The sequence below is a fragment of the Anastrepha ludens genome, chromosome 2 (assembly GCF_028408465.1).
Source record: "Anastrepha ludens isolate Willacy chromosome 2, idAnaLude1.1, whole genome shotgun sequence".
Lineage (NCBI taxonomy): Eukaryota > Metazoa > Arthropoda > Insecta > Diptera > Tephritidae > Anastrepha > Anastrepha ludens.
The window spans coordinates 122,546,481-122,618,569 of NC_071498.1; the positions used below are offsets into that span (position 1 = coordinate 122,546,481).

Consider the following 72,089-nt stretch of genomic DNA (forward strand, 5'->3'; position numbering starts at 1 on the left):
ACTATGGCCCAATTCTTTATAAGCATATTCTGTACTTACTGTTTAGTAATCTATTCTACATTTATTGCCTGCTAGTAGTATTAGTAAAATTTTCTGCCCACTTGCTTTTTCTAACACCGCTTCGTCCCATTTAAAACTCTAAGCCAATCCTATTTAATCTAAGGGTGATTAACTTTTCGCCTACCTGCGTAATATTTCTAAAATTATCCGGAGGACTATGCCATAAGTTGTTTTTATTTGTTAAACTGAAAGCCACAGCAGTTAGTGCTTACTATTAATTATAATTTCAATTATGGGTGGTAAAAATAAAAATAATATATGTGGTTTTTAATTGTGAAAAATCCATTTTTTTTTTTTAGAAGAAAGACGATGTCTATTTTATCCAGTTAATCTGTATCCATCATTAATGCTCGATGGTCATTGCAGAACAATCGAACAAGGAAGACTATTTTCATTGCGTCTTCAATCTCAAGCCTCATTCTCAGTCTCTTGGTTTCTTCGATTCGCCAAGATTTAGCAAGTGGCGAATAGATAAAGCAACTGGTATAAATAAACATTTCTTAGTAGCAAAGACGGCGTTCATGCAGGAAACCATTTGTTGCTTTTACTCTTTATTTCGTATGATCGTGTTTTGTCAACACCCTTTAAAGCAACAAAAGTCTGTCTGTATTAACGCTGTCCAATGACACTCTCCTGAAAGAAAGTTGGGAGTGTTGAAAATGTTGAGTTATACCACAAGGATGATAGATAGATCGGTAGGTATGGTGAAAACAAAAATTTTGAGGGGAACTTCAGAATCTACGTCATTCGTTTTGTGTTGCACAAAATTTAGCTTTAGCTTAGTGAAACACAAAACGAATGACGTCAGCATATCTGTCAAATTCGCTGAGAGCCGAATAACGGTCTGCTGGATAGTACATCTTTAAAATTCTTTTCACCATGGTTATACCAGTTTTATGACAGAGACAGAGAAATCAGAAATAGAATCGAGTCATAAATTTCAATGAATTGATTTGAATTTGCTGATCTTTAGTGAATCAATTCAATAAAATTATGAAAGGACTTAGGTTCTCAAAATATTGAGTTGACAACTAAGAAGTTGCAGATTTTTTTAGAAAACCAAAAACATTTTTTTTATGGAACTACAATAAATAACTTTATTCTGTAATCTTGCCCATTTTGATCAGTGACCTTTAGCATCATAATCCCCCACGTTCATAAAACTTCTGGTTATTATTAGCAAAAAACTGAATTAGGCACGATTTGACATCATCATCATTATTGAAATTTTGAAGATAAAGATCGAAACAAAAAGTAATCAGATGGTGCAAGGTGGATATAGCAAAACATCCTAACAAAGCTCCAATAATTTTTTCCGAGGAGCCAAAGAAGAGTGTGGCTTTGTATTGTCATGATGGAATACAATACTTTTTCGATTTGTCAATTCGGGCAGTATTTCTTCAACTGCATTGCTTAATTTCGTTAGTTGCTCAATGTAGACATCAGAATTGATCGTTCGGTTGGGTGGTAAGAGTTCAAAGTAGACAATTCATTGGTAATCCCACCAAACAGATAACACAACCTTTTGATGAATATCACCTTTTGATGTTGTTTGAGTTAATTCACCTCTCCTGATCCACGATATTTTCCACTTGATATTGCTGGAAACAACCCATTTTTTATCGCCAGTTATCAGTCGTTTTAAAAATGGATCATTTTCATTACGTTTCTTTAGCAAATCGCAGCTGTTAATGCGTTGCGTTAAATGCGTTTCTATCCAAATCTTCTTAAGTGATTTTCAATGCATGTATGTGATACATGAAGCTTCTCTGCAGTCTCATGTGTTGCACTGTGACTATCCAAATCGATTATTGCTTTGATTAGGGCGTCATCAACTTCAACTGGACGACCAGAGCGTTTTTCATCTTTGAGTGAAAAATCACCAGAACGAAATTTGGTAAATCAATTTTGACACTGCCGTTCTTTTAAGGCTTCGTCACCATAAACAGCACATAACTTTTTATGAGCTTGCGTTGCGGTTTTCCCTTCCTGAAATAAAAGAGCAAAATATGACGTAAATGTTCCTTTTGATTTTTCATTTTTTAACAAACGCAAAACGAAAACTACCCAACCGATCAAAGAACTTTTTTTACGGATTGACAGCTGAATTGTTAACTATAAAAAAACAAAATGTGTTTTATATTTGTACTACGCCTGCAAACCTAAAAATTCAACTTAAGCCATCTATGAGTGAAATCCGCAATTACTTAGTTGCCAACCCAATAGTACCCCATGGAATTGGGGTATGACACCCTCCCGGATCAGATATTAAACAGTATTTGAAGTCTGCTCGCTTCACTTCTCATTGATACACTGAGTTCTATGCTTAAAAATATTGTCATCTAACTTTCAGCTTACCCGCCGTCCACAAGTTAGTTTGTTTTTTGCAAATGTGGGTTTCTTATTCATTTTTATTTATTTTACAAGCACTGCGTTAAACAACTATAGCTTTCATTAAAGGAGGAGGCACAGTCCAACAACACTGTTCTGTACGTTTAATTGTCAAAAACCATTTGTACCCAAGTTTCAGACTTTCTGCAAATTAAAAAACCAATCATCAAATTTTCATAAACATTTCACACTTTTTAAAAGGAATCTTTAGAAAAATGCCCCCTCTGTAATTTTATAGTCCATTAAGTTTTGATAAAATAAAAAGCAAGTTCGAAATGACTATATTAAAACAAAATTATTAAAAGTTCAAAGTTACTTAAAAATCTATTGAGATTTGTATCGGTTTTGTAAAAGCATGAACTATTGTATATTAAAACAATATTAAAAGTTCAAAGTGACTCAAAAATCGCGCTGAGTTTTTCTTTTCTTTTTTGTTTTGCTGGTGGTCGGGTATATTTCGTCCAAGAAAACACCCAACTCCGTCAACAAAAAAAATTATCAACAATCAACGCATTCTTTGGAACTACTTCAAGCTTTCATCTCCTTATGACAAAATTAAAAAGGATGAAATTTGTATTAAAATGTTTCAACTTTTTTAATTTCCACTGAGCTTTTTTTATGGTTTTTGTGGGAGAATGAACTATATTTACATAAAAATAATTAAAATTAAATAAAAAAAAAATTTTTTAAAATTGTCAGAACTTGTGAGCAACTGTTCTATAGTTATTTAACGCATGGCGTTTCACAAAAATTTATTTTTCAACTTTGACCCACTGTTCCTTTCTGAAAACGAAGTATATCTATGTTACTGATTTTTGCAGCAATTTTCACAATCAAAAATGTTTATGTGCAAAATGATCTCTTGCCACATTCTTAAATGGATAATAAATAATACACTGGGGATGGGTGACCGAAGTGCCACCCCATAAGATTATTCAAAAATTTTCAAAATATGCATAGAAAATAGGTGGGGGGAAATATAAATATGCTGGCGCCTGTTTTTGAATACGTTTTAAAAATGATTTACCCAAGGAAATGATAAATAGCCGCATTTTCTGGTGCGTATGTATGTGTGTCTAGCAGCAATGGCTTAATAATAATCTGGAAGTAGTTACTTTAAATTTAATTCAGCTTATATTTTATAGCAATGAATTTGAATTGGAATTAACGAAGAAAATAAAACGCATATTTGCACACCTTTCTAATAAGCAGCTAAATAATTTGCTGCAGTAATTCGTGTTTGTTAACTTCAGTATATATAGAACTTTTTTTTTTTTGTACACGCTTACGCAGATATGTACCTACCCCATCCGCGTCTGTCAATAATCATTCGAATTGTATTACACTAATTCGCTTACGAAAATGTGCTGCTGTCAGCCGTGATTATAAGAAAAAAAGTTTATGTTTGCTTACGAAATATAACAAAATTTCCGCACAGTTGCATCAGGCAAATCGGCATCGTTTCAGTTCGGTAGCGAAAAATTACGAAAACTCTATGCATGTCAAGAGAACCATGCATGCAACCACGCATATACATTGATCAAAAAGTTCCCGGAAGGTTGGGATAGGTAAAGTGGATGTCTTACGAAGCACCTAGGCTCCTTGAGATACAACCGAAATTGTCCCTTACTCCCGCTGGTCCTCTTTAAAGCACCCTGTGGATTTTATAAATGTAGTAATTCTAGCTAATTTTATGTATATAACATTCGTAATGCTCTCCAAAAAAGCGTGACCAGGCTATCTCAGCCGTCTTCTACACAAAACCATGCACCCGCATTGAAAGTGTTCAACTGTCTCTTCCTCCTCTACATTCTGACATACTCTGAAAGAGCCAAAATATGATAACCGAATTCTACTGGCATGCCTTCCTATAAAACAGTGTCCAGAAGAGACTCCTACTCATATTCTTAAACCGTTCCTATTAAATTTGAATACACCATTAGTGGGACTCATATTACATTCTGGCAATGTCTGCCCACTAGTGTTACTGTCTTCAGCGATTCCGGGCAATATTTAAGGTGCATCCATCTATTTGCAGCTTATATGTTGTCAAGGGCATAGGTGTATTAACTTTGTCTTGAGTAATTTGGAGCTTAGTACCCAGTCTATCTAACTCATCTGCCTTACAGCTGCCCTCAATGTTACTGTGGGCCGCCACCCAGATTAAAGTTGTAGAAGAAAACTTCCTCTTATTATTCGTTTTAAGCATTTATGACTCTTTCAATCTTAGGGGCGCTTTAATGGCTGATTATTTGCAAAACAGGTCAACCGGCAATAAATGCAACATGCCATTTAACGCTGATGTTGGTGTTGTTTTCAAAACCCCGCTAATATAAAGGCTAGCTGCTCTTTGAATGCTGTCAGCTAGACAACAGCTTGATCGAAGTTTTCTTCTCATGATTGGTCTCACAATAGCTGTATAAAGCCAGTGACCCCACATTAAGCCTACTGGCCTTTTGCAGGAGAGTACAGCGCTATAGCAATCTTCTGTACTCTATCCTGAACGTTCAGCTTCTAAGAAAGTTTCTTAGCACTATCACCAACTGACAGAACTGTACCGTTCAATGTCGGGGGTCGGAAGGTAGGAATTTTATAGTTTCTTGCGAAAAATACTAGTTCTGTTTTGGTCCCATTAAGGCTTAAACCACATGTTTTAGGCCAAGTATCTACGGCTTTTAGAGTACCGCCCGTTAGACTACAGAGAGTATCTGGTAACTTATTTAACAGCATCGTCGGCGTAGGCCTTAACTTGGTTTCTCCTCTTATCTAGATGTAACAACAACTCGCTCATTGTCAGATTATATTCAGAAAATTCAAAATACAAGTTTATTCCTCAAAATAACTCGCCATCAACTGCAACGCACTAGTACCAGCGTTTGCTCCAGCTCTCAAAACATTTCTGGAACTCTATTGTCGCTATAGCCATCAGAGCCGTCTTTAATTTTTTCCATTACTTCCTTTCGGCTGTTGGAATGAATTCTCCGTAATGGTTTCTTGTCCCGATCAAACAGAAAACAAGAGCAGGGAGCCATATCAGGTGTTTCGATGGCTGTTGGTTGGTATCGGTTTCGTTCTTCATCAAAAATTCGCAGTTAATGATGGCACTATGCGACGCTGAGTTGTTAGGCTTCAAAGTCCACGAGCTTTTTCCCCACAAATCCTTTCTTTTTCGGCGAATTGCTTCATATTAACGTCTCATAACGCCCCTATAATAATATCTGTTAACTGGCTGACCCTCTGGCGAAAATCCCTAGTGTACGTTACAATACAATTTTTCTTTTTCTATGTAGGTACAATTCAAGTTTCATTACCATTCAATTACAATTTAAAATTAAAAGTTCCTTCTCTGCCTTTTGCCATATTTTACAGCTCTTTGATGTTTCCTTTACATGTCTAATATTACACACAAGTCAAAGGCTTCTATCCTGCAGAGCACTTTTTTGGACTTGCAGAATGCTGATCTTGCCATATCTATTCATGTCTAAGTTGCTTCGGGGCAGTTCGAGTTCACATTAATCCAATATCCAAGATATCTGAATTTGGATACTCTTTTTATGGGTTCCCCTTGCATCGATACGGTTAAATTATTGTAATTTTTTTTTCTACATACAGCCATGAATTTAGTCTTAGTGACATTGATCTTGAGCCCATATTTATTGCTGTATTCACCAACCTTTTCCTAAATGCCTTGCAACAAGTGTCGTGTCATCAGCATGCCTGATGTTGTTAATAACACCATTTACTTTTATGCCTTACTGCGCATTATGAAGTGCTTTCTGAAAAGTTTCTTCGGAGTAAATATTGAATAAAAGGGGTTGAAGTATGCGCCCCTGTCTAACGTCTTTCAATATTTCAATTTCGTTTGTACTTTCGTTATTCATTCTAACCTTTGGTTCCAATATAGGTTTCTTATACAGCCTAACTCCTTTTCCTCGTTGTCAAGTGATTGCAATACATTAAATACCTTGTGATGTTGCAATGTATCAAAGACTTTTTCATAATCTATAAAGCAAATGAAAGCATCGTTTTGAAAATATTTGCAATTTTGAATGAGTGTATGAACACATAGGACTGCTCCGCGTGTTCCCAATCCATTTCTAAAGCCGAATAGGAAGTCTCCGATGGTTTCTTCACACTTGACATACATCTGACTATGTAAAATGTTAAAAAAACTTGTAAAGAGTAATTCATTAATCTGATCAAACGATACTCCTTGAATTTTTTTGCATGAGGGTTTTTTAGCAAAATTTTAAGAACAGATTTTATCCAATTTTGCGGGAACTGCTCAATATCACAAATGTGATTAAAAATTTCTACAAGAAGATTGAGAGTTTTTTGTCTATGAGTTTTAAAATTTCTGCAGGTAAAATGACTGGTCCTGTTGCTTTATTGTCTTTGGAATGTTTGATGGCGTGTTTTACTTCTTCTAACGTTATTGGCAAGCCGGAAATATTAGTATAAGTGTGTGCAATTTTCAGTAGTCGTGGAAAATTTACGTGCATACTCCATAAAAACCCTTTGACTGTAAAGGGCGCGGTTTTTTGTTCTATCAGAGCTCTTGATTCACTTATCTCATGTCTGGATTGCGTGTCGCACTCTTAAACCCACGTCTCGTCTCCGTCTAAGTCCGATTTAGTCTTGAAAATCATGTCTTAGGCGATATTAACACTGCCCCTGTTTTGCATTTTGCATGAAACTCATGTCCCTTGGAACCAACTTTTCAGCAACACGGCGCAAACCAAAATCATTAACTATGATAGAATGTTCTGATCGGATCTATAAGCAATGTTCAAGTCCTCTGCCAGCGCTCTGATGAGTAATTTGCGGTTATTGATCACCTTTCCTTTGACTTTATTAATGTTTTCATCTGTTTTCGATGTTGACGACCTGCCACTACGTTCGCAATCGTCGATGGAATCAAGATCTCTTTTGAAACATTTATGCCACTCGTAAATGTCTGTTTTCTTTTTACTAAGTGAATGGTTGCAGTACCCCAAGTAGCACTAAAGCGCCGTTTTGATAAAGTTTCTTTAGAAACAGTTTCGTAAGATCTTTAAGGTTTTCTCACCATTGAATCCTTTTTTAACGCAGAATTTAATATTAACTCGTTGTTGCAAATTGAAATCCGGTTTTTAAAAAATCGAAAACACGTTCAACGGTAACTCTTACAAATGTTAATGTTAACTAATGTTTAATGTTAATCTCAGATTGGCAACCTTGGCACTCAAATAAGTTGCCTTAGAGTGTCACCGGGTCGTTGTTCCGGGACCTTTTTGATCAGGGTGGTATGTACACATGCACATGTTTCTAAATAACTGCACTTACAACCGCACAATTCTGCTGCATGCGGAGTTTTTCTCGGTTTCATCATATTAAGTTCACTTCGATCTATAATTTACTCAAATACATGTACACTCACACTTACCTATATACCTACAGATTTGCTGCTAATATCCCAACAAATATTTTTGCTTTATATCAACTTGAGACCCATTCGAAATGAAATGGCGGATTTTAGTACGCTTAACTTAAAAGGCACTTTTTTAACAAGAAGATGTCTTTTGATATCAAGTTGAGCAAATAGCAAGAACCCAGTCGACCTCAAAGGAATTGATCCAACTGGTGTCAAATAAAATGATATTCCTCATTTTATAATTTTCATTCATTTTTTAAGTTATTCAATATTTTCCATAAACTATTTAGAATAAAAATTAATTACATAAACTTTTTTAAAAATTTTATTTATATATAATTGGCGCTTACACTCTTTTTGGGTGTTTAGCCGAGTTCCTCTTATTTATGGCGTGCGTCTTTACGTTGTTCCACAAATGGGGGATCTACAGTTTTAAGCCGATTCCGAACGGCAGATATTTTTTATGAGGAGCTTTTTCATGGCAGAAGTACACTCGGAGGCTTGCTATTGCCTGCCCGGAGGCGACCGCTATTAGAAAAACATTTTTCTATGAGTTTAGTATTTCATGCGATCATTAAGAAAAATTAATTATATGAAATAAATTAATGCCCTTTTCGGCATTTAATTGGTTTGAAAGCATACAAGTCAATTCTACAAAACAAAAAAATACATTTTGAAACAAAATACTAATCACTATGTAATCAATTATACAACCGTTTTTAAATACAAGCTTTTGTATAAAATAGAAAAAGAAAATAAAAAGTGTTACCACAAGTTGTTAATAAAATTTGGAATAAGATTTGAGAAAATGGATAATACCAAGTTATACGGAATGCTAGAACTCAATTTGAGAACTAAAGGTTTGTCAAACATATTGTGCTTACTGGGAGTGAACACGAGTCGAATGCCACTCATTCCACATATATATTCATAAACTCATATGCATACGTGGGTCCCTATTTATATAGCGAACCTTGAGAATCCGAAGTAACTACGAGAGATGGAATATAACACAGCGCTCATTAGAGAAGCGGAGAAGGACTTGGATTCACTTGGTGTGTCCAACTGGCGCCGATTAGCACGAGAAAGAAACGATTGGTAAGCGGTTATCCCGCCAATTAAGAAGAAGAAGAAGAAGGATAGTAGTGCGAAATGAGTGCTACCTTTGTATTTTGTACCTCGTGCTAAGGATAAACTTGTGTCGTTCACGAACTATTTAGTTCTGTGAATTAGTTCATTGAAGTGAACGCGTGACCCAGTTCAAAACTCTCAATTAACTCCTTTTTCCGAGATTCCTTACCTAAAAATGTCTTTAAAATTTGTGCAAGTGCAAGTGAAAACTAAAATAGCGAAAACTCTGAGCTATAGTTAACTGAAAATCAGCGGCTATCATTGGCACACTCGCAAGAATTCTGCTTATTCCACAAGGAGAAAGGAGACAACTCATATCAACTGTGGAGGACTCTATCTTGTTATTCACAGCGCCGGTATGGGCTGAGGCCGAACATAGCCACATGCGTGCGGTATTCCGTATTAGAACTGAAAAAGAATAATCACCCTCGTATATGTGTTTGCATGCACATTCAGCATAGGTATGTACCACCGCCACATCAGCAGCTGGCAACAAATCAAATGCAATGTACTATTTAATAATATTTTCCGATTGTCTGCCCCAGCATGGCAGGACCATCACTACGGCAACCTCAAACCAACGCAAATCATTGCCCTTTGTTCAGATTCGGTTTAGCGCAAACTTGTATTGGTTGGCAATAAATGCATTTCGCGACGAATGGTGCAGTACTCCGTCAAATAACTAGAAACACTGAGCATTTCTCGAGTTATATTTTTAAGCTGCTCAAAAAGCCGAAGGTATTCTTGCTAGTGCTGCATTTCAAAAGTCGCATCTTTATTTTTAAAAATGGTTCATAGTAATTGTTTTCCTCCCTTAGTTAAATTTTTTGTTTAATTAAAATACTACTCTCTCTGATGGGCAATCGACTTCTTCCACTCCTCAGATGCTACTGATTCATCTCGCTTGAACAGTAATAAATAAAGAAAGTAAAAAGGGCCAAAGGGTGAAGAATTAGTAACTGTTGATGATAATGCCTCAGGCGCCTGATATTGAAAACTGATACGTCCTCAAGCTTAGTTAAGAAGCAAGACCTACAGTGCGTAAATATCAACCTCAAGAAAGCAGAATGCGCACATTTCAAGACCGAAACATAATCCCAAACCACCAATTCAGTTTCACCAAAAAACACAGTACCATCGAGCAAGTCCATAGAATCATAAAAAGCATACACAAATCATTTGAACAAAGCAAATATTGCATACCGGCCTTTCTCGATATATCTCAAACCTTTGACCGCGCTTGGCATGATGGCTTACTTTATAAAATACAAGACACTTTCTTAAGTCCTAAGTAGAAAATCTAAGTGAACGCTGAGCTGGTGTACCCCAAGTGAGTTTTATGGGCCCCACCCTATACTTGCTATACACATACGATCTACCAGCTTCTGAAGAAACAATAGTTGGAACGTTCGCGGATGGCACTGCCTTACTCACAATTGCCTTCCACCCTCATGTGGCCTCCCAAAAACTACAGAAAGAACTTAATAAAATAACTCATTAGTCCTGTTGAAGGAGAACTCTAAGATTCAGAAGCCTATATTGGGTACTACGTCGAAATTCTCATGTTTCTCTCGAAAGTAAACTCTCAATTTACTCAGCTGTACTAAAACCAATATAGACATATGGCACTCAACTTTGAAGCACTGCAGCTATATCCAACAACTACTTCAAAGATGCACAAATCATCGTGATCTCAAAGTATCCACCATAATTGATAAAAATAAGTAAATACGAGGGCGCTTCAATAAGTAACAATGTTTGATGACAAAGGGCGTTCCTGAGGGAAGTTGGAAGAGCAGTATCATGTGCTGCCATCTATCAAATGACGGCAAATCAAGTTTCAGACTGATTGTTAGGTTAGCTGGGATTTGGCAGCTATTCGAGTAAGGCGTGTTTCGTGATTTTCGCTAAGATGGACGGTAATTCGCTGTTTGTTTTTGGCATAGGTGGGCACTTTGCAGTAACAGTAAGAATGCAGTAAATATAATATTTTACTGATATTGCAATTTAATTTTCATTACCAGTAAACTTTTACTGATTACTGAAAAAAATTTGCATTACCAGTACACTTTTACTGATTACTGAAAAAAATTTGCATTACCAGTACACTTTTACTGATTACTGAAAAAAATTTCAGTAAAAATATTTTTTTACTGATTACTGAAAAAAATTTGCATTACCAGTACACTTTTACTGATTACTGAAAAAAATTGCAGTAAAAATATTTTTTTACTGATTACTGAAAAAAAATTGCAGTAAAAATATTTTTTTACTGATTACTGAAAAAAATTTCAGTAAAAATATTTTTTTACTGATTACTGGAAAAAAATTGCAGTAAAAATATTTTTTTACTGATTACTGAAAAAAACGCAGTAAAAAACTGTTGATTTGCTATTAGCTATTAGCCTTTCTTAACACAAGCATTTCAAAATTTGCATCGCTGAGTTTTTGCCTTCTAGACTGATTTACAATTCCAGCGAATGAAAACAACCGTTCTACAGGTGCAGATGACGGTAACGGGGTATTATATTTTAAAAATACGTTTTTAATAGCCTGATATTTATTTAGGCAACTTGTTGTTTCTTCTCGTTCGGCCAGGTATAAGAGCGTTTTTTGAAGATAATTTTCCGAGTCAGTGGAACCACATTGTATGCTTATATCTATTTAAGTAAATATATGCATAAAACAAATATTTAATTGAAAACCAAGTGTAAAAAGTTTACCATTACTTTCATCCCCGAAGTCAAAAAATGTTTTTTGAGGGGGTTGAGGTAGAATACGAGTTTTGGCACAGGCTACTTTTCCATACTTGACCACATACATGTTGAACATTTTTTTAACTTCCTCTTCTGTTTGCGTTTTAGCTGTTTCTAAAAGAGCTTTCACAAATCGCAACTTAATATCAGGGACAGAAATAGCGGCAATAACAGCATCCCAAGCGTCAGGCTGAATCAGGAAGTACTTTTCAAATCTTTTAAGCAAAGCTTCATGCATTTTTTTGCTACTTTCGGTTAAATACTTAAAACTTTTAGGCTCCAAACGACGCATTTTTATTCTTAAGGACACTATAGTGGGTATGAAATAACCAAAATACATGGTCTTTTCACCCTGAAGGAAGTCGATTGCTTCTGCAATAGGTCTCATAAGCTTTACGTATCGGTTGAAGCCAAAAGATTTAGAGTGTGGCTCGCACAAGGAAAATGTTTCGACAGACGTGGAGTTACAGATCGAAATTGAGGACCTGAAACAATTGTCGAGTCATCTGAATCGGAGTCAGTGTAAGTTTCCTCATCACTGTCATGTTCATTTATAGATCCTAAATCATTGTAAATCATTAATTCAATATATTGACTGGGAATAAATACGTGTATCTGATATATATATTGTACATAAATGATTGAATTTCGTGATGAGAGTGTATTACATTTTGACTTCCCATAAACAGTAAATATTATACTGATAATGCAAATCAAATTATATTATCAGTAATTTTACTGCAATTTTTTCAGTAATCAGTAAAAAAATATTTTTACTGCAATTTTTTTCCAGTAATCAGTAAAAAAATATTTTTACTGAAATTTTTTTCAGTAATCAGTAAAAAAATATTTTTACTGCAATTTTTTTTCAGTAATCAGTAAAAAAATATTTTTACTGCAATTTTTTTCAGTAATCAGTAAAAGTGTACTGGTAATGCAAATTTTTTTCAGTAATCAGTAAAAAAATATTTTTACTGAAATTTTTTTCAGTAATCAGTAAAAAAATATTTTTACTGCAATTTTTTTTCAGTAATCAGTAAAAAAATATTTTTACTGCAATTTTTTTCAGTAATCAGTAAAAGTGTACTGGTAATGCAAATTTTTTTCAGTAATCAGTAAAATTTTACTGCTTACTGCTATTTGTAATGCAGTAAATTTATAATGCAGTGTGCCCACCTATGGTTTTTGGATGGGAAAAAATGCGAGGAGATAAAATAAAATTTCAATCAAAATTGAGCCAGTTCGAATAGTTGAGTCTAGGTTCACGTGTCCAAAACTAGACGACAAGTAGCCGGAAGAGCTTCTACGCTAGATTTGCATGAAGAAAGTCATCAATCATGTAAGTAGTTTCCTACAACATCAATGTTTTACTACCCGTACTCGTATAACCTATGTACCAGGCACAGGGTACCTAATCAGAGTACTTGATGACTATAAAACATTTATTACTTGCTAACTATTTACATGCACAGATTTATTTGTCCGCCATTGTATTAGTACTCCGTATTGCATCGGCTCATTCCACAGCTGCACTCAGCATTGACTTATAAAAGCGAGCCGAACCTTAGCAAGATGGAATATTTTAGTTATTTATTCGCTTTGCTCGATTGCAAACAAAATATCGATAGCAGATAACAAATGAATCTATTAAAATGAGAAACTATGTATGAGAGCTAACGATAGTGACAACAATGAAAGTGAGCAGGAGACAGTGAAATTGTTTTTGCAGATATTTTTGACTTTTGTAGTTCATAAATGCAGGAATCTCCATATTGCGCACTACATATACCTCCACATATCTATGTACTATTACCATACAATGATGTCTGTATCAAATTCCATGCCATTATCTTTCCTGGTTTAATAGTTTCGCTTGCACTTTTTGAACAGACTTGAATTTTGTAATTTTTACAGTGTCCGACTTAATTGAACAAAGAATTTAAAGAAGTTGCAGAACATTTGGCTTGCGCAATATGAAAAAATGTTTGGTACAGAAGCGTTAAGGATATTATAGAAGGCTGAACAGACTTTTGAACTGGTTGAACAAATGTGGGAACTCAAAGATTCAGAATATCAGAATGTTGACAGGTATTAGCTCTCTGTTAGTTGGCTAAATGACAGTCCAGAGTATTGTTTACAAGCGCGCCGAAACATTTTGTAGCGAAAAAAGAAAATCAGTAATGGATTTCAAATGTAATAGTGGGCTTGCATTATATTTGACTGGAAAATCACAACCAGCAATCGTTCGCGAGCTCGAGCACCTTGTGAATAGAGTTTTTGTACATCGTACCATTACTCGTTACAATGATACTAGTAGCATCGCGAAACGTCATGGAGGTAGTCATCAAAAGACGGTAACGTCACGTGAAATAGTTCAAAAGGTAAGGAATCGACTTGAGCGAAATCACCGACAAAATGCCAATCAAATGGCGAAAGAACTGAAAATATAAATATCTGACCGTAGCATCCGTCGCATACTGAAAAATTATCTCAAAGTCAAACCTTACAAAATCCAAAAAGCGCATGAGTCAGTCTTGAGAGACCAAAAGCAGCATTCTCTGACGAGAATTATTTCAAATTGAGCAATTCGTAAACTCCCAAAACGATAGGGTTTATTTGGCCGCCCGTTCATACGAGAATTTGAGTCATTGATTGGCCACCAGGAGGCAGCACTCGTTACAGGTAATGGTTTGGGCCACCGTAACCGCAAATGGGTGCTCTCCAATCGTTTTTTTCGAGCCTGGCGTCAAGGTAAATGCGAGATATTATCGGGAGAGTATTTGGAACCCGCCGAAGCCGAATGGGTTGGTGTGTGAATAGCATTCGGAATTCAGAGATAACGTAGGTTTGAATCTCGGCGAAACACTAGAATGAAGAAAAAGTTTTTTTTAATAGCTATCGCCCCGCAATGGCAAGCCTCCGAGTGTATTTCTGCCATGAAAAAGCTCCTCATAAAAAATATCTGCCGTTCGGAGTCGGCTTGAAGCTGTAGGTCCCTCCATTTGTGGAACAATATATATGCTGTTTTTTTGTTAGAAGTTGCTTTGGTTGCAGACTATGGACGTGTCTACAGGACTCAGCACCGTCTCACAAAACTCGAGTGAACCAAGAATGGCTAAAAAAACAACGTTCGGAATTTCATAACGTTCATACAATGGTTCTCAAATTCATCAGACGCGAGTTCGAAGGATTATTCTCTTTGGGCCAGTTTGGAGAGCAAGGTCCGAACTAAAAGATTCACCAGTCGTGAGGCACTGAAAAAAACCATTGTCCGCGAGTGGACCAAAATACCTGCAAACAGCTTGCGATTCGTTTCTGGACCGTCCCAATGCCATAGTCAAGGCAAAAGGTGGTCATATCGAGCAAAATCAAATTGATTCTTAATTTTGTATTATTTTCACACATTTTTTACTTTGAATTGAATAAAAGAAATTTTCCAAACTAAATTTATGGCCTTTTTAATAGGTTACACTTCGAGTGCCAGACCCTGTAAAGTCTCTATAGGTATGAACAGCACATGTTCAAACGCTGTTGTGACATCGTACTTCTTAAATACGCATTGTTTTTGTGGCAATAATTTTTTTATGCGCTGAAACAACAGATTGCTAAAATGTTGTATTCTTTCAATGGTAATTGTAAATTAAAACCGAGTGATAAAATCAGTGATAATTTTTTTCGTTTTGGTTTGAACCCGAAATATAAAATTATGTCATATTAACAAAAGTGCAATTGGCCCTTCACTGACGACATAAAATTGGGGGCTCCCCTCATTTTATAGCGTAAAATCAGAAATCGCTGAGAATTAAAGTGACTTTCGTTCCATTTTAATAAAATTGCGAATGCCTTTGAATAAGCCTTTATGTGCTAATGATTGTCCCCCTACTCTTTTGTTTTACTATTGTAAATTTTGGAGTAAAGAAATTGAAACAAATTGAAAAGTCGTTAATCGTTTCCAGTTTGCATTTCGTTTGGTTAACTAACTGCGAAAAAAAATCGAAAAATGGACAAAGTCCAATTCATTTGAATTTGTATTAATTCTCCACTTCATTCGCTCTTTGCACGCTCGCCAATTATACTTTTATTCACTGCGCTTTTTATCGCAATCAGTTTGAGTGGAGCTGACAAATGCTGAAAGCAATTACACGAACTGAAAAACTAACGAACGAAAGGAAAACTAATTAAATTCTTTGCTGATGCTTTGCAAGCGTTAAGAATATATAGAATTTTGTACAAAAGGGTGCTTGTGGCGACATAAATAGTAATATTGATAGCGCTACTAAATATAATGCAATGGTAGTAGCCAAATGAAAAGGTACCGGGCGGTCAAAGAAGCATTCGAGTGAAATTCAACAATTGCAGGTAACTGAGAGTTAAATAGAGTAAAGGCCAAAATAGTGTAGCGTAGCTAAATAATGTTGGAGGATTTTATGCAAAAATGTGCATAAAGGAGGTGACAAAAAGCGACTACTTTGAATTCCTTTAGATTGAAGTCAATGCTTTCTGGTTCATTAGTTGTGCTTTGAATAGCTTTGGATGAAATTAGGAGGTGTTTTTTCTGCAAAGTAGATCAAAGTGCAAGAAGAGTATGGAGCCAAGATGGTAATGGCAATGTTTGTATGGGTTAGGCCTTTATGCACTGCGAACAGATTAATCTATTGTGCGCACCTAATTACTTAATTATAATCATTTAGTATTGCGAGGAATCTAACCAGCTCCTTAGTAGGGAGCATTTGTAAGACTTCATCCTCTAGTAGGTACGAGCACAGGATTCTGTATCTACTGTTACCTAATGCCTCACAATTAGTTATAAATGTTTCATAGACTCCTCCTCATCACAACAGAACCTGTATAAACTAATGCTAGATAGTCATATTGTATTGAAATGTTTATTGCAGGCAAAGTGGCTTGTAAGTGCTCCACAGAGTAATCTGAGGCTCTTTTTATCTAGGGCTAGAGCAGATTTTGCTCTGTTGGCATTGATGTTCAAAAACTTTTTGGAGTGATTAAGGCCGCTAGTGCCATTCCAGTGGTCCCTAATTTTAGTTTGGATTCATTTTTTGGTTTCATGTTTTATGTTTCATTTCTGTTAAAGCCGACAAATAAGGATGGTCCAATAAATTACTCTTTTTTTGCATAAAAGTCTGTCTTCTCGCTTCCTTCATGTCCCTCATGTCCTGGTAGCCAAATCAGTAACACCTGATTATGAGTGGCCAGTGTGTTGAGTGCATTGCTAGACTGTATTAGGACTTTTAACTTTGAGAACCGATTGGCTGTCCGAAAGTATTTTAATTTTTATTTTCTGGAACCCTTTATCTATACTAATATTATAAAGAGGAAAACTTTGTTTGTTTGTTTGGTTGTAGTGAATAGGCTCAGAAACTACTGGACCGATTTTAAAAATTCTTTCACCATTCGAAAGCTACATCATCCACGAGTAACATGGATTATATTTTATTTTGGAAATAGGGCTCGAGATATAGGTCAAAACGTGGACCCGGGTAACCTTCGGATGTGTATGTACAATATGGGTATCAAATGGAAGCTGTTGGTGAATGCTTTAGTTCAGAGTATTTTTCATGCCGCTCCGTGACTAGGGTCTCGAGATAGAGACCAAAACGTGGACCCTAGAATGTGTTTGTACAATATGGATATCAAATTGAAGCTGTTGGTGAATGCTTTAGTACAGAGTATTTTTCATGCCGCTCCGTGACTGGGGTCTCGAGATATAGGTCAAAACGTGGACCCGGGTAACCTTTGGTTGTGTATGCACAATATGGGTATCAAATGAAAGCTGTTGATAAGTGCTTTAATACGGGGTAATTTTCATACCTATTGATGACTAGGGGCTCGAAATATATGCCAAAACGTGGACCCGCCGTGTCTTTGCACCGAATTAAACCAAACTTACGCACATTGTTAAGTAAGTATTGAAAATGGGTTTCGTAAAGTTTGGTTGTAATTCGGAGCACTGGCAACGGGTACAGCGTTCTTTTGAACCAGCCATAATGTCGCTTACCTTTTTAACGCTTGGGGCGGAACTGAACTGTCAAATTGACAGTGTGAGTTACAATGTGTCAATATTTCTTTCTAATTTGGATGCCATAAGGAAAAAACGTAAGTGCAACATGTAAAAATTGTTTGTGAATTTTTTTGGAGTGGATTTTGGAACAGTGAATAATTTCTTACGAAATTTGAGAATTTAATGTGAAATCTGAATGAAATTATGTGTTCGTGGAAAAAACAATTTTTTTCGTTTTTTTTTTTTTGAAAAATATAAATGGATAATGGTTAAAAAAGCTCCAATGCTTAATAAAACATATAAATTGAAACGAAAAATTCATGGATGATCAGGAAAAAAGACGATTGTTTATTCATAAGCGATGATTTGAAATTTAATAATTTTCTTTTTTCCTGATTTTCAATTTATATTTTATATTTACTCAAAAACAAATAGAAAAACAAAAAATATTGTTTATGCCATATCTTTTCTGTTCTAAACCATATCTATTCTATTTTAGTGTGCCCAGCGAAGGGGGCCGGGTTTGCTAGTATAATATAATTTCTATTACGGCGAAGAGTTCCGTATGGAAAATCGTGGTATCTGTACTTAGTGTTAGGGATTTGTGTGCTTTAGGCCCCACTATTCCTGCTCCGACTCTTTAAAGCGTTCTGTGTAACATTTTTGTGAATCATTATTTAGCCGCGTTAGGTTAGTGTTCCACTCTTCCCTAGACGGGAATGAATGGACGGACCGTGTGGTAATTCGCCTGGGTTAAGCATAATGCATGTTGAACCCTGATCAAGATGTTGAGGGGTCCAGCAGTGTGCATAGTAGCTTCATTTTGTATTGCTAAATGTAGCGGTGGTAAATTTAAAAGTTAGCAGAGTTTTGATATAGCACTAGTTTGATTTGTTTTAACCCACTATACCAAAGCCCCATATAGTATAATAGGTCTTACCATTTGGGTGTAGATGCAGAATATCATTTTAGGATTTGCCCAAGAGTTATTTTTTGTCCAAAAGTTTTTCGTTGCCTTTCTTATTACTGAATTGAGGTGGTTGGGAGTTTTTATCCAAGATAATTCCTTGATATTTAACCTCTCCCTCGAGAGGTATTCCATTTATTCACAGGGTGGGTGTATTTAGAACCCTTTTCCTGGTAAATGGGATAATAGTGGTTTTTTAAGGATTGATTGGTAATCTCTCTTATTTATAATACTCCCAAGTTATATTTAAGGCATCCTGCATTAAGTCCTTTATGGTCCTTGCCTTTAATTATTACAGAAATTTCATCGACATACCCTATTGTTTTATATCCTTTATTGTTAATTGTTTGTACAAAATCGTCAGTCAGGAAAGACTTGAGCAATAGCGATTTATTTTTTTAATAGCGCTCCTCTCTTAGAAGCAATTGCAAACCGACGGGTTTTTAGCATCATAATGTTCCTCATAAAAAACCATTTACCGTTCGGAGTCGGCTTACAACTGTGTCGATTTGTGGAACAACGCACACCACAAATAGGAGTAAGAGCTCGGCCAAGCATCAAATAAAAGGGTGTAGCACCAAATATATATTATACTAGCTGACCCGGCGACCTTTGTTTCACCCCAGAGGCAGTAAAAAGGCAGATTTTTGATTTTATTAAGTTAATTGTTTTATTAATCAAGGATTTCAATGAAACTTTAATAGAGTGCACTCTTCAGGTAAGCCCCTTGTGATACACGACATTTTTTGTTTTATTATCAGGTTCAAGAACAAACAACGCAGATGGTTTTCCAACCCGTGAACATGCCACATACCTATAATTGGCCATGTGAGAAACATTGGTTTTCTAGATTCAGACCACAAACGTTCATGGCGAATGCAAGACGCATCGGAAATTGAAGTCTTTTAAACGCCAAACGGAAGATCGGTTGGGATCATCGGGATCCTCGGAATGAGAACTTCTTCTCCTTCGAATTTTCCTTTGAGTATCGTCGCGTAAATCCCATTGTTCATCAATTTGTTTACCACCAAACGCGTACCGCTGCAAAGTTTTGGTGGGCTTATGTTTCGAAGCATGACCTACATCTACATCTTTATTCTTAGCCGCTAAAATTGCTCGCTCACTCAATCATTCATTATTTTTGTAGTTTTTAATGATGTTTGGGAATACTTTATTGATAAGTTCGCCTTTCGATGAGACAAAGTTACAGAAATTCTGAGGAAATGAAATCAATCCGCTCGATTCGTCGACAGGTACTCGACCATTACCGATAGTCAGTAATTGCTCAGAGAAATCTTCAGTAGATGTATCATTAAGTAATGCAACTCTCATGTTTGTTGTCAGCTGAAATTTTATCACATAGCGCCATAGATTCGATGATTTGAGGCAAGCGTTTATTTCGTCAGCAGCATGAGAGAGATGAGATTTTGTCATCCTCAGAATATCCCTCGAACGGCTCCTAGAAGGACTTCGCGACCTTACACGGTCATGTACTTGCCCAGCGCTCGCTGAGTTGGTGCAAAGCCCATCCTGCCGGGAGTAGAGCTCAGGTTGTCAAGGAGATCCCGGCCCTCTCCTTTCGCGGGTACACTACCCCACAGGTCCCTTGTCTGTCCAGCTCGTCGGCTTCGCAGTTTCCAGTAATGTCACTGTGACCAGGTACCCAAATTATACTTACATCGAAGAATTCTGATGCAATCGAGAGAAAGACCAGGCATTCCCTGACCAGTTTCGAATGCACCATAATAGAGCCTAGGGCCCTAATTACCGCTTGGCTATCGGAGTAAGTATTTATCTTCTTAACAGTTATTGCGCAAGTAAGTAGCCAGTCAGCTGCTTCTTTAATTGCGGCCACCTCTGCTTGGAACACACTGCAGTGATCCGGTAGCCTGAATTTGAGTTTGATGGGGAGCTCTTTGCAGAATACTCATCCTCCAACTCTACCGTCCGTTCGAGCCATCCGTGAACAGGTTAACTAGACCCTGTCCCTAAGTGTTGCTCCCGGTCCACTCCTCCCTTGGTGGAATATGGGTGAGGAAAGTTCCGCTTGAACTAAGCGAGGGCACACACAGATCCGTCGACGAGGGGATGAACTCAAAGTTTCTGAAGATGCTTGAGTGCCCATATGTGAGATTGAGTTTATAGCCCAAGCCCCTCAGTCTGATTGCGGTACGTGCAGCGGCAATTCTGCCTGCGATGTTTATAGGTTGGTAATGTTCTAAGTTTGAGCCCAAGCGAAATTGCAAAAGAGACTTGCAATGGCAAGCTGGATGTGCTTTATAAAAGGGATCGACCACGGAAGATGTGTCGCTTGAAACAATTAATGATCACGCCAAGATGATTAGACTGAAAAAGTGGAGGATGTCTGCAAAGAATCGAGATTTTTGGTCGAAGCTATTGAGCGAGGCCAAAATTCAACCCGAACTGTCCCACCAACAATGGTGATCATTAATGCAAGTGCTTGAAACTTAAGTAACGATCTACGTATTGTCAATGAATGGCTTAACAACAACGGTATAGTTTTCAAGCCAAGTAAGTCCCAGGGTATTGTCATTTATAAAAATATATTTCTAACTGTAATTTGTAACTATATATTTCGCATTTCCACGAATGCCTACGTGGAACCCAGCGAGACAAAACTGCACTTTGCTCTTGGAATATACGTATCTGTGTTTCAAGCGGAGATAGATACAACAGATGGAGAAGCAGAGTTGCTTGTGTCTGCAGTGACAGCAAAGCTGCGCTCATTGTCTTAGGCAGCCCTTCAACCACTTCAAGGGTAGTTGAGTCCTGTAAATCCGGGCTGAACTATGTCGGTATACATAATATCCTGTTACTAACATGGATTCCGGGACACGTGGGTATCGCGGGTAGCGAGATCTCTGACTGTTTAGCTAGAATGAGCTCTGAGGCAAAACTTTGCCAAAGAAGTTTGCCTCAGAGCTCATTCTGTCACTCCCTTCTGCAGCCATCAAAGCCACAGCTAGCAAGTGGGTTACTTCACAACCCACGAACAAACTTGGAAGACTGAGAAAGGCTGCAGATAGACAAAAGTGATCTTACCTGTAATGCCCCACTGACTGCCGCAGTTTCTGCTGTTATTAAGCAGAAGGGACTGTAGGATTGATGACGGGCCACTTTTTATGGGCGAAGAACATGGAAAAAGTAGGCATCTCAGACAGTGCACCCTGCCCAGCTTGTGGAGAGGAGGATGAGACGGTGGGCCACTTTCTGTGCGTCTGCACCGCCTTCACTTGAATCAGATTTGAGATCTTTGGCACTGATGAGCTAAGAAGCGACCACCTTGGCTCCTTGGTACCACAAGGTCTGCTCAGATTTCTTCGGAGGTCTGGTAGATTTCAAGAAAATTAGAAAGCGACCCCGTTTGCAGTGCAAGTGACTTAATGTTGTCTAAGTACTCTACTTGGGAGTTTGTCCCGACAAAACAAAAATAAAATAAAATCCTCGTACTGTAAGTTCTCATTTCGATACTGTTGTCCACATCGGCTTTATGCGCATAACCGCGTTATAATAAATTGTTGTTGTTGTTCACATAAGCCATTTTTTACGCAAAAAGAAGTAGAAATGGACTAGTGGCCTAATGAGGTCCCCGCGAATAGTCAACTATTTAAATACTTCAGTGCTTCCTTGATAATAAAATAATATAGCATAGGCAAGGTGACACTAAACTAAGCATCCAATTTTGTTTTTGAATAACTTTTTTAATAAATAAAAAAAATATTTTAAGTGATGGAAATCACTATTTGAACCTTTACGCGCTCCATTGCTTGTCGCTTGCATACAGCAGCTGTCTTGGTCACAAGTGTCAAATATGACTGACGTACGATTCCATTTGCAAAAATTGTAAATCTTTCGATAGGGCGATAAATTTTGCGCCACACGTCACTTCACAATAGTATACAATTTAAACTCTTGCTTGCATTGCATAAAATAAAAAATACTTATTAATTACTTACCCATTTATGCTCAATACTGGGATCTTGATGTTTTACGAAATATTTATTGTACTAAGCCCACATTCGAAAATCTGAGAAATTTCAATATTATCACTGAAAATATCCAATAAAAGTACACAAATAATGAAAAACTTATAGAAATAGAAGAAATCTATGAGTGTCAATTGCTTGGCCTTCGCTTATCAAGATTCACAGTATTGCAGCATTTCATCTGTACTCCGTATTTGATAAAGTTTACTTCAGCAGCTCATACACAGTGGAGAGAAAGTCTCTGTGTTTGTTTGTAGTTATTGCTTCCGCTTGAATGCGCAATTCAAATCAAACTTATTTATAGCAAAAGTCATTCTGCACATGCATTTGTACGTACATTTGCATATAAGCATATTTAAGCGTGCAGGCATATTGAATTTTCATGGAAGAGCAAAGCGAATGTGAAAACTCGCATGAATGCCAAAGTGTTGGCAATTTTATTGCCATTTTAATATTAGCAGCAAATTCTTAAAGAGGAATTTCTCTCAAAATATTGCACTACATTTAATGGTATACATATATACATGTATACATTTATGTATATACAATGATATGGGAAATGCATAACGAAAGAAATGCGAACAGCCTTTTTGAAGCGCTTTAAGTGCATAGCCGCCTCCAAAGTAATCTATTTCCACCGAGTCTTAACTGCCGCCTATCCTTAACAATAAATAAATGTCGCACATATACATATTCCCAGGCAATTGGTGTTTTATCATTTTTTTTAATTTTCCTTAATAATGTAGCTACTCTACTTTTGCTCGCCTAGCGTAACAGCGAATGTTCGTGATTTTTTCGGTCAATTTAATCGTCCAAATGTGCGTGCAATCGGAAAAATTGTGCAAAATTTTGAACAAACCGCTGTACAGCTCGTACTGCTGAAAATATTGCTGCTGTTCGCGATACTGTGGTTGAAGAGCCGTCCACCTCAACTCGTCGTCGTGCCCAACAATTGCACCACTCACGCTCGTCGTTAATGAACATTATGTAGGTGCAATTGAATCAAAAACTAAAGCCTCTTTACCATTTCAGGCGTCGTCAATAGTCAGAATAGTGGCAGGAAATGGCAACAGTGAATGACCAATCTTCGAAGAAAATCATCTTCAGTGATGAGGCACATTTTCACCTCAGTGGATTCAATAAGGCAATAAGCGGAGTTGCCGCATTTGGGCGAATGATAATCCAGGAGTGAATGCCGAGAAACCAATGCACCCACAAAGAGGGACTGTTTAGTTTATGGGCCGGCGGCATCATTGGGCTGTATTTTTCCCAAAATGAGGCCGGTCAGGGAGTTACTGTGGATAGTGTTCGCTATCGTGAGATGATAATGAACTTTTTATGGACCGAATTGGAAGATCTGGATGTGGACGATATGTGGTTTCAACAGGAAACCACTTGTGCCACTTGTCATACAGCTAACAAAACAATGGCTCTATTGCGCGAAAAATTTGGTCGCGGCGATGTCAATTGGCCGCCAAGATCATGTGATTTGACACCGTTGGACTTCTTTCTTTGGGGTTATTTGAGAAAAAAGGTGTACGTCGATAAGCCAGCAACAATTCAAGAGCTAAGGGATGAGATAATTCGGCACATTAACGGCATAGAACCTCAATTATGCCTCAGCGTCATCGAAAATTGGACCATCGGATGAAGGTGTGCCGCCGAGGCCGCGGCGGCCAATTGGCCCATATTTTGCTCCGTACATAATTGAGTCATACCAGTATTATCATAATAAAGAGATATGATATAATTTTTCAAAAAAATTGTATTTTGCTCAAAATCAACACCGGCCCTTAAAACTTAACCACCCTTTATATGTACTCGTACGACACTTGCTCTGGTAGTCATCTGTAGCCAACAAATCCGAAACGAAAAGAACACTATTTCAGCTAATTCCATTCCATTGGAAATGCGCTTAACTGCTGTCAAGTGTTCGGTAGAAATATACTCTTAATTCACTTCAACATATTTACATAAAAAATGTACCTAAATAAATAATTTGCTCGTACACTTCTGTAACGTGTTTCATCGAGCTCTTCCTTCTACATATTTGTGGCGTGCGTCTTGATGTTGTTACACAAAAAGGGTTTTTTTTAAATAGCGGTCGCCTCTCGGCAAGCATTGACAAACCTCTGAGTGTATTTCTCTCATGAAAGAACTCCTCAACATATTTAAATAAATAATAAGAAATTTAAATTGTTATGCTTAAAAATTCGACAAACATACAAGGCATTAAATAACTGTAATACTGAGACTTATTGGCAAGTTTTGACATTTTATTTCTTCATCTCTTAATTTTGATAGAATTTTTAGGAAAATTTAGTTCATTCTTCTCCAAAAACTATAGAAGTCCAGGTTTCAAATGTTGTGCAGATTAAAAAATGCTGTAAAATATCATCAAAATTTTACACTTTTTATCAGAGTTTTTAGAAAAATTTGGACCATGCAGGGCTGTAGCCTAATAAGTTTTGATTTAATAAACTGCGAGTTTGAATGACTGAAAATCACGTAAATTTTTTAAATTTTGTTCTGATAGGATTGGGCGTTTTTTTCATATAATATAAATAAAATATCGAGCATTCGTTATGGGAAGCAAATGGACAAAACTAGCAGCAAAAAAATTTTGTGAAATCAAAACGATTTTCGAAGCATTTCAAACTAGGAATTTATTATTTATTTATTAAAAATCCAGTGGACTATAAAATTGTAAGAAAAACAAAAAAATAAAAATTAAAATTTTTTTTTAATAAAAATAAAAAAATTAAAAATTTTTTTTAATAAAATAAAAATAATTTTTTCTTTTTAATTTCTAGAAGTTCTAATTAAGAAATGTGAAATGTTGATCAAAATTTTTTGGATTTTTTTTGTTTTGTAATTTGCTTTAGCACTAGTGCAGTTTATATTATATTTTATTCAGACTTTATCGAGACTTGAACATTGGTCTCATTGGCATGCATTTGCTCACTTGGAAGCGTTCACTTATGGCTGTGAGGCTGTGACTCTAGCTGATGATTGAGTAATGTGATTTTAATCTAGACAGGGATTGCTTCTTTTTCAGACAATGATATTTTATATCTTCTACAGTCGGTATCTGCGTAGACAGTGGAACAAACAACATTATTTTACATATACCCTATGATCAAAAAGTACCAGGAATGTTTAATTTTATTCTTATCTTATGTTAGTAGGACTGTAAGACACTCATCTGTCACTATTTATCCGTCTTGAAGCGTTTGAGAGATGCAATATGTCACAAACGTCCGGAAATGTGAGCAAACAATTCTTGGATTTTGCATGATGATAACGCGCCCTCGCAATAGAGCCCAAATTGTACCGGATTGCTTGACCAAACATCAAGTAATGCAAATACCATCGTGCAAGCACCGTATCCTACTGATATTTCCCCGTGCGACTTCTTTTTGTTTCCCAAGTTGAAGTTACCACTTCGTGGAAGGAGATTTCAGTCGATAGAGGAGATCAAAGAGAAAGCGAGGAAGGAGCTGAAGGGCATCCCTTCGTCGGCCTACCAGGGGTGCATGGAAGACTGGGTTAAACGTTGGCACATGTGTGTTGCTTCAGACGGGTCATATTTTGAAGGAGATGAAATAAATTAGCCTGAAATTTAACTCTGTTTTGTTTTATTTAAACATTCCCGGTACTTTCTTATCATAGGGTACGTGCGTGTGTACAATAACATCAAAAACCTTCCCAGTAGGTATCTGTTTCGACTATGCGCTGTTCAAGTATATAAAAGCGTTCCGAGTAATCAAGAGGCTGGTGGTGTGCGTTGATTCTCCCACTGATATACTGGTAACGAGCTATGAAGAGATCATCCACAGTTGTTGCATACTATTTATGGTAAGAGCGATGGGACCGCATAGCTTGCGGGTCGGAAGACTTTTCGCCTGATTCTCTCAATAATGAGTTGGGTAGGAAGAAGACACGGGAAAGTGGATGTATATCTGAGCCCAAATACTATGCCAGACCCAAATTATGACAGAGGTTTAGATAGGTCTCGAAACCCACCAATATGACCACAGTATGCATTTCATACCGCCAATTGGTACCGTAAATGCTTGGGGCCCTAATCAATGCATTGATTTGATCCGTTCTACTTTCGATCACCGTGGTGTAAGGCCAGAACCAGCAGGTACCCACATAAATCAAACCGGAAGCTGACGCAAATACTGACAGATATGAATTTAGGCTCTGCACTTTCTGTTGAAGGCGCCGAGCATGGTTTTTTTTTTTTTTTTGTCTGACGCAATGAGCAATAAGGTGAGGAGGCCACTAAAGCTATAATACCTAGTGGATATTAAGCGAAAATCAATAAAAAATGGTCCATTGTTTGCTCCATGGGAAACACCATCCTAACTAAACTGCGAAAAAACTCCACGCAAGCAGAGAAACGATCCGGAGGTGCGTGTTTCATGTGGTAAGCTCAAAGGCAAGCCACACACTTTTCGGGTTTAATGTTTTGTGTCACCTTTAAAATGACAATGAAAACACAAACGTTTGTGTAGTTGTGATACTAAGCACCTACGGAACACGTACTCGCTCTTTTCGCTCTCATCCATTTAACCAGACTAGCAAAAGTGACAAAATGTATATACCCACACGGATATGCTACACCATTACTATTTCCTTTCTATCACTTTAGTTTTTGGATTCTGGCATGCATATACGTAAACTCGTTGCAACCCTGCAGGGAAGAGCTAAACTAGCATAGAAACATATTCTCTTCAGATATTGGTGTTTAATAGAAGAAATAATACCACCGTGGCTCCTAGGTGGAATATGATCTTGAATACCAGTAGTAAATCATCAATTTTTCTGCAAATTAGTTGATTTTTTTTTAAAGGGCATCTATAGATTCACCAATGCATTACGATGATGAAAAGATATTGGCTCGGCAAGATTCTATGACAAGGTCAATCCCTCCAAAAGATATAATTCAGATGAATGAAAATTTATATATTATATATTATAATATTTAGAACTGACAGTTTTCTGAAATAAGGAGTCTGTTTCAACATTTTATCCTTGGGGCGAGTTATGAGACTTTTAAACCTCTTTTGGTTGTACATCACCCCCAGTAAGGATTTCGTTTGTCATAGCCCCGTGGTTTTGAGCCAACAACCCTCCCTTAGCTTAGTTCTTCACTCCTAAGCTTATCCTTGATCATGTGTTGTCTCCTAGCAACGAAGGGCTCGGGTTCTATTAGGGACGAGGCCACAGCCACTCTTTCCTATGCATCCACTACTTCGTTCTCAGTTATACCTCTGTATCCTAGGACACAAATCAGCCAGATGCGATTGAGCGTACCTAGTAGATTCAGTTTCTCGATATCCTCAACAAGCAGTGAGGACTTAATCTCACAGGATGTCAGAGCTGTCAGTGCCCCCTGACTGTAGCTCAGAATGGCAATTCACCCATTCCAAAAATTGCTGTCTAAGTTTATCTCTGCACATAGATAGATGGCATGCAACTCCACTTGGAAACCTACCCATCGACACAGAGCGCTTGATTTTGGTGCTATATTTTCCAGCATCCATGCCTTCTGGTTTCTTCGAGCCATCTGTGTGCAGGGTACACTCTTGCTGTTTACTTTCAAATACAGGTGTACTGCAGTTTACCTTATCGCCTAGTTCAAATCTGAACTTATTTTCGAGTTTTAAGATTTTACTGACATCATCTCTGGACAACTGGGTAAGTGGGACCTGTGGGCTCAGCAATTTCATATTCTTAGATGATTTTTTTTTTCTTTCTCTCTTGGCTGTTTTAGAATCTAATAATAAGTTTAACCAGCGCCAAAAAACTAGAAATTCAATTAAGAAGATCACTACAGCTCAATAAAAGATGGTTTTCCCAAGCCATCGCCGAAAAATCCTCGCAGCAGCCGGAGACATAGAATATTTGTTTTATTTTGCCTAGCCTTATGCTATTTCGCGCCACTCTCCTTATGCAATATCTCCAAGTCACACAGTCCTGAGCCGTCTCTTCAGTCACGGTTTCTGCCTTTTATTTTATTTTTATTTGCTTTTTGAAAAAATATTACACCTTTCCATCAACAATCAGTAATTTGATTAATGTACATCTGGAATGAGAGTGACATTGAAGGGAAAATACTCTCAAGCTCATTCAAAAGAAATATACATAGCATTTAAAATAAGTGACTAACAAATACTGACAAATACGATTAGTTGTCAATTAACTAAATAGATTTGGTAATATCTGTTTGGTGGTGTTTGACGGTTATGCCGACTTTGGGTAGACTTCTCTTTATTTGGGAGTCTTCTCATCAAAAGATTTGTGTGCGTCAATAGTCTGGTTATGTGTCTTCTGCTATCGCTTTGTATGGTCTCGTCAACAGTATCGATGTCAAGGTCGCGATATATATCTGCCTTAGGTATCTACCAGGTGCATTAGACATAGGGCGTAGACTCGACTCGTTGTAGTATACTTACATTACATTTTGCAGCAGTACCCCGAACCTCATTTGGTTCGGTGGTTGCGCTTCGTTTTCGCTTCTGCATCACATGCCGTTTTTTACAGTGTTTCTCCATGTATTTGGTGGACTACCTGGCCCTATTTCTAACTCCTCCGTCTGCAGCACTTGCCTTGGCATAAAATATGAAACCAAAATTTAAGTGGCACTGATTTTAGGTACATAACTAAGTACTTTAAATTTTAGTTCTTGATTAGGTTTTTAAAGAATTTATTTTTAATTTTTTATTATTTATTTATAACACTGTGTGACTGCAATTTTCGGGCCCAAACTAAACCAATTGCAAATGAAAGTACTCGCGTAGAATAGTAAAATCTCAACCTGGTTTTGGTCTACCAGGTCACAATTTTTTTTTACAGTGCATTAAAGTTAAATAATATGGTAAATCCGGTACAAATATTGATTTTTCTTAAATTTCGTCTTAAGAGACGTTTAGCAAAATTCAATGATATATTTTTTGTAGAACATTTTAACCCGTTGAATCCCACCATTGCGTGACTATTTAATAAATTTTTTTTCAAAAATTATTAAAAAGCCCTCTTTAACTGGGTATAAAAGGGTTAATATGTTCTATAAAAAAATTCCTTGAAAAATTTCACTAGGAGTTGTCAACGACATTGAGCACCTATGGGTTAAACGTACTTGAAAAAAATGTAACAAAAACGTATGTATGTATTTCATGTGTTTCATATCAAATAAAACTCTGAAAGGTTTTTGGTGGAAAAAGGGCTGGGCTCTGAAAAAACCACCCGTTTAATTCATTTAGCTAGTGATGCTGAGGGTTGAAATCGCTTCGGAGAAAATATCTCCGAATCACTATCGCTGTCTAACTCCGCACCTTCGAATAGAGCTTTTGACCACCAACAAATTTCAGCCAACATTACATCCGGTCAAAGATACTTGATGATATCGTTCTCCGTGCTCGTCGGTTTCAGTGGCGAGTTGTCTACTAAATTCATTCAAATGAAAATGCATGAAATGAATTTTGGGAGACATGTTGACTTGAAGTTTTCGAACGCATCCAACCTAGTTTGTACATCAAACTTGTAGGTTTCTGATCTATTTTTACCTAGAAAGCCTTCAATAACTATTTTGGTTGCGTGCCAAGCAAACAACTCAGTGTCTATTGAAACAGCCACAGTCCACAGAATTTCGACTCTTATCACTCTCTTAGACATTTTTTGCATTTTGCTGTTGTTGTAAGATAAATTATGAGCTGTTATTGCAGTTTAAGAGGGCTTTTCAACAATTTTTGAAAAAATGGGTTAAATAGTCACATAAAGGGGGAATTCAACGAGTTAAAATGTTCTACGAAAAAATGTATAATTGAATTTTACTAAAACTCTTCTAAGACGAAATTTAAAATCAATATTTGTACTGGATTTACCATATTATTTAACTTTAATACACTGTTGGCCGCCGTAGCCGAATGGTTGGTGCGTGACTACCATTCGGAATTCACAGAGCGAAGGTTGGTTCGAATCTAGGAGAAACACCAAAATTAAGAAAAAAAAGTTGTTCCTAAGTTGTCGTCTCTCGACAGGCAACGGCAAACCTCCGAGTGTATTTCTGCCATGAAAAAGGTCCTCATAAAAAATATCTGCCATTCGGAGTCGGCTTGAAACTGTAGGTCCCTCCCATCAAGATGCTCACAACAAATAGGAGGAGGAGCTCGACCGAATACCCAAAAAGGGGTGGCGCCAATTATACATACATATACAATATATATACACTGTAGAAAAAATTGTGTCCCGACGATGCAACGATGTAACGGAGTTCTTATTTCATCATTTAACTGGTCTCAAACTAGTTACTTTAGGTACATATTGACCGAGTTTTTTATCCGGATAGTATGAACTGGCACGTTAACTGGAACTTTGCTGATTCATGCCGGAAAAGTTACATTTCTTAGAGCATCGTCGTGTTAAAAATACCACTTGCTAAAATGGAAAAAATATAGCACACGAACTGGTTGTACTAAAAAGTGAATTGGTAGTATTTGAGTTCACAACTAGTATTTTTCCCTGCAGGGCATCTCTACTCACAGGGAATAAGTACTCACATCTATACTCACATGTCCATGCATGATACCCATGAAATTACTCATGCTGCCACTTTTCAATTTGTGTGCAATTAAGAAGTAATTAAGTAAAAGCATATTTCATTCCTTATTAAAATTAAATGAAACCGACGAAAATGTTCAAACAGAGAGAAGTGTACAAAGTGTCGACCTGCTTTGCACTTACACACACACATACGTACATATTTGCCAACAATCAGTCATGCATTTGCTGTTGCGTTGTGGTTCGTTTGCACTATGAAACCGATTTAATGAACGCCTCGTCTGTTTGCTGCTAGTACGAATACCTTCAACCGGTGGCGTAGGCGCTAAGGATAAATAATATTACAGAAAAAAGGCCAAATTTTTTTTGTTTCTATAAAGTGTTCCAAGCAAATCAAAGCTGAATAAATTAAAAATAAATTAAGGGAAACATTGCATTAAAAGTGAAATTTTATTTCCCTTCACTGCCTCGAAAACCGAGTTGCGAGAAGCAAAGGACATTAGCCATCTCAAAAAAGACAAAATAAAAAATAAAAAAATGCTAAGACTTCAAAGCATGAAAATCTCATTTATAATTTATGCGAATTTCTCTAAGACTCGTATCACCTATAAATTTTCGCCAACCTGCCGATGGAAGCAATTCATTTGGCTTTCGCTCTGCACCAAACTTTATTGAAATATGCCAATCACGCTTCGCCAATAATTCATAGCACAACGATGCTGTAGGCAGGTCGCATTATGACAACCATAACCGCCAATTATAATACCCACGTTTGCAGGGGGTAGATGAAAGGGGAGTAAACAGTTCGAAAAGGTGGCTAAGTCAAGTGCATAACTTGAAGTACGTATACATATATACTTGTATACTTTACATTAAGGTGGAGCGATAGTATATGGAAATATATTACATTTTTTTTTTTGTAATGGCATAGCAGTGTAAAGTTGATTTTAGAAGAGTTAAGAAAAATCACAAAATTATTTTCTAAGGATCACGTTTTGTATTGGCCTCAGCCTAATAAAATTTGAAAAACTAAATGAAATTTCAAATGCATATTAATAAATTTCAAATTTCAGAGGTTTTAAGTTTATGTTTGTAACATTTTTTTTAACTGCAGTACTACTGCAGTAAATAACACAGGCCGACAAAATTTAACCAACATTCAGACCCAGAAACCAGACTATATATTTCGGAAGGTTTATGATGCGCTGAATCCAAATCTGGCCTCAGAATCGCTCTATTAGTTTGAGTTTTCGAGATATCCTAACCTAAAAGTGCAAAAAACCCCATTTTTGCCCATATTTGAGGTTATGTAGCCTTGCAGATGTTTTCTTTCACCAAAATTAAAGGATGGCATCTTTAAATACAATCCTTCTTTTTTCAAATGGCGTTTTGTTTGCTCAAATATCATTTTTTTCGCAGAGATATCGCATTTTGAAATTTTCATGTTTCGAAATTTTCCTAAACCTGAAAATCGATTAAGATAACATAGACATGATATATTCGATTACTAATTTTCTTGAATTGAGTCTTATTTTTCTTAAAATTTTGTCTCACACCATAAGTGTGCTGACTCATCACACCCCTACACTATCTAACCTTTGGGTACCGAGTCACACACAGCCCTAACCCCTAGAAACCACCCCTATCATGCCGCAAGCAGGCTTACCCACAAACCCCAAATTTACATACTATTAATCCATATATTTCAGGCCCTCAAACCCAAGAAAATTAGTAATCGACTATATCATGTCTATGTTATCTTAATCGATTTTCAGGTGTAGGAAAATTTCGAAACATGAAAATTTCAAAATGCGATATCTCTGCGAAAAAAAATGATATTTGGGCAAACAAAACGCCATTTGAAAAAAGAAGGATTGTATTTAAAGATGCCATCCTTTAATTTTGGTGAAAGAAAACATCTGCAAGGCTACATAACCTCAAATATGGGCAAAAATGGGGTTTTTTGCACTTTTAGGTTAGGATATCTCGAAAACTCAAACTAATAAATTAATTTTAGTTATCAATCCGAATTTTGCATGGACAGAGAAGCAGATATTAGTTTAAATTATTTCGGATACTTTTCCTTGTAGACTAGTGTAATAAAAATTTAATAACAATAAATAATAAAAGCTGATATAACTTATTACCTATACTACACGACTTTCAGTAGTAAGAGTCATTCAACATCGCAAAACACATCAATAAAACTAAACAGTTACAGCCGTTGAAAAATACTTAAGAACGATACACAGTTCTCTCCACTAGAGACTTTTTTCAATAAAATCATTTAAATTTTTTGCATATTAGAAGGTAAATTGAGTACTGATAATATTGAGAAAAATATTTGAGGACAAAGAAAAATAATAGCCGAATTATAAAAAATGCAGGAAAAGAGGAAAAGTATTCATTAAGGGGGCAAATACCTGTAAACGGTCATATTTTCCCCGATTTTCGTTAATATTATTTGAAATGAAGAAGTCAATATATTTGCATCAAAATTGGCATAAAGTTTATTTATACATTAAATTAATATACAAATTTTATTTATTTATTTTTTTTATTTTTTTAAATTCATAATCATAATCATAATTTCTATATGAAATAAACAAAAATAAAAAAAAAAAATCGCGGAATAAAATGCTTCAAAAAAAATAAATTTAGCGGCGAATTTTCCTACTAACTATTTTTGATTCGAAAAAAATTATTTTTTCGAACAATTTTCGGAATCTTGAAACACATAGAAAGTAATATCAAAAAGATGTGTGCAAAATTTCAGGGAGATCAATCAATAACTTTTCGAGTTATCGTGTTCGCCAGTGCGAAAAATATAGTTTTCAGAAAAACGCGTCTAAAGTCGGCCACTATACCTCTCCCAGCGCTCGAACGCAAAGAATAGAGTCGTCACGGTTGACGATCTATAATATAAGAAATACTTAAATTTACGTTTTAAATTTTTTTTGACATATTCTTAAATGATTATGTTAACATTTTATGAAAAAATTTTTTTTTCGAAATTTTACAGGTATCAGCCCCCTTAATATTTTGTTGGAAATCCTTTTTGCTTTATTACTGCCATACAGAACCTTTGTATTTACATTATTCAACCTTTACAACGTTCAACAGGAATGGATTGCCTTGGCCTTTTCAAATAACTGATCCGATTTTGTGATACTCTGCGTACTGAGTTCATTTTTTACGTCGTTCCAAAGATATTCTATTGGATTTAAGTCAACGCTCAAAGATGCCCAAAATTGTCCTCGAAACACTTTTTTGCCACACGAAAAGTGTGATTCGAATCATTGTCCTGTTAAAATTTCGAAATCACCGGTAAATTCTCTTCTGCGTAAGGCAGCATTACATTTTTGCGCGTATCAATATTACCTTCAATAGAATGAATTCGGCCGACATCGTTCCACGGAAAGCAGCCCCACACCCTTATTAAACCTCCCAGTGCTTTATGATCGGTGCGGCAAAATTGTGGTCGAATGATGCAGATTTTGACGTATGATAAAACGCCAATGATTTTGAGTCCAGGATATACAAGTAGGCTCTTGAACAAACTCTATTCGGCGTAGCCGTTACGTTGCTATTGCCAATGCCTTCTTCCTTGCCAGTCGACCGTGAATTCCTGTCTCTGTCAATTGAAACGCAACTGTTCTTTTAGTTATTCACTTTTCTAGGTGAAAAAAAAATTTTTAAGGGGTCTTCTGGGTTTGAGCTTTGACAATTTAAAAATCATCCTATTAATCGCGAGATTCGGATTTGTTGAGAATGTTTCCTGCTGTTTTATACTCAGAAAAATATTTCAAAGCATTAAAAATCGTCATGTTTGAAACGATGTTCAATGTGTAATTTAGGCGAGCTTGAAAACGGAGCACATTTCCTGGCGCGCTGCCCAAGAGAATATAAAAAATCCTTTCCGAAAATTTATCTTAAATAATTCACAACTGATTAAGATTCTCAATGGGGAAAATGATCATTGGAATAAGCTTTTGCGTTTTTTAAATATAAATTTAAATACAGATATTACTTAATAAACGAGTTTAACTTGTTTTTGTATTGCACGAATAATAAATCGGCAAACGGCTCGATTCATTGTGGTTAAATTAATATAAATATTTTTTCTCTTAATACTATTGGGTATGAAAATTAGTTTCCGCCCTCGTAATATAAGTGGCACTGCTAATACTATTTTTGTCTTCGCTCTGGTTATATCCTGGTGATTTAAAGGTGCATATGTGAGGTCTCAATCGCAGTACTTGACATTCGTTTGAAGCGTAAAGATTCTTTTCTATCTGACGTCAAAAATTTCTACGCTGGCCCCGTAAAAACTGCTGCTTTTGTGGAAAGTCATGCTTCATTATTAGCTTTTAACGAAAAGTACAGCTGAAACGTGTCGTATTTTGATCAATATTTAGGTAATCACGCCCCATCAAATACAACTTGTAAAGAGTGGTTTCGACGCTTACAAAGTGTCAATTTCGACGTAAGTGATAAAGATCGCGAAGGGGCAACGAAAAAATTCAACTACAACAGTTATTGGATGAAGACGCATGTCAAACCCTTGATGATATGTCTAAAGAATTGGATGTTGACAGATCAAGCGTCGGTAAACGTTTGCACGCGATGGGGATGATCCAGAAAGGAGGTAGGTGACGGGTGCCACATCAGTTGAAAGAGAGGGATATCGAGAGACGTTTGCCGATGTGTAAGATGCCTCTTGAACGGCAGAAAAGAAAAGGTTTTCTGGCGATGAAAAATGAATCTATTAAGATAATTTTAAGCGTCGAAAATATTGGAGCTTGCCAGGTGAACCAGACCCATCGACAGCAACAAATTTTTAATCGTTTCCACGACAGTCGGTTCTACGTTACGATACTCCGCGCGTCTTAATTCATTATGAATACGTAAGGGGTACTTGTGTGCAGATCCTCTTCCAGTTATTTCAGCATAAAATCTATCATATTTTCTCCATTTAAGATTTTAAAGTTTTCCGGAGCATAGCGTGGGCATTGGAACAGAGACGTGATCAACAACTTCTTCCCTCTGCGTATGGTTTCAGCAGTTTGGTGAACACTCTTGGCCATATCTATGGAGATATTTTCTAGATACTCCGTGCTCTGAAAGAAATTTCGTTACGTGATAGTTTATTCCCCCTGGTTTCTTTTCAACCACATCGTAGGAACGGGAATTAACTCACGCGTCCAGCTACCTTTAGGTGACCTGCTCCATCGGTCTTGCCAATGGGCGATCGAACGACGTATTTTTTCTGCTGCAATTTCTTTACGCCCTGCTCTGCGATCGTGTACAGAAAGTCTTATATAAATTTTCTTCATTTCTTTTGCAAAAATGTCCACCGGGATCAGGCCTGCAATGACGAAGGAAGTATTATCAGAAATTGTACGAAAGCCGCAGACAGTCCACAAAGCGCTTGGCGGATAGACGTCTATTATTATTATTATTTTTTTTTTTTTGAGTAGCTGTTTATATTCAATTCATCAGCTCAATTCGCTGCCGCATACAAAAGGACCGAGCCGACAATCCTACTATTATCTATCTTAGCATTTTTTTGCTATAGCCATCGTTGTTTGGCATTAGTCGTGCCAGGTAAAACTGCAGCACATATTTACCGCCGCAGCCGAATGAGATGGTGCGTGACTACCATTTGGAATTCAGAGAGAACGTAGGCTCGAATCTCTGTGAAAGACCAAAAATGAAGAAAAAGTTTTTTTTTTCTAATAGCGGTCGCACTCGGCAGGCAATAGCGAACCTCCGAGTGTATCATGAAATAGCTCCTCATAAAAAATATCTGCCGTTCAGAGTCGGCTTAAAACTGTAGGTCCCTCCATTTGTGGAACAACATCAACACGCACACCTCAAATAGGAAGAGGAGCTCGGCAAAACACCGATAAAAGGTGTTCCCGCCAATTATATATATATATAAATATAGTATATTTATATGTACCTATATTTGTATACAATAAAAAAATGCTATATTCCGGGTTATAGTTATAAATTTACGAAGAAAAATTAACACTTTTGATTCAAAATTTTGTTCGAAGGTTAATGGTGTGGTAGCCACCCCTTAATATTAGATGAGGTATATAATATTTCGCACCCTTAATTCTATCATAGCAAGCCAATTTTCTACAGGACTACAAAAAGTTAAAACACAAAAAAAAGGTCACTCCACCCTAATGTGCATGCATAGTTTAGTATATGACAAATGTAGGGCAAAAGGTGGTCGACGATGAACTACAAAGAAAGTGAAAAGTTAAAGCTGTCAGTATAGTTTGCTTTTATTGCTGTTGTTGTGTTTCCAGCTTTTTTGCTTTTCTTCTTTGTTTTCGCCATTAAATTCGTACTGGTAATGTGAGGAACGCAAGTCACACGAACCACCTAATTGATGTTCCATTAACAGCTATCTGATAGGAAATTAGAATGAGTCCAAAGTACTTGACTCATTACCACAATAAATAGAGTTGCCAAATTATTAAAAAAAAAATAGTATACAAGTAGTGTTCGTATAATCTTGAAAGCATTAGCTTCTATTGTAATTTGTGGAATGCATTTGCTTGTTTAATTTTACAAATAAAAAGTTTTCTATGAATTACAACAGAATCGCACTAAGTAACTGAAGTTCCATACTGCCCTTAGTACCAAAGGAATATTTTATAATATTAATGTTCATTGTCAATTTGATTATTAGCTGTCAAATGGAGCAGAAATAAATTATCTCCTCCAGACTGAAGTCTCAGACTTAGTCGCTCCTCTCAATTGAAATAAACGAAATCAGGAAGAACTGGAGAAAAATCTGGAAAAATGCATTCCAACATCAAATTAAATAATAGTAAAATTTATTTATGAAATTTACAAAATATAAAATAATATATATAAATAAATTTATAAAAATTAATAAAAAATAAATTTATTTATAAAATATATTATATTTTTTAACTATAAAATATAATATAATTATTAGGTGCGTAACTAAGCTCCCGCTGTTTGTCAATAGATGCCGCCAGCAGTGTGTGCTAGTCGATTCTAACATAACCTAAATGTCATAAAATAAGCTTAGAAATATGGTAAACAAACTGCTTCGACACATTAGTGATTTTGTTTTGGTGTCACATACTTTTGGCTTTGTGAAAATGTCTGATTTTTAGGCCGAATAATCGTCATTTGCGGGAAGTGTTGATTTTCCTCTTGCATTCGAAAAAAACGGCGGCTGAAGCGCATCGACAGCTACAAAAAGTTTATGGAGATGCTGCTTTAAGTGAAATAACGTGCCGAGATTGGTTCCGTCGCTTCAAAGACGGTGATTTTAATGTTGACGACCGTCCGCGTGAAGGAAGGCCAAAACCCTTCGAAGACGCTGAAATGGAGGCATTGCTCAATGAGCATCCGTGTCAAATGCAAGAAAAACTTGCTTCAGTATTAGGAGTTAACCGCCAATCCATTTCCAAGCGATTGCATGCTTTAGGAATGATTCAGAAACATGGGACTTGGGTTACTTATGAGTTAAAACCAAGGGATGTTGAACGTGGTTTTTTCGCCTATGAGGAACTGCTCAAGCGGCAAAAAAGGAAAGGTTTTCTTCATCACATCGTGACGGGTAATGAAAAATGGATTAATTTCAGCAATCCGAAGAAAATAAAGTCATGGGGACTGCCCGGTCATGCTTCTACGTCGTCGCCTCGGCCGAATATTCACGCTGCGAAGGTTATGCTATGTATTTGGTGGGACCAAGTTATTATTTATTACGAACTGTTAAAACCAAGCGACACTATCACTGGGGATCGGTATCGACGACTTCAATTGATGCGATTGAGCCGAGCACTGTGTGAAAAGCGGCCGCAATACGCGGAGAGAGATTCTACATTGTTTTTTAGATACAACTAATAAATATATTGTACACAAACAACTTAAGGGTCAAATAGTTTCCTATGCCGATTTAGAATAAGAAGTGCCAAACGTGGGTTCTTTGATCGCCCCTTGAAATAAAATCTAGACGTAAACTTTCAAATCGCTGACCAAGTCGTTTGAAGAGTCCATGCAAAGTCAGAAAGATGGCATACATCGCACGTATCGAAGTCATGTTTATTTAGTATTAGCATCTCTTGGAAGAACACACACCAAATTACCGCCAGATCGGTATATTTCTTTGTGTTTGGCATTCGTGTGAATCGAGAAAGTCGAGTTATTTTCAAAAAAGTCCATTTGCATCACGACAACGCACCAACTCACGCCTCAGCAGTTGTGGTCGCAAACGTAATAAAAATATATAGCGTTCGAACTCGTTTCATATCCCCCTTATTTTCCAAATCTGGCTCTCTCGGATCCCTTGGATAACTATTTGTTCCACAATTCGAAGAAATAGCTGGCGAGGGTAAATATTTTATTCAACAGAGGAGGAGATTGCAAAAACGAATGGCTATTTTTAAGACGTAAACATAGCCTAATATTCGGAAGGCATCAACAAACTATCGCAACGTTGGACGAAGTGAATAAAGGAATAAAAATGTAAATAAGTTGGAAAAAAAGTTTAGTCCAACTAATACTATGCCTTACCTAAGCAGATATTAAAGAACGAATTAAGAACTCTCAGACAACGTTCAGGAAACTCAGCTCCGTATGGCACCCGAGACACATATCTAGAAATACCAAACTATGGATATTTGAATCTAACGTAAAGTCGATTCTCCCTTACGCCTGTGAAATGAGGAATCAGTCACAGAAAAGTGCATAAGCACTTAAAATTTTTGTTAAGCGCTATCTGCATAAAATCATGCGTATTTTCTGACCGAATACCATTCAAAACACTTAGCTCTGGCAAGCTATAAAGCAGAAGCCCATTGTAAAAGAAATTACCAAGCGGAAATGGCTGGCACTACGCTGAACTATAATAATAAAGACGTCAGCAGAACTACAATTGAATGGAACCCGCAGGGCAGCCGCCGCACAGGAGGACCGTCTAACACTTTGAGAAGGATTATTGAGGCGTAGGTGGAAAAGACGCACAAAACATGGAGTGAAGGGAAAATACCAACAAAAAATCGGGGCCAGTGGAAACAAGGCCCTATATTCCATAAATACATATAAAATATATGAGTTTGGGGCCAAAGAAATACATTGTTTTTGGGTGAACTTTTTGCCCAAATGGTTTAAAACACTTTTATGGTCGATCTGTAGCTCCTGAGCGATGCTACGACTACTAACATGCCGATCAACTTCGATTATTTCTGAGATTTTATTGACATTTTCAACATTTTCTTTAACATCAAAAATGCCTGAATGGAATCAACGAAACCAAAATTGCACGCAATTAACTTTTGCAGTATCGGCACCATTTACAATTTAAGCGACTTGGATTGCATTTTCGGCTTTTCTCTTTGTTGGCTTCCATTGACAACACGCTGTGGCTCACAACTGATTGGAACAAACAAAAAACCGCAAAATAAGTTTATTAGTGTGAAAGGTCAAATTGAGCATAAACTTCAAATTGTTTGATCGATACTTTACGGGACATTGAGAACATAATGGATTTCTTTGATCGCCCTGAATTAAAACTCTCTCCAGCAGTTTCTATTGATGGGACCTTGTAATTTCAAAAAAAGTTAAATTTTGTCGTGCAGTGTTATGGGCAACTCACCAACTCATCAGCTCTATTACATATATCCTGAATACACCCTCAGTTCACTTATGTAATATTTAATATTTCTCTTGCCTATCTTCTTCACAGAAATTCCCACAAAAATGTTCCACAAAATAACCAGTTGGCATTTCTCAATTTAACATAACCTACAACTTGGCAACTTTCACGTCAGCTGTCTTAACTAATCACTCAAGTGTCTCCTGCTCTGCTATTCTTCGCCGCCCTCTCAACGCAATGCCCTTGCTGGCCAAGCACTTGGCAGCACGAACCTACCACAACAATCTGCCGCAATAATGTAACTCATTACCAAACTCATTTGCAGCATTTAATATATTCATCACGGACATGGCATGACACCAATACATAGGAAAAAGAATTTAGTAAAGAATCAGCCAACGAATAAAATTCCCACAAGTCGAGAAGCGTGTGAAGCGAATGCCAAAAGGGCGCTCGAAGGTAAATAGCGTAGCATGAAGTGTGCGACGGACCTGATGCGGACTTGGCATGCAAAGAGCGCATGACTTGCCAAATCACTTTCACCTTAATAACGAACCGTCAAGTACAAATTCATAAATGAACAGGGATTCAAGTCAAATTTACAACATAATAGCATAAGGATACGTAGAGCGGCCGAAAGGCGGATAGGGCAGGCGCTGAGTGGAATGAAAGTTGCCGATAAAGGAAGTGAGTAATTGAGAAAAGCAGACGGTAAGCAACGAACTGTGGACAATGGAAGGTGAATGCCAGATGAGTGAGAGAATGAACTAGCAGACAAAGAGACAGACAGTTGAATGGGCGGGAGTAGCAGGAAATAATGAAAAGGACACCGTCGGCACGCACAAGATACACACCGAGTGGCCCAGACAGACATGGCATGCAAGCGCTTATTTTTGTGTGTGTGTGTGACTTTTGAAGCGTCATGCTAGTACATAATTGTAAGCAGTATTTCTACATACCTACATGCACATATGTGTCGTGCCGTCATAGCAGCAGGAAGACCCACTTATTAAGCGACAATATGTGCAGATGGCTGGCCAAGCGCTCAGATAGTGCGGCAATTTATGAACACTCGACCGCTTAGTCATAAATGCAAGTCAGTATCCTTGTAAGAGCACATAAATGTACAAATCACTTGCGTATGTATATTTTAAGAGCCCCCCAGTATGGGTTTGTTTGTGTGCTTGTGCGTGTGTGATGGGTATGGGTATGAGTATGGCTACTTGTCTAATAGACATTTTGGTTGTGTACTTAAATGTGTGTGCGTTGGTTTTCTTTCCAAGTTATCCTCTTGCGTTGTGGCCGTGTGTTTGTTTATTTGTTTATTCATATACAATAATATACTCTTATAGTGTGTGTGTATGTGCGCGTAAGCGTTGACAGCATAAAAGACCTTTTTCTGGTGATGTTTATTTCGTGTTTAGCTCTATTTTATGTAAATTGCAAGATTATGCCCAGATTTAGGATGAGTTACAATTGGCTTATGGTATATTAGCGTCATAATATTATACGCTCGACTGTCTGTATGCCACAAGGCTGGAATGCCTAGCAACTCGACCTCTTGACTGGCTGGAGCGGGTCATCGGTGCGTATACGTAACATTATATTCGCCGTTAATGAAGTGTCGTACGCGCCTTATTGTTGTCAGGGGCGTGCTTGGTGTGCTTGGTATACATCGTTGGGTGTTGGTTGCCAGCTGAGGCGGTTAGAGAGAGTGAACGTAGCGAAGGAGCACATATTTAAACGCTTACTGTTATGGCTTCATAATTTCATAATCAGTGTGTTAAGTACGGTAATTCTGCTAAATCAAGAAATAAAGAGGAATGAGCCAATTATGTCTTATTTTTTTGTATTCTTTGTATTTTTTTTTTTTTTTTTGTATCTTCCTGGTGTTGTCAAGTGATAAATTATTGCTTTAATGAATCGTTTTTTTTTTTTTTATATTACAATTTTTGATTCGGCTAGAAAGGAAAACTTGTTAATAAAAATTAAACTTCAGGAGTATTTTAAAAGACGCGCCTCTTACAAGTAAAATTGTACAACTATCTCTTGACAGCACAAGAAGAGGAATTATTCGCTATTGACATCTAGGTGTCGCCTTCGAAAGGACCTTATGTATGTATGTATGTATGCACAGGCTGATCAATTTAGAGGTATCGGATTTTGAAATGAAACAAAACAACGAAAATTCAAATTGATTGTGCAATCTTTATTAGATTTGTGTAGAATCATTCATGACATTTATATTTTAAAAATCATCTCTTCTAAATGTTGGTCGCAACAGCGACGTAAATCGGTCATCCCTAAAGACCAATTTTGAATGACTCGCAGGAGGGCTTCGGTCGGTATCCCGGTAACTTTGGTAATGTTAGCTTCCAATTCCTCAGTTGAAGCTGATTTATCCACAAAGCACTTAGACACCCCCTCAAATAAAAGTGTGATATCACACGATCTTGGTGGCCAATCCACTGACCCGAGACGAGAGATAAATTTCTCACCGAAATGACGATGCAGTAAACGACGGGCTGTATGACTGTATTTTGGAGATCACGGTCCTCATTTTCTGGTATCCGACATCAAAAAGTTGTTTTTGAAGAAATATGGGTCAATGATGGGTCAAACGGTTATTTTCAATAGATGTAATGGCTATTCTTGAATAGCTTCGGGTTGATCTTCAGCCCAAATAAGACACTTTTGCTATTGACGTGGCCACTAGCAAACAAATATTATGGCCTCATCGCTAAACAAAATTCGGGTCCCAATGTGTGCGATGAACACTTTTCACAAAGCGTTGATTTTCGTAATAGAATTGTACGATTTGTTGTTGTTGAGACGTAAGTCTTTCCATGATGAAATATCCATGAATGCAAGAAGAACTTATATATTTAGTTTGACAGTAGTCACGCGTGATTTGTCAAAAAAGCCTTATTGGAAACAGTAACTAAATTTTGTGGGTTCAAATAAATTCTTGAATTTGCCATTTATTTAATATAGGCTTTAGTGGCGCTTGAAGTTTTGTTCCCCTTTTTCGGTATATCCTAATGAAAACTCGAAATCAGTTCTTGACAAAAACAAAAAATTTAATGGATTCATTAAAAAAAATATTTATTTTAACAAAGTCAATAAGCAAAGAAATCGTACTAAAACGATATAATATTTCTCAAAATAATTTGCAGGGCAGTTAAAATATAACTTTTTTTTTATGATTTAAAGTAGGAAACACTTAACAAAAAATCGTTAATTCAAAACTATCTCAAGCAGCCATTTTTAACGCTGGAGGAGGAGTGGTTCTAACTGAACTAATGGTTTTTATTAATTGACACATAAATATATGTAATATCCTTTTACTATGAGTGGCCCGTAGAGCCAAGGTTTCTGAAATCAGAAACCATCTTCGAAAAGATGAGGGATTTGCACAGATTTTCTAAGGCTGCTACGTTTTATTGCATGCAGCAATTGCCAAGCATATGGCCATACTCCAGTAACACGTTCATAACGTGAGCTGCTTGATGCAAAACGGACGGCCACTGTAGCCGCCACTAACCTACTAACGGCACTAACCCACCGGTTTGGGAGGCTCTACTAGGAGCTACGCTACTGCCGACATTGCACTCGGAATCATTGCACTTGCTAAGCCTCCTCCCCGCGGCAAGATAACAGTCTACCGAGAAGGAATCGTCATAACTTTAACTAAAAACGAACAAAAAATCGGACAACTGACATTTAAAAAAAAGTGGACGTACAGCGAAAGCAAAATATCTTTTTGAAGTAATCTCTAAAATCGAATATCGCGAGAAAGGTTATGTTTCTAAATTAATCATTTCATATAACCAAATCAATCAAAAATTACCTAAGTAATAATGTCTTTAATTACCAGCTAATACTTTCAGAACCGGAGTGTTTGTATCTATTCCAACAAGATCTAGCCAACGGAGGCGCTGAATCTTTATTTGCTGCACTCATACAGCTTATTATACTATATCCAGCGATACTCGCCGTCACCAACGTGCAAAGGTCCAAAAATCTTACGCAGAATCTTTCTCTTAATCACCTCAAGGAGCACCTCGTCAGATGTTGTTATCGTCCATGCTTCTGCGTCATGCGTTAAGACGGGCTTGATAATAGCCTTGTAGAGTGTTAGTTTTGTTCGTCGAGAGAGGACTTTACTACTCACTTGCCCACTTAGCCCCAACTAGCACTTGTTGGCAAATGAGAATCGTCGTTGGATTCCAAGGCTGACATTATTAACGGTGAGAATGCTGGTTCCTAGATAATCGAAGCAGTGACGAGAGGTCCCGATACGCGAGTGCGCTGACTGCTTTTTCGATGACAAGAGGTAATTGCACTTGTACTTTTGTCTTCATTCACTACCAGACCCATTCGCTTTGCTCTTTTATCCAGTTTAGAAAAGGTAGAATTAACGGCACAAATAGACCAGATTAACATTTGCAGAAAAGTATCAATTTTGGGAAGATGAATGCGAAAGAGTAATTTTTTCCGATGAACAAAAATTCAATCTGGATGGATCAGGTGGCTTCGAATTGTATTGACATGACGGCATAACGAAAGAAAAAGGAGGAGAGAATGGTTCATTACTTGGGAGGAGGTTCTGTCTTGATTTGTGCTGACATTTGTTAAGGGGGTCCTCTAGTTTCTTGGGTCGAAAATATCGAATTTTTTTTTTTTTCATAAATCACATTTACAACATGTGTTAAAAGTATGTGCTGAAGGATTTTTCGATATTCGAAGTGGCTCACAAGTTACGGCCTTGAACGGAGCAGGTATACTTAGCGCGCTCAACGCTATAAATCACATGCGCGAACTTTGAAACGCGTTTTTCTCGAAACACTATTTTTCAAAATAGTGACCACGATATTTCAAAAACTACTGAACCGATCTTGTTCAAATATATACCTCATCTTTAATATATTATAAGCCAGCGATTGAACTAGGATTATCATGATTGCCTCGATAGTTTTTTTCCTATGAGCGAAAAAATTAAGAAAAAATAAATAAAAAATAGAATTTAATTTTCAAAAGTGTATACAAAAATTAATTTTTGTAATTAAGAATTCATTCTAGTTCAATCGCTAGTCTTAAATATGAAGATTAAAATGTCGTTTGGTTTTTCGATTTCAGATAAGCCAAACAGCCGCAATCTTGGTCACCGTCAAGCACCTCTTTTACTTTATGTCTTCTTGTCGGCCACTATAACTTTTATTCTATTATATACAGGTATCCCTTGTATAACGCGGTCTTATACAACGCGGTTTCGATATAACGCGATTTGGAAAAATTAGGGTTCAGTACAACGGGAAATTTAGGTTTATATAATGCGAAGGGGAAAATACATAATTATAAAATCTGGTAACACTAATTTGCGTACCACATATTTATAATATGTAATGTATTTTTAATGTAAACCGGGAATTACCCTTTTTTGCCTTAGATAGATAGAATAGATATTAATGTAGCACCTTATTACGAAATTGAAAAGGAGCTTAAAAAAATCACCCACCAAAAACTGATAACAGATTTTGCAATTATAAAACCAGTAGAAGAACCACAAGGTCCCAGAACGAGTTCCTTATCCAATAGCGAAAACTATGTTGAAGAAATATCTTCTGATGAAGCTATTGCTCCCCCAAAACGCCCACGTGCAAATATCTTTGAAGACAGTGAAACAGATTAATTACCATATGAAGTTTGAAGAATAACAATAAAGTTTTTAATAAACCTTTAATTTGTTTTAGTTTGTTTTCAAATTTTTTGTTTTGTGTTTTTAATTGTATTATAAAGTCTGAACTTTAGTACTGAGTTGAAATATATGTGCACATGTTATTTTGTATGTATTTTATTTAAAAAAAAACCTATTGGAACATAACCCCCAAATTTATATGAAAACTATGTTTTAGATAACGCGGAATTACATAACGCGCAATTCTTCTGGAACGTAACTATCGCGTTATACGAGGGATACCTGTATTTTGTCTTCAAAAAATTTGTAAAGCTCATTTAAATGTTACTAAAGATTATGTGAACACAATGAGATTTATTATTTTGATCGTTTGCCCGTTAAAAATTATTGAAAAACCCGAAAAAAACAGGCGAGAAACTAGAGGACCCCCTTAAAGGCAAAACGCTTTTATGTTTCATATCCACAGAAATTAATAGTGTGAAGTATTATATAGATAAATTACCTTTTTTTATGATAATTTCAATAAGGAGTGTATTACCCAACACAACAACGCAGCTATTTATGCTTCCAAAATCAGAAAAGAGTTTCTCCCAGCAAAGAAAAAACAATTTTAGAATGGCCTGCCCTGTCCTTAAGCCAAACGAAAATATATGGGCAATACTCTCTCACTCGGTTTTCAGAAATGATAGCACTAAGAGCCTTAAAAGTAGGATTTATGTCGAAAGGTAAAAAATTGTTGAAAATATTATAAAAAACTTAATCAACGGCTTCAACAAATTATGTTCAAATAAGGATCCAACACAAATTACTGAGCTCCAAATTAACCCCACGGATTCTATTTGTTTTTTTGTTTTTAATTATAATAACATAAGTCTTATACTTTTTCGGTTCTTCAGATTTTACTTTTCTTGGTAAGCAATTTAAGTTTCGTGAAATGTGTGCTTATTTCTGTATATAGTTATATTATAATGTTACATACTATACTTAGTTACATGATCACCCTATTCCTATATTATACCTACTCTTAATTCTAACTTAATCTTACTCTTATATTTAATTACTTATGCTAACTGCTATTTAAACCAACAACTGTTTTACATACTTTCTCACACTCTACACCCACACGCTTACTCACGCACTCAACATACACTCAACATACTTTCTCCCATTCTCTTAAATGCTAAATATTAGTTAAGCTTTAGGTTAAGAAGAGTTTTTGTTAAACTGGGAGTTGAAATAAAGTTCTTGGAAGAAGAAGACGTGTTTCACTTCGTTATTATATTTTTGAAACATTTATTGTATCATTAATAGTTTAAAAATTAAAAACATTAATTTTTAGCCCTTAGTGGTTAGGGATAGTCAGAATTTTCAAAAAAATGGATTTTTTTACATTTTCTTGAAGTATAATATGAAAAAAAATATTGTGTGAAAATTTGAAGTGAATCCGACAAATACTTTTGTAGTTATTCAACAATTAACAAAGGGCGCTAGGGCGCTCCGTAGCAGATAGCAAAACTTTAAATGTGTTTTTCTCGAAACTATGTTTTTTGAACTGGTGATCACTGTAACTTAAGAACCGCTTGGTACATTTCAATAAAATGTATACTGTTTTTGAAAAATATAAAAAACACCAAAAATTTCGATTCTTTTTAACAATTAATTGTCGGTTTTTTTTTCGAAAATCTGAGAAATATTTCCTGAGGCATATTGGAAAAAAGCTTCTATCAGGCATAAGATAAAAATAAAAATAAAACTATTGTAATTTCTCTTGTCCGATTGATTTTAGATGAATACCCAAGGACTTGTGATGATGATGATCACCGGAAGGCGCTTCTGGAGAAACGGGCGTTTGTGTGGAGCCTTTAACTTAACTTTTAGAGTTACTAATTTTTTTTTTTATTGACATCAGTCAATTTAACATTTGAATATCAGTCAATAAAAATGTTACAGATCCGTTAGTTAATTTTTTTTTTAATATAATGAAAGATATAAAAAACAATTTAACCCGAATCTTCCCACGATTACCATATGGTAATGCAAACAGGCCGTTGCAATTTTACGTATTATGTCTGAACTAAATAACAAAAACCAAAAAGAATAACTGTATTTCACGCAGAATAAATGCAGCTCACGGAAAAACATAAGTTTTTTTGTTATTTTTAGTGCAGCTAGCAAAGCTATAAGACGTCAAACTCAGGTGAAAAAAAGTGAATTATTGTGGTTTTTTAACATGGCACGTCGGTAAGTATATGAATAACTTTTTGCTTTTTTGATATATTTCCAAAAAAATTGCATCAGTTGGTAGCTAATGAAATAAACTAGTAAATGCAGGTTTAGTTTTGTTTGAAATTTGATTTTTTGTGTAACTTTTTTGTATTTTACTCAAGGCGTTACCATATGGTAACCGTGGGACGTCTAGGGTACAGGGTTTTAGTTATGTTTGGTGTAGTTTTTTTTTTTTTGAGATTTTTGATCATTTGATCGTATTTATTGATATTTTGTGAATTACAGCGGTTTATCGTTGCAAGAAATGCTTGATTTCATTCAAGAACTCGATGAAGCAGAAGATCAAAATCAACTGTGTGATATTCCAACCACTCTTTATATCGAGCCTCCTGTGGATGGCAACGAATCTGGCGAAGATGACGCTGAAGATGATTGTGCGGGCATTCCAGATAATGTTTGCCCGGCTCAGCTAAGAGGTGGCTGCGAAGGTGTTATGGCTATTGGGCGACGTATGCAAGGTTTCGATGAAGAGAGAATATATAAGCATACCATCATTTTAATCTTATAAGCTCTAAATTTTTCAGCACCAAATCCAGGAGATTTGCCTGTTATTGAGGTTGAAGACACTTATAATGAGAAGGAGGATGAAGAAGCAACGGCTAATCGTTCAGAATCTCCAATGAGGAAGCGCTTACGTAAAATTGAACCGAAACCTTCAAACGTTGCATTGCCATCAGGAAACAAGGAAACTGTATTTGAATGGGTCAAGAAGAAATCGTCATCTCTAATTCCAATTTTTCCAAATTACGAAGATTGTCGCCATTCACTGCCACACGAACAGTTTGAAAAATTTTTTGATGGCACATTATTGGAATATATTTGCGAACAAAGTGCGTTATATTCGGTGGAACAGAATAGACCGAACCCAAATATAACAGTCAGCGAACTTAGAGCATTCATAGGCATATTGATCGTCACTGGCTACAATTATCACTCCAATTACAAACATTTGTGGAGTCAGGATGAAGACATTCGGAACAATCTTGTCAGTAACACCATGCGTCGGAATCGTTTTCAAGAGATTTTGCAAAATCTCCCCTTGGAAGAAAATTCCAAGGCTTCTTCAAAAGACGGTCCAAATCCTGACAAAATGTGGAAACTGCGTCCTCTTACGGATCATTTGAAAGCAAAAATGATAGAAAATTTCCATCCGGAACAAAATCTTTCTTTCGACGAAGGTATGATATCCTATTTTGGTAAACATGGATGCAAGTAATTTATAAAGGGCGCACCATTACGATTTGGATATAAAGTCTGGTCCCTATGTACTCTATCTGGTTATTTGGTGAATTTTGAAATTTACCAAGGAAAGAATCCTCGATCGAATTTGGAGTACGAAGCAAAGTTTGGAAAATGCGCCGCTCCTTTAGTCAGCATGATCGACGATTTTCCTGATGAATTGAAATCGCTGTCATTCCAGTTCCACGATTACCATAAGGTCCCACGATTACCATAAGGTCCCACGATTACCATATGGTAACGCTAGTTTTCCGCATTTTCCGGAAAATCGAAGCGAGGAAAATAAAAATGGACTTCATTTTCGTGCTCTGGAGATCGAAATACATAAGTATACAACATTTCACAAAAATCCAAAACAAAAAAAGTTATGGGACTTCCCGGGTTAATTTCCTTTCAAATTATACTAGGGAAAAAATACCGAAAGCACGTATAATTTCAGCACAACCAAATGCAAAAAATCACGTGTGAATCAATTACAAAAACAATTCTCCCATAAATTTAAAACTAATTGTTATTGCTAATAATCATTCATGCGCGTGCTATGACATGCCTGCCTTAAATTGATTAACAGAGTAAGGCGCAGAGTTAGTACTGGTGCTGAACAAGCAACCGATGATTTGATCTGTGATTCAGTGTTGCTGCATGATGGAAAGAATAATGAGATGGCGCCCATCGTGGTCCCGTTACTTTGCTCTCAGCGAATTTGACAACGAGTTACGTGCTTTTAGCTCCAGTATAGCCAGATTACCATTTTCGTAACTTGATTTAGCATTTTTTTTTTGTTATTCCATCTCGGAGTTTTAGTTCGTTCTTCATGACATTTTTCTAGCCTGTTCTAATTAAAATATATTGTAATGTTTTGTAAAATATACATTTTTTAATAATTATTCAAATAATTCACTCAGTGTTATTTAGCTTTACTTTTTTTTAACATCTGGTGGCGTTGCCCGCGATTGCAGGTGTTGTTAGTGTTCTTCTGTTTTCGGCAGTCAAATCTCTCTCTCGCTACTGCACTGTTGCCTAGCCTTGGATATTAAAACGCACTAAGATGCCCATTTAACGAAAATAAAACCCCAAATTCTTATTGAATCACTTAAAGAACTTTGTATGCGTGACAAATTGTCTTTCGAATGTGCGTTTTTGTAAATAAATGTGTTATGCTTATGTACAATTTAATTTATGAGTTTTTTTTTTTGTTAATCGAGACTATTTTGTTAAGGGAACGACTTATTTGCTAAATTTGAGGTTATGTAACTAGATAAGGTACTCTTTTTGTAAAAATGTCAGTATGGTTTCCTTAGTATTTTCTGGCATTTTGTGGCTTATTTTTACAATGAATACACCTCTTGATGCCCTATGTCCCACTAAGGATTGATGGCCGGAAGAAACGATTACACCTCTATGGTTTTAATCCGCATTCAGTAAATTCAAACGCCTTTTAAAATGTGTAAAAAGGTTTTCAATCTTAAGACGAATTGAGAGAGGGGCATTTAATATTCTTGCGTAACCTTAAAAGGAGCAATACATTAATTTCACACTTTCAAAATATCAAATTTTATAAGAACCAACTAATTTTCATTAGCTCTAAAATCTTCTCAGAGTGGCCTTTTTTAACCGTCTTTTGTATAATAATACAATTTTTTTTAACTTAAAGCTTCGGTAGCTTTAAATTAAAAAAAAAAAAAACAAACACGAAACTTCCAAATTTTCGGTATAAGAAAGCACTAAATTTATTGCGAAGAGCAAATGGTTGGCAATACTGCACAACTTGGAAAAACGTGACATCACGTACTCTCTGATGGGCGCAATCTTCTTTCTATCATTCTTGGTGTTGCTGCGTATTGGACCCCTCTCTGAGCTCATTCACTCTCCATGAATTACTTGTTTCCATGTGTGAGAATGCAGAATTCTTAAATGGAGTATGATGTGAAGAGATTTAGTTTGAGAAGAAAAAAACAACAAAGGCAACATTACCGTTGATTTCTTCGTTAACATTGCGACGCCTCGTTAACAGGCGTGACACCACACCACGACAAACATCACTCTCATCTAGATACCCGCTCCGAGGAATATAGAAGGAAATAAGAAAGTTGATGAGCTGATGAGAAAGAGGGCATCCTCATTCTCATCGAATCCGAAACGCTAGAAATTGGCTGTCCCCAAGACATGTGAAGAAGGAAGATCTTATCGCTATTCCAGAAGCAGGCCATTTACAGATGGACTAATACGGGTATCTGCAAAATAATTAAACAAACGTGGACCAATTTCAACGAATCGTTAACAATAACCAGCCAAGGCCTTTGGGAAGCCATGCCAGTAAGATGGAGTGGCCGTACAACGATAGATTTAAAACCTGCAATCAAGAAGAATCTAAGGAAACAGTCTTTCATTATCTGTGTGAGTGCCCAAGTCAGGGAACTCTGCGTCATAAAATGCTGGGGAAATTCTTTATGGTTAGCTTGAAAGAAATTAAAAAATAAAATAGACGACATATGAAGAGTCATAGTCAAATCAAAATGATTCGACTAATAAAAACAGTGGCTCTACAAGGAATATCATCTTTTGGACTAATTCGGTATTGGCTGTGACTCGCAGACAACACCTCCACCACCATCGTAAGCTATACTTTAATAAAAAAAACAAATGTGGTGTGTTTATAATTTTGCAATGGGGGGCATATGAGAAGAAGTTTTGGGGGTATAAATTAATAGTGGTACGGACAGAGCTTCATTTCACAAATACACAAAATGTAATACGTTTTATTTTGAGTCGTAGCAAAGTACGCCTGGTATTTGCCAGTATTTTATAAAAAGTTAAAAGCTATTTAACGAAGTTGAGCTTAATTTTATTATCCGGCGGCTCGCATTATCAACTTAAATTTATGTAAGAATATAGGAAGAAGACATTTTTTACCCTAATTCCACCACTGTTTTGAAAAGTGAAGTTCACCGGAAATTGTTTTCCACAGCAGCAAAACTGTAATTACCTACCTTAAAACTCCAAAACTCGCTAAACAAAATAAAAACAAAAAACCCAAGTTAAATCCACACAATACCAATAATAATTCCAACATTCCGAATTGGTATTGCCCTCGAAATTGGCTCATTATTACGGCGTTTCTGATGTCAAATTTATTCCAATTAGCAGCAAAGTAAGATGTAATCCACTGGGATTTTTTCTATTTAACTTTTCGCATAAAAATAATAAAATCTCTGATATAAGAGTACGAGCATAAAGGCCCTACCGCCTACAGAGACAAAGGCAAAACAAAAACAATCAACAACAGCTCCAGGCAGCATAAAAGTGTGAGTAAATAAAAGTGAGTAAATGAAGCGGAGTAGCCTTTTTGTGCAGCTCATCAAAAATTATGAAGGATGAAATGTGTTTTACTTCAATAAAGCGCATTGTTGCTATTTTTGCTGTGCTTTCTACTTCGCGTGCGAAATGCGCCTTTATTGCTTTTGTTGCCCAAACAGATTGAACAAAAGAAAAACACATTAAAATTAAGATTACGTAAACTGTTACAGTTCATAGTTGTTGCTGTTGTTTCCGTTGGGGAAGTGCATGAGGGCGGTGGCTTTTTAGTGAACTTTTTCACTTATTTTGATTTTCTTTTTCTCATTCTTTTTTGTAATTGGGACGGTTGCACTTAGAATGTTAGTCAGCAAAAAAAGGTAAATGAGACAACAAAAAATGCGCGCTGCTGAAGTAGGGGGCCAAAGTGTGCCATAGTTTAAGTAAATGGGTTAGTAAAGTAATTAATGTAGATTGTATTACGAGCGCTTCGGTTAATGAGAGCCTCCAGAAAGAAACCTTAAAGGCTTATTGCTGTTGGTAGTTGTTTGCCTTAAAGCTGGCCTATTAGAACGATGACTAAGAACTGAGCAAAACGAACCCTTCCCGCTGCCATTACTTTAATTTTTCTTTTTATAAAACTTTTAGCACCACACGTGCTGTATTGTGAAGGTGGCTAATGAGGCTCACCATTTTATAATATTTTTATTGTGCCAGCATAAGTTCTTGCAAGTCACTTCAGTAGTGAAGTATAATTTGATATTCGCTTTACTTATGTTGCTTAGCCATTGCTGCTTAAATAATTGGCGACACACATATACATATGTACATATATGTATATTCGGTCAATGTCAAAAGAAAGTACACAAAATATATTAACAAGTTTTAACTACTATTTTTTTCCATTTACATTTCAATTATTCTTTTATAAAAACATAGTTCATACTACAACAAGAACGTTATAAAGTAAAGTTTCGAACTTTGTACAATATTTGTAAGAATTCGGCAAATTTTCTTGATGAGTTAAAACTTTTTATTCCGAATTTCTGAAGAAGTTTGAAAAATGTAATTTCATATTTCATTAAATTGTGCTATAGTAAAGTGCAAGCTTCAACTAGGCCTAAAATCACACTTGTGAATTTTTTCCATATAACCGCTTGTGTTGGACACCCATCGCTTGAGGTGGACTTACTCTAACGCCCCAATCCGAGTGCTGCTCGCATGTTTCGACATCTTTGTACATACGAGACACTATCACCAATCACTACTTGTCATTTGTACCGGCTTCTGCATATACATAGTCACATACCCATGCTCCCACTACCAACAACACACACTTCCTTACTCATTCTCTCCATACATCTACTACTTATACTCACACATCTCTTCTTCACGTTTTTAACACACTTTTATTAGGTCGGGTTGTATGTATGTATGTATGTATGTATGTAACGGAATCTTTGAGCTTAATTTTCACTGGCTTCCAAAAATCTGATCGACTTGAAATTTTGCACACCTATCAAGGACCGATAACAATGCAATAATTTGATAAAAGTTTTTCATTATCCTTATTAGGACTGCCAGGATTAATATTTTCTTTTTTTACCTGTGGGCAAAAAGTAAGGTGAATTTGGTTGTAAAATGAAAAATCTTTATTTATTCTTGTAAATCAGTTTCATCCCCTTCAAAACAATCCCCTCTCGATGAAATACACTTATGCCAACGATTTTTCTAATCCCCGAAACATGCCAAATAGTCCATTTCCGGTATAGCCATCAGCACCTTCTTCGATTCTTCTATCTCCTCAATCGACTCGAAACGCGTTCCCCGGAGTGGTCTCTTGAGTTTTGGGAATAGCCAGAAGTCACACGGTATAGTAAATATTACAATCATTCTATTGGCAACTATATTACCTATGTACAGAGGGTTATGAAAGTGAAGCAAAATGCATCCCACGCTTTTAACTCTAATTTGAATTACTCTATTTGTATCTTAATTTTTGTTATAACTCTGTTCTGAGGTAGTTGACTATGACTGATCGTTCGATTTGCTATTACTTCATTACAGGTCTCTTTGTCATTAAAATTTATTTTATACTTTTTAGTTCGATTAGCAATAAAAGCGTGTTTTTTAGTTTTTTTAAACTATTTTTTATTTAATTTGCTCCCTTGCTAACTGATATTTTCTTTAACGACATTATCTAAGCCAATATCTTTCTCTTTGTTACATGAAAACAAGAACAATTTACATTTTGACTCTCACTGTTACTTTTTAAGCTCATAGTTGTTAACTTTGTTGTAAAGAGTGTGTAATCTTGGAAGGCATTAATACAGCTACCTTCGGAAACAACGGATTATTATTATTTGGTATATTTACCATCTTTTGTATACCACACAAAAACAACTTACTAATATTTATTACTTATTTGACTTATATTTTATGAATGAAATAATTGTTGAAATATGAAATAATAAAACTATATTTTCGTCTATTTTTATTCTTAAACATATAAACTTTTTAAATACAAAATAAAAAAACCTGAAGTTTTTGGTAACATTTTTGTATAAAACCCCGAGCGTCAAGGGGTTAAGGCCTCCTCTACACTTTTTATATATTTCAGGGAACACAAAAAACCGTCAGCGGAACATTTTTCAAAAATCAACGCAGTTTTGAAGCACTTGAAACTTGCACTTTATTTTACCAAAATTCAATGGTCTATAAAACTGCATACTCAAAATTTTTCTAAAAATTCTGAGCAAAAAATTTGAAGTTATGAACAAATTTGCTGATTCTTCACAAATTTTACACAAAGTTCGATACTTTACTTTATATGGTTTTTGTTGTAATATAAACTATATTTTTATATAAAAATAATTCAAATTACACAATAAATAGCCGCAACTTATCAATCTACGGTATACACTTTCTGACGCTGACTGTACACTTATATGCATTTATAATAGACGACTACATCCTTTGTAGGGTATTTGGCCGAGTTGCTTCACTAACTTGTGGTGCGCTGCTTGACGTTGTTCCAATATGAACGGCAGGTGGACTTTTCTGAGTATATTTTTCATAGCAGAAGTACTCAAAGGCTTTAAAAAACTAATTTCTAACCCGGGCCCTGCCAAATGGTTGTGTCGCACTAACCATTCCGTCACGCCGCTCGTTGACGGTATAGTTGTAATAAATAAAATAAAATATAGTTGTAATAAATTACACTGGCATACCAACATGCAATTCCCAAAGCGAGGTTTCAGGCGAGTTGTCCCGGCTTAAAGCCGAGTTATAATTTTTACAATGCGCAGAAATGTGCACACCAGTGCATTGGCTAAGTTATGACTGCACATAAAATAAGTCGTTAGAGACCAATTGGGAATCGTTGGGACTATATAAATTTCTTCTAATTAGAAAACTGCCTCGAAAGTGTTCGAATGCTTTTTGTGCATAAACAATGAGAATTTGCGATAAGGACGTGTCAAAATGGAAAAACGTTATGTGTGAGGTATTAACGATTTTTTTGGTTTTTCATTTTTAAAAGACCTATAAATGATATTATATGTGAAATATGACATCATTCATGTGGAAATACGGACCCAATAGGGCAAATTTTCAATGACTCTGCTGCATAGATCCCGCTGAATTTAGGAGTAGTGGTCAACTGCACCTAATTGGCGTAAAATTGCAACACCAGAAATCCTTACAGAATAAAATTTAGTGGAAAAAAATGCACGATTCTGGCCGCCAATTTGCATGGAAGTGATGCGAAAAATCGTTCACAATAAGACTATAATATTTGAACGTGCTGCTTAATCGTATAACTCCAAGATTTTGTAGTAACTTCAGTAACTGAACAGTAAACAAAAGTTTTGTCAGGTGTATGTAAGCCACGAAAAGTCAATATGATTTTTTCACAGTTCCACGATTCCTTTCACCTAGAAAGGCTCTTGAAGTGTCGTCATGGCTCACCTTCTGATATGTGGAAATATCCATTCATACTTTTACTAATTCCTATTCGCAAGCAGAATCGAGCAGAAGGTATAATCACTAGCATTCACGACTTTACTAAGCTCTATTGTTTCTAGTCCAATATTGCTATCATTCGAAAGGTGCAAAGAAAGCTGCAAGTAGTGATATCAACTATACACTTAACCCGGTATCCTGGTATTTTTCTCAGAAATCCCGGGATTTTCGGAATTTGTAACTTCCTACGAAGCATATGAAATGGAGACAGAAAATGCCCTTTTTTCATAGCAGGGAAGCAGCATTGAAAATCACTTTACGTGTACAACACTTTGTGGTACAAATATATACATATATATATAATTGGCGCGTACACCCTTTCTGCGTGTTTGGCCGAGCTCCTTCTCTATTTGTGGTGTGCGTCTTGATGTTATTTCACAAATGGAGGGACCTACAGTTTCAAGCCGACTCCGAACGACAGATATTTTTATGAGGAGCTTTTTCATGGCAGAAATACACTCGGAGGTTTGTCATTGCCTGCCGAGGGGCGACCGCTATTAGAAAAATGTTTTTCTTAATTTTGGTGTTTCACTGAGATTCGAACCTACGTTCTCTCTGTGAATTCCGAATGGGAGTCACGCACCAACCCATTCGGCTACGGCGGCGTGTGGTACAAATACGCTGGGGTTTTGCGTCTTGAACAGATATATTGCCCCACCATGTAGCCTACTTGAACAGTTTTAGGCTATTAGTAAAGTGGGCTTAATTTTACCAGGTCGTTTGGATCTATAACCCCTCTTCCCAGGTAATTTAGTCTGCGTCGTGTCACTGCTGGGTAGTCCCATGGAAAATGTACTGTGGTTTCTTGTGCCACTTTTCAGAGTCTACAAGAACAATTTTCTTCATTTTTCTCATAGGGCAATTAAATTTACAATGTCCTATTAATAGTTTAGTCATAGTAGTCATAGTAAAGTCATTTCTGCTGAGATTTAGAATTGCCTCTACCTTTATTCGTTCTGTATAAATGAAACTTTTCGATTGAAGCATGCTTGATTAGGGTCTCCAGTACTCGACTAGGCCTCGTTGCTCCCGTTCATGTAGAAAGGCAATCGTTAAAGCTGTCATGTATCCCACAGAAAGGTTCACAACCTATGAAGGTAGTGATTGCATCATTTTTCGCTAATGTGTCCGTAATTTCATTCCCTTCGTGCCTCTCATGTCCCGGAACCCACATCAAGGAAACATAGTTTCTAGGGTGTTGAGGATTTTAAAACATTCCCAGGCCAACCGTGAGTGGAATGAGCAGATTTCAGAGGTGCTTGACTGTCAGCGAAAATGTTTATATTGGCACCGCGCGAGACAAGTTTAAGTGCAAGTCACCAATTTGCGTATTTATTTGTCAACGGTCTACAATACAATACTTTAATGAGTTCTTACAACTAACATTTATAGTGATCTTGTGCCTACGTCATCGAAATTATTCTTATGGAACTTGTACAATAATTGGTGAATCAACGAAATATTTATTATTACTAATTTTACATTTCTACATTTGCGTAAGTGTCGTTGCACTTCTTTCATTGCAAGCTAATGGCATATCACTTGTGAAATGAAGTGGTGCAATGACACTTATTTGGTTGGGTGTCGTGTTACGACGACCAGTCAACTACCATTTTTGGAGTCGAATGGCCGAGTGACGTAACTCGCGTGCCTCTACGTAGAGATTCTCTGACACACAAATCTAAGGCGTGGACCTCCCCCTGGAAAATGTCTGTTGTTTTTCCCATTGCAATTACTTTCTTGAAATGTGGTCCGACAATCCGAGCACCGGCAGTGCCGTCTCCATTTTGGACCCATCAGTAAACCAAACTTGTACGCCCTGTTTTAAAGATATTTCATTATTTCTCCACGCTTAGCGATCACTGATGAACACCTTCAAATTCTTAGAGAATTCTAGTTTCATCATTATTCTGGTATAGGCCGTCAAGCGCAGAGAGTTCAGGATTGAAACCAGAATTTTTACATGCCCTGTAAGATTACCTTTTTTAAGGTGAAATAGATTAGAAAGCTTTAGGGCAGCGCCAGCTGCCGACCCTTTGGCTACAAGGTGGAGTGAAATGAGTCCACTGACCATTACTAAAGCCGTTGTGAGCCCTTCCCTCCGTTACGCTCAGACAGGCTATTTCGTATACCTTCTTAAGTGTTATCTGAGTCTTAATTTGGACTACTTTTGACCACCATACCAAATTTTACCAAATAATATCAATGAACGACCGTTCAATTCAGGTATATACTTTCCCTAACCACCATTAATTAGAACCTCTGCGATTTCTAAATATAACATTTTACTGATATTGCAATTTAATTTTCATTACCAGTAAACTTTTACTGATTACTGAAAAAAATTGCAGTAAAAATATTTTTTACTGAAAAAAATTTAAGTAAAAATATTTTTTTACTGATTACTGAAAAAAAATGCAGTAAAAATATTTTTTTACTGATTACTGAAAAAAAATTGCAGTAAAAATATTTTTTTACTGATTACTAAAAAAAAATTGCAGTAAAAATATTTGTTTACTGATTACTGAAAAAAATTGCAGTAAAAATATTTTTTTACTGATTACTGAAAAAAAATTGCAGTAAAAATATTTTTTTACTGGTTACTAAAAAAAAATTGCAGTAAAAATATTTTTTTACTGATTACTGAAAAAAATTGCAGTAAAAATATTTTTTTACTGATTACTGAAAAAAATTGCAGTAAAAATATTTTTTTACTGATTACTGAAAAAAATTGCAGCAAAAATACTTTTTTACTGATTACTGAAAAAAAATTGAAGTAAAAATATTTTTTTACTGATTACTGAAAAAAATTGCAGTAAAAATATTTTTTTACTGATTACTGAAAAAAATTGAAGTAAAAATATTTTTTTACTGATTACTGAAAAAAAATTGAAGTAAAAAAATTTTTTTACTGATTACTGAAAAAAATTGAAGTAAAAATATTTTTTTACTGATTACTGAAGAAAATTGCAGTAAAAATATTTTTTTACTGATTACTGAAAAAAAATTGAAGTAAAAATATTTGTTTACTGATTATTGAAAAAAATTGCAGTAAAAATATTTTTTTACTGATTACTGAAAAAAATTGAAGTAAAAATATTTTTTTACTGATTACTGAAAAAAATTGCAGTAAAAAAATTTTTTTACTGATTACTGAAAAAAATTGAACTAAAAATATTTTTTTACTGATTACTGAAGAAAATTGCAGTAAAAATATTTTTTTACTGATTACTGAAAAAAAATTGAAGTAAAAATATTTGTTTACTGATTATTGAAAAAAATTGCAGTAAAAATATTTTTTTACTGATACTGAAAAAAATTGAAGTAAAAATATTTTTTTACTGATTACTGAAAAAAATTCCAGTAAAAAAATTTTTGTACTGATTATTGAAAAAAATTGAACTAAAAATATTTTTTTACTGATTACTGAAAAAAATTGCAGTAAAAATATTTTTTTACTGATTACTGAAAAAATTGAAGTAAAAATATTTTTTTACTGATTACTGAAAAAAATTGCAGTAAAAATATTTTTTTACTGATTACTGAAATTGAAGTAAAAATATTTTTTTACTGATTACTGAAAAAAATTGAAGTAAAAATATGTTTTTACTGATTACTGAAAAAAAATTGCAGTAAAAAAATTTTTTACTGAAAAAAATTGAAGTAAAAATATTTTTTTACTGATTACTGAAAAAAATTGCAGTAAAAATATTTTTTTACTGATTACTGAAAAAAATTGCAGTAAAAATATTTTTTTACTGATTACTGAAAAAAAATTGAAGTAAAAATATTTGTTTACTGATTATTGAAAAAAATTGCAGTAAAAATATTTTTTTACTGATTACTGAAAAAAATTGAAGTAAAAATATTTTTTTACTGATTACTGAAAAAAATTGCAGTAAAAAAATTTTTTTACTGATTACTGAAAAAAATTGCAGTAAAAATATTTTTTTACTGATTACTGAAAAAAATTGAAGTAAAAATATTTTTTTACTGATTACTGAAAAAAATTGCAGTAAAAATATTTTTTCACTGATTACTTAAAAAAATTGCAGTAAAAATATTTTTTTACTGATTACTGAAAAAAATTGAAGTAAAAATATTTTTTTACTGATTACTGAAAAAAATTGCAGTAAAAATATTTTTTTACTGATTACTGAAAAAAAATTGAAGTAAAAATATTTTTTTACTGATTACTGAAAAAAATTGCAGTAAAAATATTTTTTTACTGATTACTGAAAAAAATTGCAGTAAAAATATTTTTTTACTGATTACTGAAAAAAATTGTAGTAAAAATATTTTTTTACTGATTACTGGAAAAAAATTGTAGTAAAAATATTTTTTTACTGATTACTGAAAAAAATTGCAGTAAAAATATTTTTTTACTGATTACTGAAAAAAATTGCAGTAAAAATATTTTTTTACTGATTACTGAAAAAAAATTGTAGTAAAAATATTTTTTTACTGATTACTGAAAAAAATTGCAGTAAAAATATTTTTTTACTGATTACTGAAAAAAATTGCATTAAAAATATTGTTAATATAATTTGATTAGCTATTAGCTATTAGCCTTTCTTAACACAAGCATTTCAAAATTTGCATAGCTGAGTTTTTGCCTTCTGGACCAATTTACAATTCCAGCGAATGAAAACAACCGTTCTACAGGTGCAGATGACGGTAATGGGGTATTATATTTTAAAACTACGTTTTTAATAGCCTGATATTTATTTAGGCAACTTGTTGTTTCTTCTCGTTCGGCCAGGTATAAGAGCGTTTCTTGAAGATAATTTTCCGAGTCAGTGGAACCACATTGTATGCTAATATCTATTTAAGTAAATATATGCATAAAACAAATATTTAATTGAAAACCAAGTGTAAAAAGTTTACCATTACTTTCATCCCCGAAGTCAAACAATGTTTTTTGAGGTGGTTGAGGTAGAATACGAGTTTTGGCACAGGCTACTTTTGCATACTTGACCACATAAGTGTTTAACATTTTTTTAACTCCAAGTTGTGTGCATCTGTGCAGTAAGAAAATATGTAAATATAAAAAATTTCAATTAAATTTTTTTTTTTTTTATAACCTACTTTATTTGCAATCTATCTACTATAAGACATTCAGCAAATTAAATTGAAGGATTTTTACCTTTGGAAAGATCTTTTGTGAATATCTTTTATATCCTGACTTGAAGAATTCATAATTCTGTTGAAATCGGTTCAAGCCAAAAAATTTAGAGTGTGGCTCGCACAAGGAAAATGTTTCGACAGACGTGGAGTTACAGATCGAAATTGAGGACCTGAAGCAATTGTCGAGTCATCTGAATCGGAGTCAGCGTAAGTTTCCTCATCACTGTCATGTTCATTTATAGATCCTAAATCATTGAAAATTATTAATTGAATATATAATATTGATTGGGAATAAATACATGTGACTGATATACTATACTTTCTCACTTACCTTAATACCTTTATCACCAAAATATTTGCAAATTATTCATTCTTCTTAATTTAAAGTGTACTTATTATTATATTGAAGTAAACTTGATTTGACAAACGAAAGAACGTAGGTTAATCGATTCTGACAAAGAAACTGATAATTTATGTAAAAATAATATATCTTAAAACATCTACTCTTTCTATGTTGTATAGATATGTGTAGCGTGCAATAAATATATATTGGCCTGTTTTTTTTCTTTGCATCTTCATCCAATTCTTTTGTTTGGATTGTACGACAGTTACAGTTATGGGGTTATTATTTTGTTATTTAGGAAAATAAGAGAAACCAAAAAAAAGAAAGAGTTATTGAGTACAAAAATGATTGAATTTCGTGATGAGAGTATATTACATTTTGACTTCCCATAAACAGTAAATATTATACTGGTAATGCAAATCAAATTATATTATCAGTAATTTTACTCCAATTTTTTTCAGTAATCAGTAAAAAAATATTTTTACTGCAAATTTTTTTCAGTAATCAGTAAAAAAATATTTTTACTGCAAATTTTTTTCAGTAATCAGTAAGAGTTTACTGGTAGTGCAAATTAAACTTCATTATCAGTAAAATTTTACTGATTACTGCTATTTGTAATGCAGTAAATTTATAACGCAGTGTGCCCACCTATGCTAACATACAACAAAAATTACGTAAAGCAAAGTTTCAAACTTGGTAAAATAACTTTTTTTTTTTAATTTCAAAACTTTAAATTTTTTAACTAGGATTTTTAAACTTTTTTTAGGTATGAAGTTTTATCGCTCATTGACTTTTAGTAGAATAGACTGCAAGTTTAAATGCCTACAAAATATCTTTGATTTCTGACATTTTTTTTGCAAGCGCCATGCCTTTTCTTCCATACAAAGTGCAGCCTCAATTTTTTTTTTTGTATTTTTTCATATTGCCTTTTGTGTTGCTATTAATGAAATAGTTGTAGTAGAAATATTGAAGCATGCCAATAATAAATAAAATAAAGCCAATACTGCATAGTTTCTTCTTCTTCTTAGCATCACAGGCCTTGGTGAACCATTGCTTCATTCACAACCTTGTGCCATCTGTCTCTATGTAAGGCTACCTCCTTCCACCGTCACACGTTTATCTTTTCAAGGTCAACTTCCAGGTCTTCGACCAATCTCCTTCTGGGGCGTCCTCTTCCTTGGACTCCAACAGGGCGTAAATCAACTGCCTTTCAAGTTGTTCGCTCCCTGGGCATTCTAAACACATTCTAAATGTTATCAGAGTTGCGTTTTTACTAATAGTTTCGGCCCATGATTATATCTAATTTGATATCTTGCAGTCTTACATGTCCATATATTTTTCGCAATATTTTTGTTTCAACTACCATTAGCTGATTAATGTCAGTAGTTTGCAACCATAGGTAAGCACGGGGCGGATCAAGGTTTTATATATTCTTTACTTTTGGTCGCGAAATAATAATTGAGACTTAAACAGTATTTGTTAGCGGTATAATAGAAAGCTCAATAAGCTGTAGCGGGATGCCTATAGACTGTAACAAAAACTTAAATTACCTTCTATCTGTGCTGTCGAATGTTGTTTGAGTCATCGAATAAGCAGGAGACGTCAATGTCATATTCGTATACTTCTGGAAAGTTTGTGTCGCTATGAAACCTTGATCTATTTAAGACCAGTTGGCTCTGAAACCTGCTTGGGAATTATGGAAATTATCAGGCTCGCATAGGAGCTGGACTGAGAGTAGGGGACTCACTATAAATCCCACAAAAACTGAAAGAAAGAATGTCAAGTACTTAGGACTCATATTAAATAGGAAACTCACATGGAAACCTAATATTGAGGAAAGCGTAAAAAAGGCCAACATTGCATTATATACATGCAAAAGGGCGGTCGGTGTTAAATGAGGGTTAACATTTGCGTGCTACTCATTGGCTATATGCTTCGGTAGTAAGACCAATCTTAAAATATGGAATACTTGTATGGTGGCCATCTGCTCTAAAGGCGAGTTACGCTAAAATCATAAGTAAGGTCCAAAGAACAGCTCTTTTATGCATCTCTGGCCACCCCAAACAAAGCGCTAGAAGTGCTAATCAGTTTGCCTGAACTAAATCTCGTAGGAAAAAATATGACCGCCGCTTCGGCGCTTAAACTCAAAAGCATGGCGCTATGGAAAGAACGGCGGTTTGGCCTCGCCTGTATTTTGCACACTCTAAACAATCACAAACAAGAAATAGACTATTCCTAGACTTACCTTCGACAAGCTCTTCAAGACAAGTACACCGTCAAGAACGGAGTGGCAGACACCAGGGCCATGGAGAAGGGGGGAATTAAATTTTTATACAGATGGTTCCAAGCCAAACGATAAAGTTGGCTATGGATTATTTTCGAAAAAATTAGGTCTGGAACTATCCGTTCGACTACCAGACTACTGCAGCGTCTATCAGGCAGAGCTTCTAGCTATAAAAGAAGTGGCTACATACCTATATTTGCATGCCGTAACAAAAACGACTATAAACATATTCTCGGATAGCCAAGCGGCTATTAAATCAATGAATGCGGCTATACTAAGATCAAAGGTTGCACAGGAATGCCGAGCAGCCCTAAATGATATTAGCGCCAGCCTTATTTGGGTTCCGGGACACAGAGATATTGAAGGAAACTATAGAGCTGATGGGCTAGCCAGAAAAGGTACTGCTCTTCAACTGTTCCGTGATAAAAATACCATTGTAAAACCTTTGGCCACGAGTAAAATAATAACCCAAGAAGCCAATAGGTCATAGGAAGATGAAGATACATGCGTAACAGCCAGACTACTATGGCCTCAAATAAACAAGAAAAGGACAAAGGAATTGCTTAGCCTTTCAAGAGAAGATATCTCGAAGGTCGTGACTTGTGTCACCGGCCACTGGCTATGTGGCAGGCATTCCTTGAGACTAGGAGTATTCTCTCATGAATATTGTAGAAGTTGTAGAGATGAGGAAGAGGAAGAAACAGTTCAGCAAACAGTTCGGTAAACACTTTTTCAATTCTCTTACAGAGCTGTCTGGCGTTGGGATTAGACCAATCCTGCGCTTCATAAGAGCCTCAAAATGGTTTCATAAAAATAAATAAATAAACAACATTCCCGTGTCGCACAGTGGTATCACAACGGACCTGTGAGATCTAAGTGAGTTGGTCATACGGACCGATTACCACCATAGCCTAACCTAATCAGGCTTGATAACCATTCGTATTATTATTTCGCCTTACCTTTACCATCAGGTTGTGTAGTTGTGTATACAGTTCTTCTCCGCCGTATTTCAATATCTCAGCAATAATACCATCAGCATCATTACATTTGTGGTTTTTAAGTTTAGCAACTGCAGTTTTTGTTTCTGCAAAACTAAGGTCACTTATCTGTATTTCAGCGGTTTACAGTTCTTGACTCACGTTTTCCTCATTTCGCATGATTGAAGTTTCATTAAAAAGCAAAATGTCTTGTTTGTCGCTCATCACTTCACCATTTTTGCCTTTGCAGTTATTACAAGTAGTTGTTGGATAGAAAGGTTTAGTTTGATGTTTGATGGGTTGTTACATTTTTCGCATGTTTTTGTTTCTATTTGCTCGACTTGTCTGTTGAGGTGCTCTTTTTTTCTTCTTGATAATCGAGTAAAGTTTGATGATTGCATCTTTCTAGATATTTTTCCAACATAATTTGGATTCTAAAATAAAGCCGAGGAAATCAGATTGCATGACAGCAATTCCGATTTTGACCGAATCGGATTTTGCAACCACTTTTAATATACAGAGTGAATGATGTGAAATGTTACCACCTGTTCAATATATTGCTTACACCCAGAAAAATAACATTGGTTAAATGTAACAATTTCCGTGGTTAATTTTACTACCATGTAAATTGTTGTTGCAAAAATTCTCAGCTAACTGCAAACGTTGGTCAAATTAACAATTTTTTTTCGGTTAGTGCGCGCTCTGTATAATTTGTTGCTGTAATTTTAACAATTTTAGCTTGTTATATTAACTGTTTGAAAAAGTTAAAATTTTCCTTACATTTTGTTGTTGTTTTCTTACCAACAAATATGGTAGAATTAACCAATTCAAAAATTGTTACTTTCTTCACTTACTATTTGTTCAGTAAAATTAACCTACGTAAATCGTATTTTTTTTTCTAATGTTATTTTGTTAGTGTGATTTAACTGATCTTATTTGGTTAATTTTACAATAAAATTGTACATTTGAAAAAAAACTAAATCAACCATAAACCTTGGTTAATTATACCAGTACCAATCAGTTAAAATATTTCTCCCTGAAAATGCCCTTTAACAATTTCAATAGGTTATTTTGACAGTGGCAATTGTGCCACTACTATTCCTTGTGTTAAGGTAACCATTGATACAGCAGTTAAAAAATAAACGATTGCAGCAATAGAAGCGGACCATGTTGTTGCTGTTGTTATTGTTTGTAACGGAACTTCGCCGACGCTCGCTGCAATCAGTTGGTTGAAAACTTTGAGCAAGCCGGTTGAATGTAAATTGTGTGTGCAAGTTGTAAAAATGGAAAATAATATTTTGGAATCAGCAGAAAAGGACGGACTGGAATCTATATTAGACTCTTGGGGATTCAGCCACATTTTACAAACATTAAAAGGTAGGTTTATTAAAAATAACTTTTGTAAATTAACAAAAATGTTGGTGAAACGGCGTCATGCAACCATTCCGTTATTTGGCTTTGGTTGTGTTGTTGCTTTTATTGCTCATATAAAAAGTGTGAAAATAATTGCATGCATCGATTTCTGTTTGTAAATGAAATAAACTTATTAAGTAAATGTGTAATATTTTAACAAATCGTAGATGAATCTATAATACTTGAACGGCTAAGATATTTGGAAGAGCAGGACTTGACATACTTATTCCGGGAACGTAGGTTAGGAGAAAAAGTGGAGTTTCGTTTCAAGCTGCAGCAATGGAAAATCGCAAATGTAAGTGCAAACATAAAATTTGAATTTTATTCGGTAAACAAAATAAAACTTTTCTATTTAAGGGATATTCTGATGTCAAAGCCTGCGATACAATATCTGTAGACACGACTTTCCTGGAAGACGTGGAAAATTCACAATATTTAAACTGCAGTCAATCAACAAGCTCTTCTTCTAAAGTTATTTACGATCCTAATGGGTACCGCGGCTCTATTGTGAGTATATACATATGCAAATATCTACAGTGAACGTCAAAAGGAATTGTGCATCATAAAATTGCAATATTCACGAAAAATTACTTATTCTAAAACAAGTTCGCAAATTCCTAGTAAAAGTATTCATTCACGAATACAATAAAAAATGTAAATAATAAATAATAATAAAAACAATAAATAATATAAGTTAAAGTTCGAGTATGCAGTTTTGTAGCTTGTTAAATTTTGGTATAATAAGATACTATTACTTAAAAGCCTACTATTACTTAAGCCGCTAAAACAATTACCTGATTTTTGGCAATTCTTTTTTCTAAGCCCCAGGTTTTTTTGCATACAAATTTATAAGCTTGATTTTTTCTTAGTATCGTACTATACTAAAATTTAAATTACATTAAATTAAATCTTAAATTTAATTTTTTGCTGTATTCTTGTGAATACTTGTATTAGAAATTAGCGAAATTATTAATTTTTAATAAAAATTGCAATTTTATGGTGTATAGTTTCTTTTCACGCTCACTGTAAAGTATTTCAATTTACATTCAAAATTTAGAATAGTGCTTATGATAATTATAAATAGGGCAACTCATATAAAAATTTGAATGTTTTCCAAATTTTACGAATTACCATAGTACAATATATAGTAACAGTATCAATCTATTTTTAGATTCAAATCGATTTTAGTTATTTGCATCCACATTCCACATCCATCTTCGATAAATGGAAGACCTTTAATCTCAAAATTATCCCACTGATAAAAACAATGTTGACGGATCCGGCGCACTTGCATCAATTGGAAACAATAAAATCACGAGAAAAAGGTTTGTCAAGGCATTTACTCAAACATATATTTATTTATATTTACATATCTTTACTATTTCTAAACATATACATAGGTTCAGAACAGATCATTGCACTACTGCTTCATGTTTTGCTGCGTCCAACAATAAAACGAAAAGCAAATACCGCAAGAAAGATTTACCGGTCTACTATCAAAGATTCGCAGATGTCTTTTATTCTTCATGTTGTTACGGCAAATGATGTTGAAAACTGCTTAAACAAGCTGAAGACTTCCCTTTATGATCGCGGTGAGACCTTACAACCAATAATTATTGCAGTTGGCTATAATTTATGTGACGCTAATGTACTTTTTTTATATAAAGGTATCAGAGAGAGATTATTGAATAATTATAATTTAGTTATAAAACTGAAAACTTGTGATTAAAACTACATTAAAAAAGCTCGAAGAGATTTGTAAAAGGTTCTGATTTAACCTTTTTTTTTTAATTGTACGTACACTTATTTATTTATGTTTAAAACGTTATCTTAAAGACTGTTAAGGATAACTTAAAAAAAATCCCCAACATTGTTACTTTTTGTGAATTATTTTTATTACAATCCATTTAAAAAAAAAACAAATAAAATTTTCCTGAATAAAATACAAATACTGTTTTTATCTTTACAACGTTGATGTTTAAATCAGAACGATATAGAGTAGAAATGTAACTATAAAGATTCGAATTGTATAATAACTATTCTACAAAAATTTTATTGTATCTAAAATTGTGGTAATACTAAACAATTAACATTGTTATCACACAATTTATATTGTAGGATTACAGTATAAATAGTACTTTGACAATTTTAATTGTTTATGTACCACAACTTCAGTAACAATACAATTTTTATAGTAATGTAACAGTAAAAATAGTTAATTCTACAATTTTTGTGGTTATATTACAATTTTTACATTAGTTTTTACCAACTTTTGTGGTTAGGTGGGCATTACTATTAATATATATTAAGTTAATTTTACCAATTTTTATAGGTTGGAGCCATACGAACCTACTTTTGTGGTTAAGTGAACCAATTTCACATTGTTAAATTTCAACAATTTTTTTGGTAAAATTAACAATTTTTAACCACAACTTCAGTAAGGGTTGCTAACTATTTTCTATTGGTTGGTTTCACCCATATTTATAGGTTGGAGCCGTTTTAACATAGTTTTTCGGTTAGTTTTACCAATAAAATTTTTTGAGTGTATAAGCCATCAAAAGCATTTGCGTTTCAGTTTTGTTGAATTTTTTTTTTCTGTGACGGAATTCAAACGTAAAAGTGTGATTGCATTATATGTATTTGGCTGGAAAATCACAACCAGCCATTGTTCATGACCGGTCATTTTTTGACCGTTTGAAGGCTATAGTCAAGACAAAAGGTGGCCATTTCGAGCTTAAGTGAATATATGTTAAAATTGTAATCATTTTTGAACAATTTTGTCTTTAAAATCAATAAAAACTAATTTCACACAAAAAAGTTACGGTGGTTTGAATAGGTAACACTTCATATCGTTCACCCTGTAATATTCCTTTGCCTTAGGCAATCCGTGATTTCCCAGCTTTTCTTAAACTTAGTTTTCTATTCATGACTTTCTAGTCGTTGACGCAGATTTAATTCACTTTGCACGCATTTATCATGCCATAAAATTACTTGTTTCCGCTTCCGCAAACCACCTAAATAAATATAAGCAATGCGTATATCCGGTAACTCATGAAATAAATGACCTAAGTGGAGTGTTTCTGGCCGTTTCGCCATATATTTCGTCATTTTTGCTAGTTCTTCGGTTGGTACATTTGCCTATCCGCCACTTTTTACTTAACTATTATTACAGCCTTGAACATTTTCGTTGTTTTTGTTTACTTTTTGAAACAACGTCAAATCACTGACTGGCTGTCGTCGCTGCGTCTGCTGTTGCCCATTGTACAGCAGTGCCGACGCTTTCAGCAATTAAAGCCAATTATGTTGAAATAATTGTTTTTCTCAAGCCATTCTTAGGACGTTCATGATTTTTCCCTTCCGCTATCTACATATCTACTTCTCTTCTGATTATCTGGCTGTGTTGTTCTCGCTTTCTTTGTGCCTGACTCGGCACATTCCTGTGCTGCAAAATATTTGCTGTGGTTCGCTGTTTTTTTTTTTTTTACTTTCTGCTTGATATTTTACTGTTTCTGTTACTGGTGCTTAAGATTACTGAAAATTTGAGAGCGGTTGCTTTAATATGAATTGAGTTTTAAAATAATAGCCTTATAGTTTATGTGGTTCTAGGAAAAACATTACATTTAATTAAAATTAGTTATAAAAATTTAAATAAAAGAGGAACTTATTTAATATCCCACAAGAATGACTTCTTTGAGCTGTTGGCTGTATGTATGTATAAGTTAACACAAAATGCTTTGCCAGACTTTGCAACTACGTGAGAATATCGCATAACTAAACTCTCACCAAAGTGTTGCGCGTTGCCTGAGTCAGCAATTAATCGTAGGCTTGCGTTAATTCTTACCTAACGCAAGCAGTAGGGCAGCGCAACGAGCTTCAGTAGTGCACCGGGCGTCGGTAGCGCAGCGAGCTTCGGTAGTATAAGTAGTGCTTATTTTTATTATAAAATCTAGAATTAAGTTGGACATGTTAAACGGTACTATTAAAAATAGTTATTTTATATAAGTTATATGCTGTATACTGATAGGCTAGGCGACTGCTCAGAAGGGAATATTTGTATACTTGTTTATAAAAGGCTTTTTCATGTCGAAACAAGGTTCTTCAACAAGCTTTGCGGTTCAATAAGAGAGGTCGTTGCAACTAGCATTTTCTTTTTTTGTTATGTTATTACTTTTTCGTCATGGACGTCCAAAAACAGCAACAACACCAGAAAGCGTAGAAAAAATAGGAGGATATCGAATTGGAAATTCATCCAGTTACTGAAAGGGATATCGAAGAAGCCCCAAATACCTCATTGGTTAGTGTAAGCAATATATTTGGCTGATTTATTAGGTTTCAGAAATCAATAGAACAAAAACATATTCGAGTGTGACTTTCTCACCATCAACATTAACATTTAAAGCATTTTCGAAAGGATAAAGTGGATTTTGTGTGTCCACTC

General features: G+C 35.4%; 2 protein-coding genes across 2 annotated transcripts; both read left to right on the forward strand.

The window, feature by feature from the left end:
• The first annotated feature begins 48,895 nt into the window (after positions 1–48,895).
• LOC128854758 (piggyBac transposable element-derived protein 3-like) lies at positions 48,896–54,164 on the forward strand. The gene is made up of 4 exons (XM_054089132.1): positions 48,896–48,906; positions 49,177–49,400; positions 49,476–50,129; positions 54,133–54,164. Exons 1-4 carry the CDS (start codon positions 48,896–48,898, stop codon positions 54,162–54,164), a joined length of 921 nt encoding a protein of 306 aa, XP_053945107.1.
• A 13,357-nt stretch (positions 54,165–67,521) lies between these two features.
• On the forward strand, positions 67,522–69,441 carry LOC128854765 (uncharacterized). Its single transcript, XM_054089141.1, has 5 exons — positions 67,522–67,615; positions 67,819–67,946; positions 68,009–68,158; positions 68,823–68,976; positions 69,052–69,441. The coding sequence occupies exons 1-5, from the start codon at positions 67,522–67,524 to the stop codon at positions 69,378–69,380; spliced, it is 855 nt and encodes a 284-aa protein (XP_053945116.1). The 3' UTR covers positions 69,381–69,441.
• Positions 69,442–72,089: the final 2,648 nt, after the last annotated feature.

Coding starts and splice junctions, on each gene's coding strand:
- LOC128854765 (XM_054089141.1), top strand. CDS start 67,522: ATGGAAAATAATATTTTGGAATCAGCAGAAAAGGACGGACTGGAATCT. Junction 67,616..67,818: donor CATTTTACAAACATTAAAAG/GTAGGTTTATTA, acceptor AACAAATCGTAG/ATGAATCTATAATACTTGAA. Junction 67,947..68,008: donor AGCAATGGAAAATCGCAAAT/GTAAGTGCAAAC, acceptor TTTCTATTTAAG/GGATATTCTGATGTCAAAGC.
- LOC128854758 (XM_054089132.1), top strand. Junction 49,401..49,475: donor TGTTATGGCTATTGGGCGAC/GTATGCAAGGTT, acceptor TAAATTTTTCAG/CACCAAATCCAGGAGATTTG. Junction 50,130..54,132: donor AAATCTTTCTTTCGACGAAG/GTATGATATCCT, acceptor TAAAACTTTTAG/CACCACACGTGCTGTATTGT.